The sequence below is a fragment of the Euphorbia lathyris genome, chromosome 10, assembly GCF_963576675.1.
Source record: "Euphorbia lathyris chromosome 10, ddEupLath1.1, whole genome shotgun sequence".
In the NCBI taxonomy this organism is placed as follows: domain Eukaryota; kingdom Viridiplantae; phylum Streptophyta; class Magnoliopsida; order Malpighiales; family Euphorbiaceae; genus Euphorbia; species Euphorbia lathyris.
In genome coordinates, this window is record NC_088919.1 from 74,789,067 (window position 1) to 74,861,155 (window position 72,089).

General features: G+C 33.9%; 1 long non-coding RNA gene across 1 annotated transcript; it reads left to right on the top strand.

The window, feature by feature from the left end:
* Positions 1-35,966: 35,966 nt before the first annotated feature.
* LOC136208512 (uncharacterized) lies at positions 35,967-36,551 on the top strand. Its single transcript, XR_010677188.1, has 2 exons — positions 35,967-36,004; positions 36,322-36,551. It is a non-coding gene; the product is annotated as an uncharacterized lncRNA (long non-coding RNA).
* The last annotated feature ends 35,538 nt before the right edge of the window (positions 36,552-72,089 follow it).

Consider the following 72,089-nt stretch of genomic DNA (forward strand, 5'->3'; position numbering starts at 1 on the left):
GGTCTAAAATAGATACTAGATCTAAGATGGATAAATTAGACTACCAATACTATACTAGTTGTCATATATAACTAGCAAAATTAAAGCCTAAAATATAGAAAGTGAAATTAAGGCATGTGCTTTATCAAATAAAACATTAAGTGGTTTTACATTTTTTACAGGTCAGTACCTGTATTTGGTAAAATTTTCATTTTTCTAAATTTGGTCGATAATGACCTCAAATTGAAATTTTTGAAGAATTAAAGTAATTACTATGGATCCACATTTTTTATTTTTCAAAATCTTCATTTTTGGAGTTTTCTCTCTTTAAACATTAACTTTCTCTCTCATAAAAAAAACACCTAAATGACCTCAAACCTAAAAAGTTAAAGAATTAAAGTTGGTTAAAGTATCATTTAATTCTTGAATTTTTTTTATTTTGATGTTGTTATCGGCCAAATTTGGAAAAATAAAATTTTTATCAACCACATAATCTACAAAAGATGTGAAACTACATGATTTTATTTGAACTTAATATTTTTTTTTTGGGTAAGCCACTCAAAAAGAAAAGATTAAAATTTAGAGTCCGTTTGGTTTATTTATCCATCTGTATTCAAAATTTATTTCATAATTTGTCCATTAACACCAACGGTAAAGTATATATAAAAAAATTGGTTTGCCCAATTTGCAAACATAGACCCGTAGTTAGAAACTTGCAAACAATAATTATGGTCTGTGCACTTTGCAGTTAAAGATTTGCGAGTCAATTTTTCGATCAAAAAATACTTGTGGTTTACACTTATTTTTTTTTTGGAAAAAAGGCATAATTAAACCCTTGAACTTTACCTGTTTTAAGGATCAAGCCTTGATCAATTATTTTCCACATTGAGCCCCTAATCATTGATTTTGTTATGGATTTGGTCCTTATTTAACTCTTCCATCGAGTTTTATGAGATGAAAAGATCGATTTGGTGATTCTAATGTTGAAAGTCACAAAGTGGGAGATGAGAAAATCGAGTTCGGAAGAATATACTCGAAATTAATTTCTACAATTTCGGTTTAGTTTTTAATTTTTAGCTCTTCTAGTAAAGGAATTCTTATTTTTATTTGACCATGTCAACAAGTCAAATCACCCTAACGATGTATGCAGTCCAAACTCGATGAAAAAGTTAAATAAAGGTATAATCCATGATAGAATCAATGATTAAGGGCTCAATGTGGACAGATAAATGATCAGAAGTTTAATCCTTAAAACAACAAAAATTCAAGGGCTTAATTATGTTTTTTTTTAATCGAGCCTTATTTGTGGGGTAATTTTTCAAATTCGGATCTTTTAATTATTCCAAATAACACTTTTTAGATAAAATAGACACGATGATAAATTTCGATGAAATATCTTAGTTTTTTAGATTGTATAAACCATAGACGCAATTTGTAAGCTTTTAAATCACGGAACTTGTTGAAAACGAAGCTAAATAAAACAGAAATTAATCAAGCAAAGATCAAACACAAGGACTTGTTAACGAAGTTCGGCAATTTTGAATTGCATACGTCTCAGGGAGCGATGAGCGGTTTTCTTATTGATCGTGTACCTGAAAGATACAGTTTTTACATGTATTTATAATGCGTAATACAAATTACCGAAATACCCCTGTACCATACTCATTCGGCTCTGTTCCACTCGATGCGCTCCGCTCCACTCCGGGATAAGCCCCTTTGGTATTATGAACCATATACAACAGAACTACATTTGCAGAAAAAAAAATCATATCACAATGTTTTTGACACTAACAATAATACAACTTCTAAGTTTTTCGTTCTCTACTAATTACCTCACATGCTCTACCTTTAAAGAGCTCAGTAGAGAATTCAAAAAGCTCGGAACGAGTTCCGGGGACTGGACGTAGGCGGAGACGTCGAACCAGGATAAGTCTGCTGAGTAATATCTTTCTAACCCTTAAACTCCTTTAATATATATTGCTTGCTATAAAACTGACTAAGTAAAGAACTCACGCTGAGTTAAGTCTACTAAGAAGCCGAGTTCAGGAATAGACTCTAAGTGCTAATTCCTGACTCAGGTAAAGAAGCAGACTTAGTCACAAGTTGACTAAGCTTGTGTCTTGAATCTACTTAGTTGACGCTGTGTAAACCTTTTCATTAGAAAAGAAGTCAGCCTTAACGGATAAAATTTTAAATAGTTCCTATCCCCCCCCTTGGAACTAACTTGTCACGTTATAAGGAACCAACAAGTGGTATCAGAGCTTGAAAGCTCACTGTGCAAGGTTTAACTACCTTGAGCTGATCCCCACTATGGCTGAGAACAGCACTCGGTTTCTCCCAGGAAATCTGACAACTCAGATTTTACCTGAGGGTCTGTCCATAACTCGGCCTCCTCTATTCTTCGGGTCTAACTATACCTTTTGGAAGAATAGAATGAAGAATTTCATTCAGGCAACAAATATGAGTGCATGGCTATCTATAGTCCAAGGCCCATTTGTTCCTGTTGAAACTATTGATGTCCAAATGGTTGTCAAAGCTGAGACTAAATGGACAGAGGATGATCTCAAGAAGCTACAAAATCATGCTTCGGCTATAAACATGCTTCACTGTGCTTTAGATGTTGCAGAATACAACAAGATTTCAGGTTGTGAGTCAGCGCATGAGATTTGGAAGAAGCTGGAGGTCACCTATGAAGGAACCAACAAGGTGAAGGAATCCAAAGTCAACCAGCACATGAGGTTGTACGAGTTGCTTGAAATGAATGATGATGAAGGAATCTCTGACATGAACGCAAGGTTCACAAACATAATCAACGAGCTCAAGAGACTTGGAAAGACCTTCACCGAGGAAGAGCAAGTCAAGAAGATTCTTAGGAGTCTTCCTAAAAGCTGGCAAGCAAAGAAAACTGCTATTGAGGAAGCTCAAGACTTAACCACCTACAAGTATGATGAACTCATTGGCTCGCTGCTGACCCACGAGATATCAATGAAGAATTTTGAGGTGAAGGAAAAGTCTGAAGACAAGAAGCAAAAGTCTCTTGTCATGAAAGCTGACTCCACTGATGGGAGCTCAATAGACGATGAAGAAATGGCTATGTTCACTAGAAAGATGAAAAGGCTGTTCAGAAAGAATGACAAATGTTCTAAGAAGCCTTACAAGAAGTTTGATAAGTACAAAGCTGAGTCCAGCGACAGGAAGTACAAGAAGGACAGCTCAAAGCCCGTTACATGCTTTGAATGTCATCAAACTGGCCATATCAAGTCAAGCTGTCCCACGCTGAGGAAAGAAAGAAAGAACAGCAAGAAAGCAATGGTGGCAACTTGGAGCGACAGTGATGAGTCTTCATCATCAGAAGCTGATGCCACTAAGTCAGCAAAGATTTGTTTCATGGCTGATGAACTTGCTGAGCCATGTGTTTCTGAGCATGTTGTCCCCTCCATTGCATCTGACGATGAGGAACACTCAACTGAGGTATTATCACTACCCTTGCTCAGAAATGAAATGGTTAATGCCCTGAGTGACCTCTACACACTTGTCAAAAAGTGTAATAAAAAGGTTAGAGCACTCAGCAGGCAATGTGATGAGGTTGAGGAGGTCAAACTGAGTGACCTTCGATATATTCTCCAGGACACCTCAATTTTGCATAGTAATGTAGAAATTATGCAAAAGTTTGTCTCTGAGGTCCAATCAGATTCTAAGAAACTGAGAAAGGATGTCACATCAATTCAGAACCAACTTAAGTCAGCTCGGCGAGCTAGAGGTCACTCCTCGTCCGGAGCCCGTTTCGGTCCACTCAACTTCTCCAAATGCACCCGAACACAATCACGAGCTAACCTACGAAGCTTAGCCCATCCCCACAACTAGGCCCAAGCCTTAAAAGTCTCTCTAACCACAAGGTAGTGGGGTGATGTGCCATGGAAGTTTGAGGAAGTTAGTGGTGGTTTGTGGAGGTTGAGGAAATTAGTGAGGTGGCAAGTTAGCGGTCAAAATTAGAGAGAAAAATAAGGGTTAGTTGGTGATTAATTACTCAAAATGCCCTCTCAAAATGCTATAAATAGACCCCTCATTCTTCATAATTAGGAACACACACTCAACACAACAAAAACCTCTTCCTAAGGTCCATTCTAATGCTACCTATGTAAGTTCTTGAGTTCTTCCTCTTTGTTCTTCATTCTTCTTAGCTTTAATTCAAGTTCTAATAGCTTCTTTCCAAGTTTTTCAATTTAATTTAGCAGTTCTAAGCCTTTAGTTTGCTTAATCCTTAGCTAGAATTCTATTTCCAAATTAATTTTCCAGATTCGTCCAATTATTTTCAAAGCACGATTTCGTCTATTTAAATTCATTTTTTGCTTGCAATCCCTTCAACAAATTTGTTCCTGATTTCCTGATGTTCAATTTAGCATTTTAATTTTTTCAATGACGTGTTCAGAAACTCCATTTACAAGCCATTCTTTGCAACCCAAATCGTTTTAGATATTCTGTTTTCAAATTTTTATAGATTCGACCAGTTATTTTCAACGCCCAATTTCGTCCATTTACAATTCGTTTTAGCCTTTTTAATCATCCATTTCCGTGTTCTTAAGCATTTACACAATTCCTCCGAACTTGCAGGTTAAATCTGCGCCATTTTGCCTACCATAAGTCAGAGATTTCCAAAATCAATTCCGCACGGGCCAACCGACCACGGTGCTTCGACTTCAAGACAACATCGAAATTCAACGTCCAGCGGAGATAGCTATTGTGGCTCCGAGTTTGTCGTTGAATTTCAATTTTTATTTTTATTGCATTTCGATTCCTTGTATTGATTTGCTTTTTTCTCAATCAATTGATTATTTATATGTTTAGTATAGAAATTTTTCAATTGTAATTAATTTCATTTCTATGGTTACTTTGAACATATGTATTCAAAACTTGATTCCTATCAACAAAATATCAAATTTTCACCAAATCTTGTGTCAATTTCGCACATTTAATTTCTTTATTTTACCCGTCTTTAATTTATTCGCCATTGCTTAAATAAAAATAATTATCTAGCAAAGTTTCTATAACGGCACTAGAGATCTAAGAGGGACTTTTTCAATCCTTGCATCGTCAATCGCTTTGTTTACATTTCAAGTTTTGGCGCGCAAATCCATAAACATAACTATCTTTAACTGGGAAATAATTTTCATGGCACGCCCGCACTCTAACCACACGTGACAAGGTTGAAATTAGTATATTCGCAAAATATGGCTAACAAGATTAATGAATTTGAGATTATAACTTAACGAAATATTTAAATTAATTAGAGATGTATGAAAAGATTAATGAAATGGAAGAACAAGTTTGACCAAGATTAAGATTGAGACCTTGGAAGTTAATTATTAACAGAAAAGAGTAGAAGCGGGAAATTAAATTCATGTGTAGAAAAATTGCATCAAAATAAACATATATATATATAGTGGAAAACATAGACCAAAAAAATAAAATCATTAATTTCCTTACTATAAATTCTCTCAATTAATTTGATAAGAATTGTTTTGTTTCATATATATAGGTATAATGAATAATAACAAAATTCAAAAGCAAAATACGAACCATAGAAATATGGAATCCAAATCCAATAAATCATAAGGAGATCTTCTCCAATTCACATAATTTGGAAATTCCGTTTATCTAATTATATGTCATAATTAGTGTGGGCAATTCTTCCATTTCCTTTATACTACTAATTGTTTCTTGATATTTATTTGTTTCCTAATAAATATGATTCTAAATTTATTTAAAATTATTTACTAAATTGAAGAAGAAAATTAATAATTTAGTTTTTTCTAACTCTTTATGGACAAGTCATTACTGAGGTTTCATATTCGTCCTTAATTATATTCAATTTGGATTCATAACCTTTCAAGAATTTCCAATAAATCATGATTTATTAAGATTGATAATTTATTATTATTATTATTATTATTATTATTATTATTATTATTAAGATTGGAGAATGCTATATGACATCATGTCATAAAAGAAATGATGAAAACATTACACATGGACCAATATGAGACATTACACATGGACCAATATGAGACATTTCCTGTAAAGGTATAACAGTCGAGTACACATTTTCCAATCACATTATAAAACCCAAAGGCATCCACTTTTCCCATGTTTGATGATAGGACTTACAGAAAGGGAGGGAGGTCTAAAAGGTACACTAAATGCATACATCATTTAGGATAAGCGAGGTGGGAACCTACTAAAATGTAGGAGTAAATTTCATCAATAATGTACAACTTTTGTCTAATTTTATATTTTAGTATACAATCTTCAATTGTCTTACTAGAAAGGGAGGGAGGTCTAAAAAGTACACTAAACGCATACACCATTTAGGATAAGCCATGTGGAAACCTACTAAAATGTAGGAGTAAATTTCATCAATAGTGTACAACTTTTGTCCAATATAACACTTTAGTCTACAACCTTCAATTTGTCTCGCTAAAATCTATTACCTTATGGGTGACATCACATTATTATGTACAACAGGTAAAAATGACTGGTAATGTGTCTCCTCCATTTGTCCTTATTTCTTTCATATTGTTCTTCATGTCTATATTAAGCTTTTTTCTATGAAAGGATTGAATCTCAAGCACGATAGGGAAGATGATGGAGATGGCCACTAGTCTTAAATATTGCAGAATTTATTCATATTTTAGAGGTGTTGGATGTTTAGGGTTTGAAGAAAAAGTTATGGATTTCCTTACAATTCTTTAAACACTCATAGAATTCAGACCTAGAATTACGGGAAGAAAACTTCAGACCTTAAATTCACCCATTTCGTTCACCTTTCCCCTTTCTGCAACTAATAAATATTTCTATAGTTCCCAAATCAAAACCCTGTGATTATTAGTAAAAAAACCAAATTGCATAGCCTAATTAGGACACGAATTGTATTTGGATCTTACCAGATCTATCTCATTCTCTTTCTCTTTTCAATTTAGACCTTTAGAATTGAAAATAAATGAACTATAATTTTTTCTCCATTTTTCTATACTGCATTCTTCAGTCTACTACTCTGCCAGGAAGAGCAATGTCTACCCATCCTATCCTTGAGAATAGAGACACCATATTTATCCCTCTTCGGAATAAGTCTTTTAATACGGATAAATGTTATGCAACTGTATCAATCTGAAATAAGTTTTCAATTTTAAAACCATATGTTAGATTGGAGAACAAGAGGAATATTAGGGGTAAATGACACATATAGACTGTATTTGTAAATTTTTAAACTGTAAGAACGTCTTTGCAAATGCATAGATCTTACAGGGAATAAGTTACCAAACAATTTATATGTATTCATACGACTAATCCCACCTACCCTTATGCCGTTCCTAGGAAAACTAATAAGCATTCCGCATCTGGCTCAAGTAGTGCAACTTTGTTCCTCCCAACATATACCAGATTTTATTTCCTGCACTGATCAAGAACAAACTTCTAGACACTCAAAGGAGGTTCTCCTTCATAAGCCCAAACAACTTGATGAACCTTCTCCATCACTTTCGCGCTCGTGTAACTATTTTCAGGCACTTGTGTCCAATGAATGCCACCATTTATAATCAATGGAGGCATCAGAACAAGGGGAAACCTCTTATGAATTTGATGATTTTGAATGTATCCCTTTTTCTTTGTTGCAGTACTAATATGTTTTGAATCATCAAATTATGGCTTCACTTCACATAAGAAACATGACATTGTTTGTCAAACTCCTTTAAGAGCAAGTGCCAGATTCTCATATTAAAAATAGGGCAAATTATGTACTAGCTTCAGTTTCTTCTTCTACTTAGTTTGCCCTACTTTTATTATGAGAATGTGGCACTTGCTCTAACAAGAGTTTGACAAACAAAGTCAGGTTTCTTATATGAAGTGAAGCTATAATTTGTTGAGTCAAAACATATTAGTGATGCATCCAGGAAAAGGGGATACATTCACAATCGTCCAATTTATAACATGTTTCCTTTGTTCAAATGCCTCCACTGACCATAAATGGTGGCCTACGAGTGCCTGAAATCGGTTACCGAAGCCTGAAATTGACGGAGAAGATTGGTCAAGCTGTTGGGGCTTATGAAGACCCTTCTTTGAATGTTAGGACGTCTGTTCTTAATCAGTGCAACAAATACAATTTGATATGGATTGGGAGGAACAAAGATGCACTACTTGACCCAAATGAGATAGAAATGCTTCTTGGTGTTCCTAAGAACAATGGGAGGTGGGATTAGTCGAACTGATAAATATAAACTACTTGGTAACTCATTCTCGGTAAGATTTATGCATTTGCAAACATATTTAATAGTTTAAAAGTTTGCAAATACGGTTTATGGGTGTTATTTAACATAATATTCCTTTAGTTTCCAATCTAAGTTCAGATGATATTCCAAATTCATCAAAATTGAAGTTTCATTCATTGAATAGTTGATATCTTTACATTTCCAGATTGAATCTCTTTTATAAAATATTGATATCAGTTTATTGAAGTTCACATTATTAATCTCATCAATTTAAAAGTTCAAGGATCAAAGTCAAAATTTGACCAAATATAAGGATAAAAATATTATTAGTAAATAAAATGAAATGAAAGAGAAAATTGTTTTATTTCTTTGGATTTTCCCGACTTTCCCAACCTCGTTTTTCAAATGGTGAGACAAGTCTTATGGTGTGACAATGACCAATATTGTTGGACTCGTCTTAATTAGACGGGCATTTTAAGATCCAAAAAACTCGGGTAAAAAAATTTCCGGTGAACTAAATCCGACCATCTATTTTTCTGTGAGAAAAAAATATATCCATAAAATTTTTAAAAAATTCCAAAAAATATAAAAATTATTCTGAGAAACTTTAATTATTGACTCAAAGTAAGATTCCTTACGGTTTAGTCCCAAAGCAACGGAATCCGGCGATTAGGTGGGCGTTTTCCGACGAGAAAATAAAAAGTGCCCAGAAAATTCTAAAACAATTCCTAAAAATGTAAAACATTTATCTGAGAAACGTTAATTGTTGGGTCGAAGTGAGATGTCTTACGGTTTAGTCCCAATAAATTGTTGAAATATGTAAAATGGATAAAATTAAGGAAAATGATTTATTGATTTTTAAGAGTAATTTTTTATTTTCAATAAATTTTAAGGATTAAAATTATTTTCTAAATAATATAACTAATATAAATTTGAAGGTACTATATTAAATACTAAAATTTAAAAATGAAATTGAAGACGATAGATAATAAAACAATTGGTAAACTGATTTATTATGTTGGAATAATATAAGTATTATGATTGAACAATATAACTATTTTGTTGGAACAATTGATACATTCATTTATTCTGTTGGAACAATATAAGTATTATGTTGGAACAAATGGTATACTGATTTGGAACAATTTGATACACTATCGGAACAATAAGTATTCTGTTGGAATAATTTAAGAATTCTGTTGGAACAATATAATTATTTTGTTGGAACAATTGATACACTGATTTGAAACAATTGGTACTAATTAGAACAATTTGTATACTGATATAGAACAACGTGCTGGCGTCTAGCAGTTTATGCTGGTTTTTCCAATACATAGTGCTGAAAGGTAGGACCAAAAACATACCTAGACAATTATCAAAAAATTCCAAAACATGTAAAAATCATTTTAAGAAACTTTAATTTTTGGCTCAAAGTGATGGTTTTGACCCAATAAATTGTTGAAGCATGTGAAATGGATAAAATTCAGGAAAAAGTTTTATTGGGACTAAACCGTAAATACTTTGACCCAAGAATTAAAGTTTCTCAGAATAATGTTTTACATTTTTTGGAATGTTTTGAGAATTTTCTGGGCACATTTTTTTTCTCGCCAAAAAATGCCCACTTAATCGCCGGATTCCGTTCATCGAAATTTTTTTTTACCTGAGCTTCAGGGATACAAAATGACCGTCTAACTTAGACGAATCTAACAGTATAAAAATTTTTGAAAAATGAGGTTAGAAAGGTCGGGAAAATGTATTTTTGTGTTGAGACTCCTTATCAAAACTATGTAGTTTTATTATGTCACACTATAAGTTCCTTATCACACCACAACCCCTTGTCTCACTAGATCTCACCCTATAAATAATCTAAAAATTGCAACTAGAAACTAAAACAATTGTAAGAATGTCTCCCTATTGAGGAGTTTTTCTATGTAAGATAGTTTCTTATATTCTTCTTTTTTTTGTTCGATAATGGATTCCATGAGTGATCTCTATTCGAAAATAACCTTGGAATAAGAAAGTGCTGATAGGGTGATTGTTGGTAATGATGATGTCGAGGTGCAATCAAAACCGTCTAGCCGGGAACTTTTCGGTCGATTCCTTATGGACCGAGGAATAAAAATAACTACGATGAAGAATGCTATGGCAGATTTATGATGCTTATCAAGAGGTATATGCATCACTGAACTAGGTCTAACATATTTGTTTTTTAGTTCTTCCATCATCTAGAACGTGAATGGGTTGTAAAAGGTGAGTTGTGGACATTCGAGTAAAATCTCCCGATTTCTCCTAAAATACAAGATGGTCAAAGCCATAATGATAGAGAACTCTCAACGATATGATTTTGGGATTAAACACGTGTACCTTTTCTGAAGAACTATCTACCGTTGTAAATGAAGTGCCCACTAACTTCTTAACTGTGTTTCACGAACAATGAAAATAACAGAAAAGAAAATGGTTAATAATCAACCAATAAATATCAATCTGAATTGATTGCCTCTAAATGAATCAATACGAGATCAAAGAGAGTAAACGAGAAAGGTAATTATTTGAGTGGAAGTCGGAAGAATATTTTCTCCCTGTCTCTTCAGCCCTTTAGAATTTTGTTTCACTACATTACATGTAGTATAGAGTGTATTTATATTCCTTTTTGCAAGTTGTTAACTCCTAACAATTAATTTGTCATTTAACTTTGCATAAATCATGCATTTAATTTGTCATCAATTCTTCTCTTAGAAAGAATAACTTTTTGTCATAATTTCTATCAATTACCATTATTCCTTCAAGAAGGAACAACAGTTGATGACATCAATATAAATCAGGACGTTATCAAGAAGTTCTTGATACAGAATAATCAAGGTCAATGAGCTAAAGTTCAGGGAGCCAGTCTACTATTATTAACAAATTCAGGAAACTGTTGATGTATTAGGGTAAAGGCTATGCTTACTTTGTTTTTAACAAAGTAAGCCTTATTTTGTGTGTTTTCACCATTGGATTAATTTTATACTACATCATCCAATGGTGAAAACACACCAAGTAATGGTACTTTGTCAAAAACAAAGTAACTATAGAAGGCACCACCAATTTAATTTAAGGAATTCTCTCATGTAATCAAGAGCCTTCCTTATTAATATAGATATAAAAAAAATTATGTACAGTTGAAACTGTCATATAAAGATAGAAAAGAAGTTAAGCATCCAAATTTGTAATAAGCTGATCTATTAATAGACAAAAGGAGTTCTTTACTAGATTTATCAATTAGTTGAAAATCCATTACATGATTAGTTGCTTCATATTGCAGTTTTTATTGTAACTAATTACATGTCTCAATATTATGGTACTTTTTTCTGCAAACAAATCCCTCTCTTAATTTTAATTATATAGTTTCAGGAATTTTTTGGAGGCGGGGCAGAGATTCGCACAGTTTGGGATAGTAACTCTTATCTCACCCTCACTCAAATTTAACCTTCCAATAATTGTTAACTAATTAATATATCGCTTAATACATCAGCTGTCCCTGAATTTGTCCAAAACAAATTGATTGACCCCTATAATTACATGATATCTCCTTAGTCCTTAAACTTGCTTAAAGTATCATGAGTAAGTCCCTAAATCTATAAAAACGCCATAAAATATACAAAACAGAAAGTTAATTTGTTTCAAGGACATAAATAGTCATTTATTTTTGAAGTTTTCAATTTTTTTTACAGATTTAGACAAATTACAATGTATGTCACTTTAAACAAGTTCAGGGAGCCAATATGTCATTTTCAACAAAATCAGGTGGCTAATAGGTTATTTTAAGCAAGTTGATGGGCTAACGAGACATCATGTAAGTTTAGAGGCTAATCAAACTCAAACTTTTTCTTATCAACCATTGGTTTGCTGACTAGAGAACTAAGAGGGACTTTTTCAATCCTTGCATCGTCAATCGCTTCGTTTACATTTCAAGTTTTGGCGCGCAAATCCATAAACATAACTATCTTTAACTGGGAAATAATTTTCATGGCACGCCCGCACTCTAACCACACGTGACAAGGTTGAAATTAGTATATTCGCAAAATATGGCTAACAAGATTAATGAATTTGAGATTATAACTTAATGAAATATTTAAATTAATTAGAGATGTATGAAAAGATTAATGAAAGGGAAGAACAAGTTTGACCAAGATTAAGATTGAGACCTTGGAAGTTAATTATTAACAGAAAAGAGTAGAAGCGGGAAATTAAATTCATGTGTAGAAAAATTGCATCAAAATAAACATATATATATATATATATATATATATATATATATATAGTGGAAAACATGGCCCAAAAAAATAAAATCATTAATTTCCTTACTATAAATTCTCTCAATTAATTTGATAAGAATTGTTTTGTTTCATATATATAGGTATAATTAATAATAACAAAATTCAAAAGCAAAATACGAACCATAGAAATATGGAATCCAAATCCAATAAATCATAAGGAGATCTTCTCCAATTCACATAATTTGGAAATTCCGTTTATCTAATTATATGTCATAATTAGTGTGGGCAATTCTTCCATTTCCTTGATACTAGTAATTGTTTCTTGATATTTATTTGTTTCCTAATAAATATGATTCTAAATTTATTTAAAATTATTTACTAAATTGAAGAAGAAAATTAATAATTTAGTTTTTTCTAACTCTTTATGGACAAGTCATTACTGAGGTTTCATATTCGTCCTTAATTATATTCAACTAGTCGAAAACCCGTGCGATGCACGGGATATGAAACTTTTATACAAGTTAGATAAATAAATAAATTAACATATTTATTTTTAAGTAATTTTATATCATGCTATGCTATAAAAAATTTTTATATTATGTATATTTGAAATTAATATATATATTTTATTGATAATACAAATTTTCAAAAAAAAAAGATAATACAAATTAAATTAAATTAATTTTGAAAATATTTTTATATACTTTTAATTAAAGGTGAATGATTTCTTTATTTTTACAAAATTCAATGATTTGTACATTTTAGTAATTTTAATACATTTTCATATTTTTTTTATAACTGGAATTCTATGAAATAATAATAAAATAGGAGATTAATTAGGAAATATATTAGAATATAATGAAAAACAAAAAATTAAATTAAACTATAATTAAAATTAAATATTATATTTACGATACAAAAGAACTACAATCTATGTTAAACAAAAATTAAATTAAACTATAATTAAAATTAAATATTACATCTAAGATACAAAACCATTACATCCTATATGAAAATGGAAGCAACATTAATATATTATGCTATAAACTATTACAGTCAATACTTTTCTAATATTGCATATGAAGAAACTTTATCAATTCAATATGTTACATATAAAAAAATAAATTCATAAGAATTAGTCACAAATTCATCTTGATGATAATCTTTTTGCTTGATGGAATTTCATGATCACCAAGGATTCGAATTCAATTATTCATTCTGCTACAATAACCCAACATATCCAATTGAGTCAGTTTAAGGTGATGATTTATTATATTTTCATCTTGTAAAATCTCATCAAGACATTCAATTAATTTGTTCTTCATTCTTTCATTGTATAGAATATCAGTCACGCTCGCAGATATCACTTATCTGACTTTATTAATATTTTCTAATAATTATATATTCTTGAATTTTGTAAGCAAGAAAAACAAATAAAAGAATAGAAAACAAAAATGAAGGGACAAAAAAGATAATTAGGAGAGAACTATTTTTCTCTCGTTTTTTTTTTCGAAAATAAGAGAGAATGTCAGGATATAAGCATATAAAAAGGAGAGTAGAAATACTTTTTACCCATTAATTAAAATTTTATTTTTTTTAATGAAGTATTAAGTCCATAAATTAATTTTAGTTAAATAGAATTAAATTGCAGTTGTAACTACCCAGTACAAAAAATGTTTTATAATTAATATGTGAAAGTAATTCTATTAATTAGAATCATTATGCTCAACATTTGAGAATTGGAAGAGATTCAAATAATAGTATTCTTTTAATTAATATTTTCCAACAACTTGTCCTATGATCATGTTTCATTTTCATGTGTTAAAAACTCTTGAAATACTAATAATTTTGTACAAACCATAATATAATAGTTAAAAACTATATAACTCAATGTTGCAAAAACAATTATCTCAATATTCTATAAGTAATGTACATTTTTAGGATTTTGAGCATCATCCAAATTCTTCAAGAATAAACATCTTATCAAGTGTATTAGACGCTTACAATCTCTTTGTCTAGAGAACTGAGAAAAAATAACTTCTTGATAATAATAATAATATAACATAATTTATAATTAAAATAAATTCATTGTAAGCATAATATTTCAGTACCTCTTTAATATTTAATCAATATGTCTCCAACTTCAATAAATAATATGGTTTGAAACTTTATATCTATTTATACCAAAATACATAAAAATAAAAATACAATTCATATCAATTAGATAAACTCAAACTAAAAAAAAAGTGGATTTCACCAGGTTCCGAATTAGAAAAATTAATCTAACTTCAATTAAAGCCAAAAATCTAAGTTTTAGTTAGAATTAATAATCGAAACGATAACACTTAGCAACATATACTAAAAAAGAATGCAAATATATAAAATCTTTATTTTAGTTATTTTGAAAGAAAAAAAAGACAAATAAAACGGAAAACATGGACAAGGTAGCGAGAGGTATGGATAACAACAACACAATTGATAACAAAAATAACTATAATATATGAAAAAAAAAAAGAATAATTACCTTGAGAAACATAAGAATTTCTTGTGATTTTTGACACTTTTGTGTTTTCCGATTTTAGTTGTCCATGCATCTTCTATTTCAATCGGATTTCTTCAATTGGAGATATCAGTTTGAAAAAAAAGACAAAAATGGCGAGAGGTATGAAACCGGGGTAACGACAGAAATGGATCTGAAAGATAAAACTATAACAACTATTGTTTAATAAAAATAAAACAACAACACAATTGAGAACAAAATAACTACAATATATGGAAAAAATCGAATAATTACCTTCAGAAATATGATACTACCTATCATGGCAAATGAATATGACAGTATAGAACCTGGGTAACGGCAGAAATGGATTTTGTTTAATAAAAATAAAACAACAACACAATTGAGAACAAAATAACTATAATATATGGAAAAAAATCGAATAATTATCTGATACTATCTATCATGGCAAATGAATATGACAGTATAGAACCTGGGTAACGGCAGAAATGGATCTTAAAGGTGAAATTATAACAACTATTGTTTAATAAAAAATAAAATAACTATAACATATGGAAAAAAATCGAATAATTACCTTCAGAAATATGATACTATCTATCATGGCCAATGAATATGATGGTGGAATACTACCTATCATGCTTTATATAGAAGTTTATTTGTGACTTTTGAATTTCTTTTGCTTTGTGTTTTTTCATCTTCTTGTAACTCTTACTTCTTTTATTATTTTAATTAATGGGCTAGTTTAATATATTATAAATATAAATTTGTTATTTTTAATTAATTAAATATTTTTAATTTTGATTTTTTACTACGATGACAACTCATCAAAAAAGCCTCTAAAACACTTCTCTTCATTTCTCTCTGCTTCCGCTATTATATATAGTATAGATTTGGATTCATAACCTTTCAAGAATTTCCAATAAATAATGATGTATTAAGATTGATAATTTTTTATTATTATTATTATTATTATTATTATCATTTATTAAGATCGGAGAATGCTATATGACATCATGTCATAAAAGAAATGATGAAAACATTACACATGGACCAATATGAGACATTACACATGGACCAATATGAGACATTTCCTGTAAAGGTATAACAGTCGAGTACACATTTTCCAATCACATTATAAAACCCAAAGGCATCCACTTTTCCCATGTTTGATGATAGGACTTACAGAAAGGGAGGGAGGTCTAAAAGGTACACTAAATGCATACACCATTTAGGATAAGCCAGGTGGGAACCTACTAAAAATGTAGGAGTAAATTTCATCAATAATGTACAACTTTTGTCTAATTTTATATTTTAGTATACAATCTTCAATTAAACTATGAAATAAATTAAAAAATATAATAATATTTAATATTAGTTAAGAGATATTGTATTAAAAAAATAGAGAGGACAAATAATAATAAAAATATATAAAAATTTAAGAGGATAAATATTGAAAAAAAAGTATTGCTATTTACTGCCTCAAATTACTTACCATTGCCCCCATTAAGAAAATTTTACCATTCTCATAAAAAAATTCAAAGTTGAATTTTTTTTAAAGAATCGGCCAGGCCTATGCGGATGCAGTATCCATCCTATCGTGGGTCGGACAGATACGACATCCGTCTGGGCAAAATTTTAATTAGGAATCCAGTTTAGGTTTAAACTAAAGCTCACTAAGAAAGAATATGAATTTTTTTAAAAAGAAAGATGAGAGGACATTAGAAAATAAATAAGATTTTTTTAAAAGTAATGTTTTAATTAGGAAATAATTAATTTAATTAAAAAGATATGTAATTTCGTTTTATCGCTACTACTATTTGCCCTATATTTAATATCTCGATCTACGATTCCAACTCGTCGATTAACCCGTTAAAAGCTTAATTTAATTTCCTAAAAGCTTAACTTAATTCCGAAATAGACCAAAACGCTTATTCAGACCATCGTAATTTATTTATTATATATACGCGAATACTTTATCGATTCGACAATATAAAACTTAAACTTAAAAACCTTAAAATCACGTTACCAATCAAATCAAATCACAGATAAATATCGATATCGTTATATCGGCATTTTATCCAAACAACTCGTAACTAATCAAATATTTTATCAAACCAATTCGTAATCAATCAAATGTTTTATCAAACCAAATCCGTAATCAATCAAACATTTTATCAAACCAAATCCGTAATCAATCAAACGTAAATCCTTATGTCATAATCAATTCATAACCGAAAACATAAAACCTTATATCCTTATATCCATCTTAGAGTTTCTCCCCTTATGTATCAACCCATAACCACACATATCACATAGTCGATACGTCTCTTTAACCTTGCCTAATCCCGTATTGGTCTTACCCCACACTTCGCTGCCAATACCCGACTAGGTCTTTACACTGTGTACACAGGCCATGTTCCTCACTGAACATGGTCTTCAAATATCAAAACCACCAATCCGGATTACTCTAGATGGATATAAAACTCATGAAATCACAGTATGCTCAAATATATATCTTTTCACAATCAAATTTCCAAACTGTTTCATAACCATAAACCATTTGGCTTCAATTAGCCCTTTTGTAAAATAACCACAATTGTTCAAATATTCTCTTGAAGTTACTCAAGATAGTTTACAGTCAAAATACAGAATCATTTAAAATCAAATACTCTTTTAATATAAATAAAATTGTCAAAATTCGTATAAAATTACCGATTCATAATTTAATCCAACACTAAGAATTAAATAACTCAAAAGATTGTATCGATAAAATTTACTATCGTTTAAGAGTAAATATTCTTAAAGGAATATTTTCGGTCACCGAAACAAAACTCTAAACTGAATAATTAATTTGAACTATTAGACTCGTTAGACCACGTTAAACGTCTAAGAGTATATTCATTCTAATTTTATATTCAAATTATTCTACTATTTTCTTTGTAAGTCGTTGTTTTCTATCACTTGCTGATGATGCTGAGTCAACAAGTCAGCATTGTAAGTCGTTGTTGTTTTCTATTACAAGAATGATGTTGGGTAATCAAGTCAGCATAATTGTAAGTCAACCCGTCAGCAAGAGTAAAATCAAGAAGTCGGAATGCTGAGTTATCAAGTCAGCATGGCTGTGATCAGCATGGTACTGAGGTGATAATACAGGTCAACATGGTCTTGCTGTGTTACCACTGGTCAGTAGGTCTTGCTGAGTTTGTACATTTTTGAGTAAGGATATTTTGGGTATTTTCACAACTTTGTAAAGGCTATAAAAGGTCTGGGTTGGGAAGTAGTTTTATACGAGAGATTCTTAGACTAAGTCATAAGTGTACACTGTGATAATCTGAATTGGGGATTGGGAAAATACGAGAGTTTCTGGAAAAGGAGAAACTGTTTCAATCTTGTTGTAATCTCCATTGATTAGTGAAGTTGCTGGATGTAGGCAGTTAAGCCGAACCAGGGTAAATTCAGTGTGTATTCTTTTGATTGTTGTTTCAAGATCCAATCTGTGATCTTTGTGTACTTTGTTTCTCTGTGTGGTTGATTGATCGTTCGAAGCGTAGTTCAACAATTGGTATCAGAGCTAATCAAGAACAGAGCAATGGGTTTTACAAAGATCGAGATCGAGCGTTTCAATGGTAAGGGAGATTTTGCTCTATGGAGACAGAGGATGAAGGCAATATTGGTTCAAATGAAGGTTGCGAAGGCTCTGAAGGGCGAGAAGGAATTTCCGGCGACAATGACGAAGGAGGAGAAAGAAGATCTTCTTGAATTGGCTTACAGTACGATCGTCATGTATCTTGGCGATAAAGTGCTAAGAGAAGTTTCGAAGGAAACCTCAGCTGCTGGGGTTTGGCTCAAGCTTGAACAGTTGTACATGACGAAGACACTCACCAATCGGGTTTATCTTAAGGGAAAGCTTTTCGGCTTCAAGATGAACGAGGACAAGCCAGTTGAAGACTATCTTGATGATTTCTCAAAGATCATAATTGACCTAGAGAACATAGAGGTAAAGATTGAAGATGAAGATCAGGCCATAATGATCTTGAATTCTTTACCCCAGTCTTTCAGTCATTTTGTTGAAACCATGAAGTACGCTAGAGAAACACTAAGTCTGGAAGAAGTTCTGATGGCGCTAAAGTCAAAACAGATTGAGGCCAACACCAACACTGAAGCTGCAGAAGGATTATTTGTTCGTGGAAGGTCTGAGAAAAAGGACTCTCACAAGCCAAAGAATAAGAACGGGAAAAAGTCCAAGACTCCATCCTCAAGTAACAAAGAAGGCAAGGTCTACAAGTGTTTCCAATGCCATAAGGAAGGACACTTCAGGAAAAACTGTCCTGAGAGGAAGAAGAGTCAAGGTCAGCCTAAAGATCAAGGCGAAGCCGCTGTGGTAGAAGAAGGTTATGAGAGCGCTGAAGTCCTTGCTGTCACTGATAAAGATCCAAACACTAACTGGATCTTGGACAGCGGATGTACGTTCCATATGACTCCCAACAGGACGTGGTTCGAAGACTTTCAAGAGGAAGGTGGGAGGGTTCTTCTGGGCAACAACAAGTTGTGCAAGGTACTGGGTCAAGGCTCCATTAGGCTGAAGATGTTCGATGGTCAAGAAAGGATTATGACCGGTGTGAGGTATGTGCCAGAACTGAAAAGAAATTTAATTTCTTTGGGTACGCTTGATAAACAAGGATACAATTATAAAGCCGAACGGGGTATCATAAGGATATCTAGAGGACCTTTAGTTGTTATGAAAGGTACCATGAGTAATGGCCTATACACACTCCTAGGTAGTACTGTGTTAGTCTCTACCGCAAATCTCACCGAGTCTAAAACTGATAGAACCAATCTTTGGCACCTTAGACTAGGTCACGTGAGTGAAGTTGGTTTACATGAACTTAGGAAGCAAGGTTGTCTTGGTAAAGATCACATAGGAAAGATAGATTTCTGTGAGAACTGTGTCTTAGGGAAGTCTAGTAAAGTCAAGTTTCCTAAGTCAGCAATACATAGAACCCAGGACATTCTTGAGTACATTCACTCTGACCTATGGGGGCCAACAAGAACTAAGTCTCATGGTGGGAGGACCTATTTTATGACTCTTATTGATGATTACTCTAGAAGAGTATGGGTTTATATTCTAGCTCATAAGAATGAGGCTTTGCAAACGTTCAAGGATTGGAAAGTGTTAGTGGAAAACCAAACAGGAAAGAAAAGTAAAAGGTTGAGAACCGACAATGGTTTGGAGTTTCTTGACAAAGATTTCATCACTTTGTGCAAGAAGTCAGGTATAACTAAACATCATACCGTTCCTGGAACTCCACAGCAGAATGGCCTAGCAGAGAGGTATAATAGGACTATCCTAGAAAGAGTTAGGTGCATGTTAATCCAATCCAGTCTCCCTAAGTCTTTCTGGGCTGAAGCAGTGCAAACTGCGTGTTACCTAATCAATAGGTGCCCATCATCTGCTATAGGTTTTAAAACACCTATGAAAATGTGGTCTGATCACCTAGAGGATTATGAAAAACTTAGAGTGTTTGGTTGTTCAGCTTTTGCACACGTTAGACAGGGAAAATTAGAACCTCGGGCTCTAAGATGTGTTTTTATAGGCTACCCTATAGGAGTCAAGGGCTATAAGTTGTGGTGCCTAGAATCTGGTTATAAGAAATCCATAGTCAGCAGAAATGTTGTGTTCAATGAGATGGATTTTCCTTATCGGAAAAACCAAGAAAAAACTCAGTTAGAACCGAGTAGTCCTAAGTCCATTCAAAACCTTGAGAGTGTTAAGAATGAGGTGGAGCTTGAAGAAAATAGTGAAAACACCCGTAAAACCGAGCAAGAAGTCAGTGATGGTAATGATACTGAGTCCAGTCAAAGCTATAGACTTGTTAGAGACCGTGAAAGAAGAGTCCCTAGGGCCCCGGTTAGATATGGTTTTGAGGACCTTGTAGCTTATGCATTTAGTGTTGCTAAGGAAGTACAAGAGTCTGAACCTGTAACCTTTAGGGAAGCTGTGAATTCGGTTGACAAGGAACAGTGGCTTAACGCTATGAAGGATGAGATAAAATCCCTTGATAAAAATAAAACTTGGATTTTGGTAGATAAACCTTTTGATAAGAAGTTGGTCGGTTCAAGGTGGGTGTTTAAAAGAAAGGAAGGGATACCTGGTGTAGAGGAACCTAGGTTTAAAGCTAGGTTGGTGGCCAAAGGGTTTACTCAGCAGGAAGGTATAGACTTTAATGAAATCTATTCACCGGTTGTTAAACATAGGTCTATCAGGATTATTCTCTCTCTTGTAGCTCGTTTTGATCTAGAATTAGAACAGTTAGATGTCAAAACAGCTTTTCTTCATGGAAACCTGGATGAGGTCATATATATGCAACAACCAGAGGGTTTTGAAATAGGAGATAAAGACCAGCGGGTATGTTTGCTTAAGAAGTCTCTATATGGTCTGAAACAGTCCCCCAGACAGTGGTACATGAAGTTCGATGAGTTTATGATAAGTCAGGACTTTCATAGGTCTAGTTATGACTGGTGTGTGTATAGTAGAGACCTTAGTGATGGCTCTAAGATTTATCTCTTGTTATATGTTGATGACATGCTTATAGCTTGTCAAAACAAAGCAGCCATAAATCAGTTAAAGGCACAACTAAACACACGGTTTGAGATGAAGGATCTCGGGTCAGCACGGAAAATTTTAGGGATGCAAATTTCTCGAGACAGAGGAAGAAAGAAGCTATTCCTAAGTCAGTCAGTTTATCTGAGCAAGGTGTTAGAACGTTGTGGTATGACGAATTCAAAGGTCGTTCTCACTCCACTTGCAAGTCACTTCAAGCTGAGCAGTAAGCAAAGTCCTCAAACTGATGAGGAAAAGGAAGACATGGAGAGGGTGCCATATTCGAGTGTTGTAGGCTGTCTAATGTATGCGATGGTCTGTACACGTCCAGATTTGGCTCATGCTGTGAGTCTCATCAGCAGGTTCATGGCAAATCCAGGAAGAGCTCATTGGTCAGCGGTGAAGTGGGTGCTGAGGTATGTCAAAGGCTCACTGAGTAAAGGTTTGAGTTATGGTGGAGCTGAAGCCCTAGTGGATGATGTAGCAGGTTTTGTTGATTCTGATTATGCTGGTAGCATTGACACTAGAAAATCCCAAACCGGGTACGTATTCACTGTGTTTGGAACTGCAATAAGTTGGAGGGCAAGTCTACAGTCAGTTGTGACTTTGTCAACAACCGAAGCTGAGTTTATTGCTGTTATAAAGGCAGTAAAAGAAGCTATGTGGCTGAGAGGAGTCTTAACGGAACTTGGAGTGACACAGATTGATGGTTTGAAGATTTACTGTGATAGCCAAGGAGCTATACATCTGTCAAAACATCAAGTTTTTCACGAGCAATCCAAACACATAGATGTGAGAATGCATTTCGTCAGGGATGTGATTAGCACTGGTACTGTTCAGGTGGTGAAAGTGGGAACTGAGGATAACCCAGCCGACATGCTGACCAAATCTGTTTCAAGTAATAAATTTGAACATTGCTTGAAACTGGTTAGGATGGTCAGTGGTCCTTGAGTGTATTTTCTTCACTAGTTGATGGAGTGATTAGAAAGACAAGGTGGAGATTGTAAGTCGTTGTTTTCTATCACTTGCTGATGATGCTGAGTCAACAAGTCAGCATTGTAAGTCGCTGTTGTTTTCTATGACAAGAATGATGCTGGGTAATCAAGTCAGCATAATTGTAAGTCAACCCATCAGCAAGAGTAAAATCAAGAAGTCGGAATGCTGAGTTATCAAGTCAGCATGGCTGTGATCAGCATGGTACTGAGGTGATAATACAGGTCAACATGGTCTTGCTGTGTTACCACTGGTCAGTAGGTCTTGCTGAGTTTGTACATTTTTTAGTAAGGATATTTTGGGTATTTTCACAACTTTGTAAAGGCTATAAAAGGTCTGGGTTGGGAAGTAGTTTTATACGAGAGATTCTTAGACTAAGTCATAAGTGTACACTGTGATAATCTGAATTGGGGATTGGGAAAACACGAGAGTTTCTGGAAAAGGAGAAACTGTTTCAATCTTGTTGTAATCTCCATTGATTAGTGAAGTTGCTGGATGTAGGAAGTTAAGCCGAACCAGGGTAAATTCTGTGTGTATTCTTTTGATTGTTGTTTCAAGATCCAATCTGTGATCTTTGTGTACTTTGTTTCTCTGTGTGGTTGATTGATCGTTCGAAGCGTAGTTCAACATTCTTTATTCAAATTATTGAACCAACTTTTATAATCAAATTCATATAAACTCTATTTAACAAATATCGGTATTAGTCCTTCTAATTTGTAACTTATTTAACTCGACAATTTAAAGTCTCTAAAATATTAATCCAACACTTTTACCAGACTATTTTTGTAACTTTTATCGGACTACCCGAATTGTAACGTGTAAACTAAACTGCTATCGTTAACTACGACCGAATGTTCAGTTAGACTCGTGACACTGCTACGAGTCTATCCGTACTAATTTTATATTCCAAACTCTTGTGCTAATTTTATATTCCGATTATACATTTAAACTTGTTATGCGACTAAAAGGTCTTAATACCGAATTTCACATCGATAAATCTAAAGGACAATTGTCTAAATTTTATAATTAGTAAAATATAGACTTTCACAAAATCCTTATTCCAGCTACTGAAATCGACCAACACAAAAGTAAATCGGATGAGGAAAAGATAGAGTAAGGAACAATGATATTCTAATACATATATGAACGAAGAAAATATGGCTTACCAGTACCGTGTTTCGAGCTCACCTAGTGATTGCATGTTCAAATCAACCATGGAGATAGAGAGGGATGAAAGGGATGAAGCTTGTGTAACCTAAACTGGGGTTTGGGATTAGATAGAGGGTTTATATATCAGCTGAAATTCCAGTCAAACGATAGAGCGCCTAAAATTTAGTATATGGCCGCGTAAGTGAAATTTCATTTGCCGCTTTTTTGTTTTCGGCATACAATGACATTCATTTATTAGAGGTGTCATCTGTTGAGTGCATCAAATTTAACGAAAACGTGCGTTTTCTTTGGATGACAGGTTTCTATAATCGTAATGTCATTTGAGAATCGAGCGTATTTTTTTCGCCTTCAGATGACATATAGTTAAAATACTGTCACGAAAAATATTCAGACGACACGAAAACAAATGTCTGTCATGTATCTTGTGTCATGTGAAAGGAAAAATGGCATAGTGATATCATGTCTTTGATCCTAATTTTTTTTACTCCACATGCACTTTCTCAAATACGGAGACAGTTTCTTGTAAAAAATTCTGACTAAGATATTCAAACTCTTCAAGCTGCTCAAGTTGATATAATCTTGGAGTATACAGGAAAACATAGAAGGTAAGTAGCAAACAATAACACCAAATTTTATACAGAGTACATCAGAAAAAATAGTTCTGAGTATTAATGCAATATAGAGCAAAAAAATAATAGGCATAATATGTGTTAGAAAATGTCACATAGATAGTAAACATCAACATGATTATCAAGTCTCATTTGGAAACTATAATGAATTATAAGAATGTGACCAAGTTTGGAAAATATATTTTGTCAACTCCAAAGCCTTTTCCTTATTTTAACCAAATATGTTCCTTCTATAACTTTTGTTTTCCACTTCAGAGCCTTTTCCCCTTGTTTTCTTTCAATTATCCTTCCATCATTTTTCCTTAACAACAATCTCGAGCTCATCTCGCTTCACATCGGAATTGGTTTGTTCATAAGCCAAAAAAAAACCCAGCACATTATCGCACTCCATGACTTACTACTTCCATAGTAGGATTTCATCCCCAATGCATTACGAAAACGTTAACTAGTGGATGTGCAATCACTTTTTCTTATGAACACAGTCTTGTTAGCAACTCTCTCTCACACTAATCTCCTCAAGAAATCCCTCAGGCAACATTATTGAATCCCATATTAAGAACTGGTATTTTATATTTTCAATTCAAGGCCTTCTGCAAATTCTTTCAAATGTTCACTTGTCATCATAGCTACACAACCATAATTCACATACACTACATATTAGATTACCATGATTATTGATGCCATGAGGCAAAACAGGTTTGTGAAGGGCCCTGCTTTAGGTGTTTATTGGCTAGATAAGAAGTAGCCTATGCAGCAACAATAGCTTCTTTAGCAGAATCTGCAGCTGCTTCAATAGCACATGAAGTGTTTTCGAACTGTGTCGCTCTTTCATTCGGTGATCTGGAGAGGAGAACAAAATTTTTCTCAAAACAAAGAATAAGCAGCATAAATTTAGTAACTTACTTAATAGTTTGTTTACTCATCTCAATCATGCCATTTGGAATTTACATCTAATTAAGCATCTAATCAATCTTAAGATGGTGTAGAAGTAAGTTTAAAAAGTAGGACAAACTAATGACCATGTTTAATTGACAACATAGCACATAAATACACATAAAAAGAAATTATAAAACTTTTATCTAAACATAATTATTAAATACATGAAATATAAATAATGTCAAAAAACGTTTTGAGAAAAAAAGATATTTATGCTTGTTTTCCCTTCAAATAACGATTGACAATAATTACTCTGTTTACCTCCATTTTTTTCGAAATGAAATCCAATTATTTTTTCGTCTGGAAAACGGGTTTTCCAGATAGATACGCGTATCCAACTTCTAAATGTTACAAAAACAGCCCCAAAACGTATCCCAGAAGTTTTTAGGAGTTTCCGTATCCGATACGTGTCGGAAACGTGATAAGCAGGCATGTTGAAGTATTTGTACTTCATAGATTAGAACTGCATATACCCCGACATTGGTGGTTTTACTTTTTTAAGACGAGCGCAATATATCTTTCGTATTTAACTTACGTATTTAACTTACTTTTTTTTGCAACCGAGTGATTAATTTATTACATTTTAAGTAAGTTGAAAGGGCTAACTGGATATTTTATGGAAGTTGAGATGACTATCTAAACACTTAGAAAATTCAAAGGACCATCTTTTTGGACAGATTGTAGGCAATTTCAGAAATTTGCTGAGAATTGGGTAAAAACAAGAAACAAAAAACTGCCATATACACTGGCCTATTATTTGAATAAAATTTGACAAAAATAATAAGAATAAAAAAAATGGAATAAAATCTCAAGAATAGTGAACATTTTGACATTATTGGATATTTATACTAAAGATAAGTTGAACAACATATTTTGGCTAGAAATGTTTGATTAACCCTCTGAACTTTTAAAGTGTCTCAATAGCTCCCCAACTTGCATAAAAAGTTCAGATAGCTTCCTGAATTTATGCATAATATAATCAATTAACTACTAGATTGCAAAAAAAAAAAAAAAATCTGCATGCGGAATATGTGTTGCATACCCCGACCTTGGTCATTTTCTTTTTTTAAGTACATTAAAAATTAAGTTGTTACATGCTTAACTATAGAACTTATCTTCTCTAATATTAGAATTGCATACCCCCGACCTTGGTCATTTTCCTTTTTTAAAACGAATGCAATACATCTTCCGCATTTAATCAACCTTTTTGGACAGATTATAGGCGATTTCAGAAATTCGCCGAGAATTGGGTAAAAACTAGAAAGAAAAAAACTACCGTATACACTGGCCCATTATTTGAATAAAATTTGACATAAATAGTAAAAATTAAAAAATGGAATAAAATATCAAGAATAGTGAACATTTTGACATTATTTGATATTTGGGATAAGTACAAAAAAATGCGTGTGGTATACGCGTTTTGCGAACTCGAACATGTGGTATTTTTTTTTTCAAACAGAGGTACATGTTACACGCCGTTAGCAAACAGAGGCAAAATTGACTAACGGTGTTAAAATTCAAAGAGAAAAGAGTTAATTTGGTTCTTATATTTATTTATTTTATAAATTAACCCCCCTAATTATCTAATTATCACAAATAAACCCCAAAATCAAAAATAAAAATAAAAAATACCTTCTTCTTCTTCTTCCATTAGTTTCTTCTTCTTCTTCTTCTTCCATTAATAAGGAGAATAAAATATTTTTCTCTCTCTCTCTTCCTTCTGTCTCCTTCTTCCATGGTTCTTCTTCTTCTTCTTCTTCTTTTTCCAGATTTCGGAACTTAAAAAAATAGAAGAAAGAGAGGAAGGAGAAGAGAAGAGAAGAGAGAGGAAGAAGAAGAAGAAGAAGAAGAAATTAATGGAAGAAGAAGGTATTTTTTATTTTTATTTTTGATTTTGGGGTTTATTTGTGATAATTAGATAATTAGGGGGGTTAATTTATAAAATAAATAAATATAAGAACCAAATTAACTCTTTTCTCTTTGAATTTTAACACCGTTAGTCAATTTAGCCTCTGTTTGCTAATGGTTTGTAACACAGACCTCTGTTTGCAAAAAAAAATACCACAGGTTCGAGTTCGCAAAACGCGTATACCACATGCATTTTTTTTGTACTTATCCCTTGATATTTATACTAAAAATAAATTGAATGACAGATTTTGTCCGGAAATGTTTGATTGGCCCTCTGAACTTTTAAAGTGTCTTAACTCAACTTGTATAAAATGTTCAGATAGCTCCATGAACTTGCGGAAAATGTAATTAATTAATCATTCGGTTACAAAAAAATATACTGCATGCGGAAAATGCGGCGCCTCATAATGTTATTACATAGTACATTAAAAATGAAATTGTTACTTGATTAACTGTAGAATTTATCTTCTCTTATTAAGGCCCGATCTTGGTCGTTTTAATCTTTTAAAACGAGTGCAATACATTTTCCGCATTTAACTTAATTTTTTTGTAACTGAGTGATTAATTGATGGGACAATTATAAAACTGGCCCTATTTTATAACCCATTTATATTTTTAGCCTAGTTATCCAACTTTTTACAAATATAGGCAATTTGTAGAATTTGGACAACTTTACCCTTACTTTCCCCTTTCCTGTTTTTTCGCCCTAATCTATCAAACGGGGATGACTGCGACTGCGATAGACTCGATAGGAAGGAAGAGGAGGAAGACTGCGATAGGCGAACGGCCAACAGCGAACAGCAGCGACGGTGTAGGCGATCGGCAACGGCGAACGGCGAACAACCAACAACGTAGGCGAACGGCGTAGGCAAACGACGAACAGCAACGGCGAACGACGAATCTCGTTCCGGCAGTCTCGTTCCACCATGGGTAAGGGTAAGAAGGAATCTCAGAGCAAACGAAAGGTATGTTAGCTATTTCCCTAAATCAAATACCAAATCTTTTAGCGTGATTTACGGGTTGATTTTGGATAAAATAAATAAGTTTAATTACAAAAATAAAGTGTTTTTGATAAAATAAAGAAATAAAAATAAATCTCGTACTTTCAGTTTATTTTCCTCGTTTTTTATTAGTTTAGGAAATAAAAACGTCAAGCTAACTCGGCTCTCAAGATTTGTATTTCAGGTACGAGAAAGGAGCAAAAATTCACTCCATACGTGGGGCGTGAAACATGGTGTCGGTAATGATTGCCTTATCCGCAGAAGCCATGTGGAACTGATTCAGCATACGCGGGGCGTATGACACATGTCAGCAATAATTGGCCTAATCCTGAAAGTCAGACTGCATTGTCTCCCGGAGTCAACTCTCCATACGCAGGGCGTATCACCATATACGCGGGGCGTAAAAGGCAGTTCTTCAACATAAAAAGATCAGAGACTCATTTATGCGGGGCGTACTTCAGCTACGCACGGCGTAAAAGCACCAATTCAAGCATACGCGGGGCGTACAATCCTCTACGCAGGGCGTGTTTGAGACAATTAGACACGGAATTGGTCCACATGCAGGAGATTTCTGACGGGATGGGCATTTACGCGGGGCGTAGTCCAATTTACGCGGGGCGTATCATGGGATTTCTGCACCAAATTATGTTGCTCCATACTTGTGCTGTGTGAAATTACAGCATTGCCCTTGCTTGATGTCTATAAATAGATAGCTCTTGAACATTACTAGACACCAATTACATACTAGAGAGTTACACTATACTCTTTTCTTTCCTTGTAATTTAGATTCAGATTTTGTAAGTTCAACTCTCCCCCGCGAGAGCTTGTTCGTTGTTCCGGCGTTCCATTGACGTTTTGTTCCACCATTCGTCACCAAGCTCGAGAGTTCCACCTCCACGACCTAGGAGACAGCTTTGAGTCCGGTTAGCTAGTTCCAAGGGCGGATTCTCCCTTTTTACTTGCTAATTAGCTTGTACTCTTCCTATGTACTAGGCTTGGTTGTATTTCATCTAATCACTTTCCATATTTATAATTTATGATTTATAATCTCTATTTCCCTTTATGTGTTAATGTTTATTGCTTGTTTTGATATTGATAATTGATTATTGTGTAGGAGAACGCGATTACCGCCGCCATTCGGGCTATCTTTAGGGAGTTATATAGGTGTTGCCTTACCGGAAGTGACAAACCGGAAACCGTAGGAATTGACAAGCCACGGAACTTACGGGCCCTAGTTTCTAATTCCCCCGCATTAGACACGCCTTGACTAGGAATCACGTAGTCTAAGTGCTTCACGGGTCGGTTTTACTACACTTGGTCGTCTTTGCAAGAGTAAACTATTATCCGTATACATTTAGAGTCATTATTTATCATCGTTATAACTTATCATATTCATCCCACTTCATAGAGTTTTAGCTACATAAATCTGTGTCGCCAATAGTGAGGAATAGTGTGTAGTTGTGTCTTACTTAACCCCAAAGTAATTACCGCTTAAATAACATATGAAACCGAGTCGTCTAATACTTGTAATTATAAATCCCGTGGATTCGATACCCGGTCTTAACCGGATTATTACTTGATACGACGGGGTACACTTGCCCCTAAATAGTCGTAGTGTCTAGTAGAGCTAAGAACATTTAAAAGATCACATCCATATTCATAGCACACTCACCGCAATACACATTTAAGTCGTCATTAGAAAAGCTCTACACACCTAGATCCTACGCCCATCAAGTTTTTGGTGTCGTTGCCGGGGATTTATAATTTCTTGCAATATTAGACAAAAACGTTTTATTGTTAGTTTAAGCATTCCTTTTGTACAAATTGTTTATATCGACTTCTTTTTCTCTTTTTGTGAATAATTTATTTTGTTGTTATTAATGATCTTTTTCATGGTATGATGCCTTATAGTCGTCATTTGTGGGATGACCACAAGGATGACGGATGTTCGCAGTAACAATCACCCTCGCAACTCGATGTGGTAATCTCTATGCTTAAAGATATTCATGTGAGATTATGTAACACTGAGGTATTTTGTAGAAATTTGGGAAATCAAATCGCTAGATTGAAGTCTCGTATCGATTCAACCGCGGACGAATCAATTAGAGACGCTAATCCGGGTGATCAAAATGTGGTGCTCGAGTTAATTGAGCCTTCTCAAGAGAGCCCCCCAAATTCCGAAGGCCGCCTCAGTGGCGAGGAACCGGAAATCCTAATCGATGCGCCGGTTGCATGTGAACCCATGGAAAAGTATCCAAAGCTAGAAGAGTTTGAGGGTTATTCTAACTCGGAATATTTCACTCTTTTTGAACTACCAAAAGAGTCAAAAAGGGAGCAAACGAAACTCTTCAATAATTTCTGTAAATATAGTTTTTGGTTTTTGTTAAATTTTTTTGAAGCTAACAATCCGTTTTGTAGGTACGGATTGTTTATTCAAGAATTTGCATTCCTAACGCGAGTGGAAGCATACACCTAGGATAAAATGCTAAGTCGAGCTCACCGACTATAATGTAGCGCTTCTTGGGAGGCAACCCAAGCTCGAATAAAGTTTAATTTTGTCTTTAATTTACCTTTTAAGTTTTTGCATTTAAGTTATTACTGTGTGATTAATTATTTTTTCTTACATTTTATTAGGTGTTCGTGTAATTTTGTCGTTTCGGTGGGACGAGTTGGAAGAGAATTATAAGTATTGACGTTGAAAAAAATAAAACAAAAATGGAAAAAAATGAAAAAATTATTTTATTTTATTTTTATGTTATTTTATTTTTATTTTTTATATATAATATATTTATGTTGATTTTATAAAATTAAAAAAAAAATGCTGCTGGCCGCTGCGGCACGCGGGGCACGCGCCAGCGCTGCCGCAGCTCCAGGAGCTGCGGCACGCGGGGCGCGCACGGCAGCACGCTCCGCTCTGCCCAGCGCTGGCAGGCATCGATGGGCACCGCCGCCGTGTGACGCCCGCTGGCCGCAACGAGTTGAAATTGTGTTTTTATTTTTTCTTTCTTCTCTAATTTTTTTATATAATAAATATATCTATAAAAAAATAAAAAAAAAATAAAAATAATAATAAAAAAAATAAAAATAAAAATAATAAATATATATATATATATACATTAATAATCTTTCAATCCAAATTAAGTTTTAAATTTTAAATTTTAAATAAATGCCAACCGAGTTCGAGAGTTGATGCCTCGAACACTCCACAAGTCATTACTATCGGGAGCGGAACATGTCATATCCACCACCATCGGAAGATGTTTGAGGGAGTCTTCTCTACCTTACTCTTTTTCTTTACACTTTGTGCTTCAAATTTATTTCCCAATTTGGAACTTATTGCATTTTTAAGTGTGATGAGGGATAGGGTAGATACCCCTCTATCTTTCAAATTAAATTCTATCTTTCTTTTTGTTTTTGTTTTCTTTTGCGACGTCCTTGGAATAGACGTCATTTTAATAACGCGGAGGGCCATGCAACCCCGCACTCATCATTTGTTTTGCACTAACAAAAACAAAAATAAATAAAAATCAAATAAACAACAAAATAATTAAACTAATTTATTGATCCCTAAAATTCTTCCGACACACTACCCCCCTCGGAAATCAATTAAATGTTATGTTATTTGTCATTAAATAAAAAGACGTCGACACAAAGGATCGGTTTTAATAAGAAATTTTAGTCTTAATTTTGAAGTTTTAGAATTTATGCAAAGCCTAGATTCGTACCAAACAAAAGCATTGAGTCCTGACCCACATGTCATCTCCATAATGAAACTTGAAAAGGCAATAAAAACGGGATGTTTGAGAATTTAGCGAAAACTTGATAGTACACAATTTGAACCCGAATCTTTGTGAGGTATATTTGAGCCTAAAAGAGTTCGTACGAGAACTCTAATTCTTTCACAATTTTTCGAGAGCTTTGACTTCACTCGACTCATAGAATTTGCATCTAATACCGGGTTAAGTACACTTATTGTGGTAAAAAGGCAATAGATGATAAACCGAACTCACTTAGGCTAATTTTTCTTAATTTATTTTTCTCGTTTTCATTAAACATTAGGAAACCCCCTCGAGCCTATGAACCAATTTTTTTGTTAATACCCTCTTAACATTTAACCCTTTTTCCTCTTGTTCAAATTACTGACATAATCAAGTTGCACCCGAATTACCCGAAATAAGTCACGACCTTAGCAAATGAGCACCATTAGCTCTCAAAATATTGTTTTTGTGCCTCTATCAAAACAAAGGATACAATAAATAATAAGGCATTCTCAAAGCTCCACCCGAGCAATTTTGAAGTACGTCTTGTAAAATTTGCCAAGACCAAAATAACAAATGATACGGTGCAATCACAAAACGGTATTTTTGAATTCGAGTTTCTTTAAACTGACCACTAAAGTAGCCATCCACATTACAACCCCCCTCCGGGTTCATTTTTAATATTGTCTAACCATATTTTAGGAGGAAAAACCCGGATAAAAATGCAAATTCAACGTGATCTTGAGTAAGTGCAAAGAAGAGTGCTAAAACACCGACCCACCTAAAATTGAGCGTAAGAGCGAAATCCCTTGGTGAGGTACTATCGGGTTCTCAAAAGGTAATCAACCCTCGTTAATATTGCCTATTAAATCTTGATCATGGAGGTTTCAAACAAGTTTTTGTACTCAATTGTTTGCGTAGGTACTTACCGAACCCTTTGCACAAAACCATAACTTTGAAATCACGCACTTGGCAAAACCAACCTTCGGTTTGTTTCTTAATTTTCTCAATCCCTTGTCTTTCGTTTTCTTTTACTTGAGGACAAGAAAACTTTAAAGTCCGAGGAGGTTTGATAGGGGTATTTTACCCCTATCTTTTAGCGTGATTTACGGGTTGATTTTGGATAAAATAAATAAGTTTAATTACAAAAATAAAGTGTTTTTGATAAAATAAAAAAATAAAAATAAATCTCGTACTTTCAGTTTATTTTCCTCATTTTTGATTAGTTTAGGAAATAAAAACGTCAAGCTAACTCGGCTCTCAAGATTTGTATTTCAGGTACGAGAAAGGAGCAAAAATCCACTCCATACGCGGGGCATATAATCCCCTACGCGGGGCGTGAAACATGGTGTCGGTAATGATTGCCTTATCCGCAGAAGCCATGTGGAACTGACTCAGCATAAACGGGGCGTATGCCACTCTACGCGGGGCGTATGACACATGTCGGCAATAATTGGCCTAATCTTGAAAGTCAGACTGCATTGTCTCCCGGAGTCAACTCTCCATACGCAGGGCGTATCACCATATACGCGGGGCGTAAAAGGCAGTTCTTCAACATAAAAAGATCAGAGACTCATTTACGCGGGGCGTACTTCAGCTACGCACGGCGTAAAAGCACCAATTCAAGCAATAAAACTTCAGAGACTCAAACACGCGGGGCGTACAATCCTCTACGCAGGGCGTGTTTGAGACAATTAGACACGGAATTGGTCCACATGCAGGAGATTTCTGACGGGATGGGCATTTACACGGGGCGTATCATGGGATTTTTGCACCAAATTATGTTGCTCCATACTTGTGCTGTGTGAAATTACAACATTGCCCTTGCTTGATGTCTATAAATAGATAGCTCTTGAACATTACTAGACACCAATTACATACTAGAGAGCTACACTATACTCTTTTCTTTCCTTGTAATTTAGATTCAGATTTTGTAAGTTCAACTCTCCCCCTCGAGAGCTTGTTCGTTGTTCCGGCGTTCCATTGACGTTCTGTTCCACCATTCGTCACCAAGCTCGAGAGTTCCACCTCCACGACCTAGGAGACGGCTTTGAGTCCGGTTAGCTAGTTCTAAGGGCGGATTCTCCCTTTTTACTTGCTAATTAGCTTGTACTCTTCCTATGTACTAGGCTTGGTTGTATTTCATCTAATCACTTTCCATATTTATAATTTATGATTTATAATCTCTATTTCCCTTTATGTGTTAATGTTTATTGCTTGTTTTGATATTGATAATTGATTATTGTGTAGGAGAACGCGATTACCGCCGCCATTCGGGCTATCTTTAGGGAGTTATATAGGTGTTGCCTTACCGGAAGTGACAAACCGGAAACCGTAGGAATTGACAAGCCACGGAACTTACGGGCCCTAGTTTCTAATTCCCCCGCATTAGACACGCCTTGACTAGGAATCACGTAGTCTAAGTGCTTCACAGGTCGGTTTTACTACACTTGGTCGTCTTTGCAAGACTAAACTATTATCCGTATACATTTAGAGTCATTATTTATCATGGTTATAACTTATCATATTCATCCCACTTCATAGAGTTTTAGCTACATAAATCTGTGTCGCCAATAGTGAGGAATAGTGTGTAATTGTGTCTTACTTAACCCCAAAGTAATTACCGCTTAAATAACATACGAAACCGAGTCGTCTAATACTTGTAATTATAAATCCCGTGGATTCGATACCCGGTCTTAACCGGATTATTACTTGATACGACGGGGTACACTTGCCCCTAAATAGTCGTAGTGTCTAGTAGAGCTAAGAACATTTAAAAGATCACATCCATATTCATAGCACACTCACCGCAATACACATTTAAGTCGTCATTAGAAAAGCTCTACACACCTAGATCCTACGCCCATCAGACACTGCTTCCTAAGAGAGTCTGTCGCACCCTGAAAAAATGCAACAAAGGCGACAAACTTATACTAAGAGAGAGTGTCGCACCCTAAAAAATGCGACAGGTACGACATGCTCATATTTCAGGATTCTGTCGCACCGTTAAAAAATACGACAAATGCGACAACATTAAACCACCAGGCCATTGTCGCACTATTTCGTGGTGCGACAGATACGACAAAGTCTGAAATCCCACAAAAACGTTCACGATAAATCTGAAAAAATACAGAGTTTCAATAAGTTGAATGGATCCGAAATGCATAACCCTAGACTATTTTCGTTTGTATTTGACATATACATCTTATATACATCATATTAAACACATATGATATTGTATTGAGATTAAAATTGAAATCTAGGTCAAACCCAACACCATACTTACATGAATAAACAAAGCTTTAGCTCTTGGATTGTTCACTTGATTGTTGTTCACTTGATTGTTGTATAAAGTGTTGTAAAAAATAGAAAAAAAAAAGAAGAGAAGAAGAAAAGTGTGGAGCAAGTGTGATGAATGAGTAATGGTGAATGTGTTTGATGGGGAAGAAGGGGAATAAGGAAGACAAGGGTATTTTTGTCCAAATACAATGAAACTGCCTAGATTTATAAAAAGTTGTAGAACTAGGCTAAAAACGTAAATGGGTTTTAAAATAGAGCTAGTTTTGTAATTGTCCCATTAATTGATTACATTTTATGCAAGTTGAAAGGGCAATCTAGACACTTTTAAATTTCAAAGCGCCAAACAAACAAGCTTTTTAGAGATTATAGGCAATTTCAGAAATTTGCAAAGATTGGCTAAAAACTGGAAAGAAAAAGACTGCCATATACACTGGCCCATTATTTGAATAAAATTTGACAAAAAATAGTAAAAATGGAATAAAATCTCAAGAATAGTGAAATGTTTTACATTATTTGATATTTATACCAAAAATAAATTGAATGACAGATTTTGTTGGATTTTCGTAAGATTTATTCTTAAAATTGAAGTGATTATCCACAACTCTATATATATATCTTCTATCCCACCATTTCATCAGAGTATTAGAAATGGCTTCCTTCGCTAAAGTTTTTATCCTGCTCCTCATTCTCTCAGGTATTTTCTTCTCATTTTCTCCGGTATATTTAGTCCGTAATTTATCGATGACATCTTGCGACTGTGTAGTATTTCTCGCAAAGTTTACGACTAAATGGTAAAAATAGTTATTGACCAGTTACCAACCAGCAAGAAATTCCGTCCTTAACTCATGAAATTCAGTCAGTACTACGTTTAAGGATGGAATTACGACTGGATTTTTGGTCCCTAACTAATGTTTTTCTTGTAGGTGTATTGTTTTTCCTTTTTTTAATAATATAATATTAATTAATTATATTTAAAATAAAAATATAATATATGAGCGTTGATTGATGCAGCATCCGGGTTAACAGTGGTGCAAGGAGAAGATTGCGTAGAAAAGGGAGGTGAATATACGAGCGAGGAAGAATGCGTGAAAGTTTGTGACCACCAGTGTTTTTACCGTAAAAGTACAGCCCATGGCACATGCCTCAGTATACATCGCATCGTCTTTACTTGCTTGTGTTTTTCGCCATGTGATTGATAATATCTTAACACCAAATTAATAAAACAGTAATTGCATTTTGAATTATTTCATTGTTTGTTTTTCATTTTCATTGTTTATTGCAGTAAAATGTGCAGAAACATACGGTGTTTATTGCATTTCTTACACAACATCCACAAGCCACAACATTATATATATGGACATGAATCGGATCTGATTGCTTGATGATCATATCATTATTGACACAAAAACAAGCCTGAAGCTCTGACTAAAATTCAAATCGAGTGTTGCTCTGACTTTGTTGTTGCATAATTAAGATAAATGGATTGCTAAATACCGTCTCCATTTTATTTATTACGGCTTCCATTTGGAATTTTTTGGGCTTTTCATAATTTTAATAAAAAACTGAAAATTCTCTCTCCAAAATCATAAACTCCAACAACAATAATTGAAATTATGAAAATAATTGATGCGTGACAACCCGAAAACCCCGAAAATGGATGATTACAAGTCGGAAACATTAAAATTTGCGTTCTTTCATCAAAATAATGCATATTTTTTGTGACGATTTTGCATTTTTCGTCACAAAAAATTTGACGATTTTTCATAATTTTCGGGAGATTCATCTGCCTAGGCATAAAACAGACGGATTCTCTAAAAAATGGCGGTCTGGTTTACTACATGTCCCCGCTAATTAAGCGAGGGTCCGGGGAGGGATCCCACCACAAGGGTGTACTGGGGCAAGGCTTCCCTTGCCAATTTTTTGGCAAGTGGCCGCTCCTAAGACTCGAACCTGTGACCTCTGGTCACACGACAACAACGTTTACAGCAGAATTAAGGGAAAGTGATCGAAATTAAGAGAAACTCAAATAATTGATTGATTAGGCTAAACGATCATGAGATGAAAGTTTTCATGAATTATTTCGTTTATTCCAAATCATTGTTACGGAAAAAATAAACCAACTAAATCAATAATATTAATTTGTAATGTTATAAAATCACATTCAAATGTAAATATACAAAAAAAAAGAACTAGTTTAAATTTGGACAAAGGACTATACTGAATGAATTGAAAAGTTTATTTGGACAAGAAATTAAAAGAAAGAGAAAAACATTGTATTTAGGACTAAAGTGAATAAAATATAGAGTCTGAAAATAGAGACTAAAATGAATAAAATAAAAGTTCCAAATTAAGGACTAAAATGAATAAAAAAAAAGTATTAAATTAAAATATAAAATGAATAAAAATGAAAGTTTTTTTATAACTATGGCAGTTAAAAGATTATATTAGAGATTAAAATGAATAAGAAAAGTAAATTATTAAATTTGGATTAAAAATGAAGAAGAATATGCCACAACGAATAAAAATAAAGTTTATTACATTAGAGATTAAAACGAACAGAAAATAAAGTTTTTTTTATAACTATTTGTACTCAAACGACCATGAGATGAAAGTTATCTTGAATTGTTTCATTTAGAGATTAAATTGATTTTTTAAATTAGTACTATTTAGAGGTTTAACCTAGGCCCCGTTTGTTTGAGGGAAAATATTGTGTTTTGGAAAATTTATTGCTATTTGGAGGGTAAACGACGTCGTTTTGGTCATATCTATTTTAAAAAAAAGAAACATATAGAAATGGCTAAAATGCCCTTCCATATGTTTCATGTTGATGGAGAAGAAGACCTACAGGTCTTCTTCTCCAGCCGCCATGGCTAGAGGGGCTTCAGCCATGGCGGCCCCTGGCAAAGCCAAGGTGGAAAACCCCACTCTTAGTATATAGAGTAAAAACACAGAAATCACTTCCTTTTTGGAGTAAATAGCTACAATAAATGATATATATATATATATATATGAGGTTCAAAGTTTATTTGTTTGTAAATCGGTCAAAGATTGGTTATCACATTTAATGTCATATGAGTTAAGAATGACTATCCACTCTTAGTATATAGGGTAATTTACAAAGTCAGAATTCACTTCCTTTTTAGAGTAAATAGCTACAATAAATGAAGGGAAAATTACAACAAAATTCAAATTTTAAAACTTATTTATAATTTTGTCAATCATTTTTTTCAGTTATATCAAGTATAAAAATATGGCAGTTAAAAGAAGTTCTTTCAATATTTTCTCACGACTATTTCACCAGTTAAAAAGTTATTTTGATATTTACAGTATAAATACTTATATTTTTTGACATATTAAAAATTAAATCACCATCATTAATAAAACAATAATATTATTGATATATATGATTTTCATGTAAAGAACCCTTAAATGAATATTTATATGTTTTTTTTGAAAAAGAGTAATTATTTCACTAGGTAAATAATTCAAATTACAAAGTTAGTGGTAATGAGATTTTAGAAATATAATGAGCTAATTTTAAAACTTAGCAATTAGAAAATCACTTTATTATGATAGTTTTTTTTTCTTAATATATGATTTACACTCTAAACTAGTTTAAAAAGCTTAATTGACATTTTAAACTTTCAAAGTATTTCGATAAACTTGCTTAAAATTTCCAGATAGCCTCATCAACTTGCTTAAAATATGATTAATTAAATACTGGTTGGAAAGACGCAAGATGCATGTGTAAGGTTTCTTGAACGCGCCTTGAATTGTTGTTACATAATTTACAAAATATATTGAAAGATATTAAAAACGAATTTCTTTCTTACTCAACTATATAGAACTTTTCCTCTCCTATATTAGAACATCATACATTGACCTTGGTCGTTTTACTTTTCCAAAACGCATCAACATACTTGCTACGTGCAACTAATTACTTATTTGCAACTTACTTCTGTTTAGCTTTTTTTTAGGAAACCATTTTTTCATACTATTGTTTGTGTCTATCGTAACCGAAGTTTCTCACTCCTTCGATACATTACAGTCAACCAACTTTCTCAAACACCATTTCTTTATCCACTTCCATTACCTCTTTAGTGGTATTTTTCGGTGACCAAGGAATTCTCAAACCCGTCGATTCCTTCTTTGATTTGACTACTTATAATTTAAACAAAAACTTTGCATATAATTAAATCCTTGAACTTTTAGAGTTTTAAAGATTGAGCCTCCGCTATTTTTTTTTCCCAGATTAAGTCTTTGAACTTTCACGATTTTAAGAATTAAGCTATTGTCTTTCAAATTTCACACACATTTGGCTCCATAATAACAACTTCATAGTAAGCATTAATGAAGGGTTCAATGTGCATGAAAATTAAATATTAGTAATCAAACCTTAAAAGCTTAAAATTTTGGGGGTATAATCCGGTGTTTTGATATTTATTTACGTAATCATCTTATTAATATCCAACCATTCAAGAAATTGAAATGAAAAATGAAAATTAAAAGATTCATAGAGATGGCCTTTTAATTGTACCTTTAAACAATATTATTTGAATTAATTTAGAATTATAATTCTAAACTCATATATAAAAAGAGATAATAAAAAATACATCATTATTGACGTTATATATAAATATCTTATATTAGCTAACTAATAAAAAAATTGAGTCTTTCGAATTCATGCTCGTTTTTATTAGGCCTAATACACAAATAACCCCCTAAACTTGTCCAAATATTGCAACTGTCCCCTCCAACTTTCAATTGTAACAACTTACCCCTCAAACTTGTCCAATTGTAACAACTTACCCCTTAAACTTATCCAATTGTAAAACACAACCCCAAATTGCTGACATGGACTGCAATTGAAGAAACACGTGAAATACAAAATCTGCAACGCTCGTGGAGTACGATAATCAGATCTTTGGCATGATACGAATCCGAGGAAACTTTTTTATGGTTGCTTCAAATACGGGGTAAAAAAGTTCTCAATTTGGGGTTATGTTTTACAATTGGACAAGTTTAAGGGGTAAGTTGTTACAATTGAAAGTTGAGGGGGGCAGTTGCAATATTTGGACAAGTTCAGGGGTTATTTGTGTATTAGGCCTTTTTATTATTATAAGAAAAAAAAATCACATTTCAGCTCTTGATGTCAAAATGCCGAGTCCAAGTCCAGTTCAAACCATTGTTAATATAGATGGTCTTGGATCCGAGTGATGGAATTAAAAATCAAACGCCAAGCCCAAACTGAATAAACCCACATACATAAAGAATAAATATTTTTTAGTAATAAAAATACAAATTTATACTTAAATATAAATATATAAACTTAACAAATAATATTAAGGAAAAAAGCATAATCAATTATTTTTCCACATTGAGCCCTTGATCATTGATTTTGTTATGGATTTGACCCTTATTTAACTTTTTCGCCGAGTTTGAAAGACGAGAACCGTTTTGACGATTCTAAACACAATATAAAAAAATAATTGATCAGGTGCTTAATCTTTAAAACATGTAAAATTCAGGAGCTTATTTATGTTTTTTTGCCTAATATTAATAAGGTGGGTGAAGTTGAGCCATCAATTTTTATAAATCTCAAACATGACATAAAATTAGGCAGGTCTTGGCAAGTCTGAACCGACCCTAATATTAATTTTTCTTATCAAAACATGGTCCATTAGACACGGACTTGAACAAACCGAATAAATACTCGAACCCATAAACAGGTCTAGGTCTAAAATAGATACTAGATCTAAGATGGATAAATTAGACTACCAATACTATACTAGTTGTCATATATAACTAGCAAAATTAAAGCCTAAAATATAGAAAGTGAAATTAAGGCATGTGCTTTATCAAATAAAACATTAAGTGGTTTTACATTTTTTACAGATCAGTACCTGTATTTGGTAAAATTTTCATTTTTCTAAATTTGGTCGATAATGACCTCAAATTGAAATTTTTGAAGAATTAAAGTAATTACTATGGATCCACATTTTTTATTTTTCAAAATCTTCATTTTTGGAGTTTTCTCTCTTTAAACATTAACTTTCTCTCTCATAAAAAAAACACCTAAATGACCTCAAACCTAAAAAGTTAAAGAATTAAAGTTGGTTAAAGTATCATTTAATTCTTGAATTTTTTTTATTTTGATGTTGTTATCGGCCAAATTTGGAAAAATAAAATTTTTATCAACCACATAATCTACAAAAGATGTGAAACTACATGATTTTATTTGAACTTAATATTTTTTTTTTGGGTAAGCCACTCAAAAAGAAAAGATTAAAATTTAGAGTCCGTTTGGTTTATTTATCCATCTGTATTCAAAATTTATTTCATAATTTGTCCATTAACACCAACGGTAAAGTATATATAAAAAAATTGGTTTGCCCAATTTGCAAACATAGACCCGTAGTTAGAAACTTGCAAACAATAATTATGGTCTGTGCACTTTGCAGTTAAAGATTTGCGAGTCAATTTTTCGATCAAAAAATACTTGTGGTTTACACTTATTTTTTTTTTGGAAAAAAGGCATAATTAAACCCTTGAACTTTACCTGTTTTAAGGATCAAGCCTTGATCAATTATTTTCCACATTGAGCCCCTAATCATTGATTTTGTTATGGATTTGGTCCTTATTTAACTCTTCCATCGAGTTTTATGAGATGAAAAGATCGATTTGGTGATTCTAATGTTGAAAGTCACAAAGTGGGAGATGAGAAAATCGAGTTCGGAAGAATATACTCGAAATTAATTTCTACAATTTCGTTTTAGTTTTTAATTTTTATCTCTTCTAGTAAAGGAATTCTTATTTTTATTTGTCCATGTCAACAAGTCAAATCACCCTAACGATGTATGCAGTCCAAACTCGATGAAAAAGTTAAATAAAGGTATAATCCATAATAGAATCAATGATTAAGGGCTCAATGTGGACAGATAAATGATCAGAAGTTTAATCCTTAAAACAACAAAAATTCAAGGGCTTAATTATGTTTTTTTTTAATCGAGCCTTATTTGTGGGGTAATTTTTCAAATTCGGATCTTTTAATTATTCCAAATAACACTTTTTAGATAAAATAGACACGATGATAAATTTCGATGAAATATCTTAGTTTTGTAGATTGTATAAACCATAGACGCAATTTGTAAGCTTTTAAATCACGGAACTTGTTGAAAACGAAGCTAAATAAAACAGAAATTAATCAAGCAAAGATCAAACACAAGGACTTGTTAACGAAGTTCGGCAATTTTGAATTGCATACGTCTCAGGGAGCGATGAGCGGTTTTCTTATTGATCGTGTACCTGAAAGATACAGTTTTTACATGTATTTATAATGCGTAATACAAATTACCGAAATACCCCTGTACCATACTCATTCGGCTCTGTTCCACTCGATGCGCTCCGCTCCACTCCGGGATAAGCCCCTTTGGTATTATGAACCATATACAACAGAACTACATTTGCAGAAAAAAAAATCATATCACAATGTTTTTGACACTAACAATAATACAACTTCTAAGTTTTTCGTTCTCTACTAATTACCTCACATGCTCTACCTTTAAAGAGCTCAGTAGAGAATTCAAAAAGCTCGGAACGAGTTCCGGGGACTGGACGTAGGCGGAGACGTCGAACCAGGATAAGTCTGCTGAGTAATATCTTTCTAACCCTTAAACTCCTTTAATATATATTGCTTGCTATAAAACTGACTAAGTAAAGAACTCACGCTGAGTTAAGTCTACTAAGAAGCCGAGTTCAGGAATAGACTCTAAGTGCTAATTCCTGACTCAGGTAAAGAAGCAGACTTAGTCACAAGTTGACTAAGCTTGTGTCTTGAATCTACTTAGTTGACGCTGTGTAAACCTTTTCATTAGAAAAGAAGTCAGCCTTAACGGATAAAATTTTAAATAGTTCCTATCCCCCCCCCCCTTGGAACTAACTTGTCACGTTATAAGGGACCAACAAGTGGTATCAGAGCTTGAAAGCTCACTGTGCAAGGTTTAACTACCTTGAGCTGATCCCCACTATGGCTGAGAACAGCACTCGGTTTCTCCCAGGAAATCTGACAACTCAGATTTTACCTGAGGGTCTGTCCATAACTCGGCCTCCTCTATTCTTCGGGTCTAACTATACATTTTGGAAGAATAGAATGAAGAATTTCATCCAGGCAACAAATATGAGTGCATGGCTATCTATAGTCCAAGGCCCATTTGTTCCTGTTGAAACTATTGATGTCCAAATGGTTGTCAAAGCTGAGACTAAATGGACAGAGGATGATCTCAAGAAGCTACAAAATCATGCTTCGGCTATAAACATGCTTCACTGTGCTTTAGATGTTGCAGAATACAACAAGATTTCAGGTTGTGAGTCAGCGCATGAGATTTGGAAGAAGTTGGAGGTCACCTATGAAGGAACCAACAAGGTGAAGGAATCCAAAGTCAACCAGCACATGAGGTTGTACGAGTTGCTTGAAATGAATGATGATGAAGGAATCTCTGACATGAACGCAAGGTTCACAAACATAATCAACGAGCTCAAGAGACTTGGAAAGATCTTCACTGAGGAAGAGCAAGTCAAGAAGATTCTTAGGAGTCTTCCTAAAAGCTGGCAAGCAAAGAAAACTGCTATTGAGGAAGCTCAAGACTTAACCACCTACAAGTATGATGAACTAATTGGCTCGCTGCTGACCCACGAGATATCAATGAAGAATTTTGAGGTGAAGGAAAAGTCTGAAGACAAGAAGCAAAAGTCTCTTGTCATGAAAGCTGACTCCACTGATGGGAGCTCAACAGACGATGAAGAAATGGCTATGTTCACTAGAAAGATGAAAAGGCTGTTCAGAAAGAATGACAAATATTCTAAGAAGCCTTACAAGAAGTTTGATAAGTACAAAGCTGAGTCCAGCGACAGGAAGTACAAGAAGGACAGCTCAAAGCCCGTTACATGCTTTGAATGTCATCAAACTGGCCATATCAAGTCAAGCTGTCCCACGCTGAGGAAAGAAAGAAAGAACAACAAGAAAGCAATGGTGGCAACTTGGAGCGACAGTGATGAGTCTTCATCATCAGAAGCTGATGCCACTAAGTCAGCAAAGATTTGTTTCATGGCTGATGAACTTGCTGAGCCATGTGTTTCTGAGCATGTTGTCCCCTCCATTGCATCTGACGATGAGGAACACTCAACTGAGGTATTATCACTACCCTTGCTCAGAAATGAAATGGTTAATGCCCTGAGTGACCTCTACACACTTGTCAAAAAGTGTAATAAAAAGGTTAGAGCACTCAGCAGGCAATGTGATGAGGTTGAGGAGGTCAAACTGAGTGACCTTCGATATATTCTCCAGGACACCTCAATTTTGCATAGTAATGTAGAAATTATGCAAAAGTTTGTCTCTGAGGTCCAATCAGATTCTAAGAAACTGAGAAAGGATGTCACATCAATTCAGAACCAACTTAAGGTTCCGAATAAAAGAAATATTCCTCTGAACACTGAGTACCGAAGTACTAGTCAACAAAGATGGAATCCTTAGTGAAATGTCCAGTGTGACTTCTGTGGAAAGAAAGGACACACCACAAAGGTGTGCTGGCACGCTCAACACTGGGGTGCTGATCAGTCAGTGAGACATACTAAACGGAAGGTCATCTGTGACTTATGTGGAAAGAATGGACACACTTTCCAAGTATGTCGTCATAAAATGAAATATGATGCTTTACCTGTTGAACCTAACAAGCAAGGACCCAAAAAGAATTGGGTACCTAAAAGCAACTAGCTATATTGCAGGTAAGCCTGAGGTGTGCTGAGAAGTCAAAGATGTGGTACATTGACAGCGCATGCTCGAGGCATATGACTGGTGAGGAAACTCAGTTCATCACGTTTGTGCGTAAACGAGGAGAAAGTGTAAGTTTTGGAGACAACAAGAAGGGTAAGATAGTAGGGTCAGGAACCATTCGTGGTAATCCTACTATTGAATCAGTCTCCCTAGTCAGCAAACTCAAATATAACTTACTCAGCGTAGCTCAGCTATGTGACAATGGGAGAAAAGTTATATTTGATGACACTGGATGTAAAATATTCGAGGGTAAAACAAATGAGTTAATTTTAACTGCCCCTCGTATTGATAATGTCTTTATGCTGAACCTAGAAAAGAAGTTTTCAAAAACTGTATGCTTAGTATCAAAGGAAGAAAATTCATGGCTATGGCACAGGAGACTTGGTCATGTAAGCATGGATCTCCTGGCCAAATTAGCAAGAAAGCAATTGGTTGAGGGACTGTCAGAACTTAAGTTTGAAAAAGATCAATTATGCCACGCTTGCCAAGCTGGAAAACAAACCAAACAATCTTTTCATAGTAGAAACATTGTCTCAACTAAGCGTCCATTAGAGTTGCTACACTTGGATCTCTTCGGTCCAGTCCAGCCGTTGAGCTTGGGTGGAAGAAGATTTTCCTTGGTCATTGTAGATGACTTTTCTCGGTACACATGGATCATCTTACTGAGTAGCAAGGATGAAACCTTTGAGACGTTTTCAAATTTAGTAAGAAAACTTGAAAATGATAAAGACCTTAAGTTAGCTCACATCCGAAGTGATAATGATGGAGAATTCAAGAACCAACAGTTTGTTGAATTCTGTGAAACCAACGGCATTGACCATAATTTTTCTTCTCCTAGAACACCTCAACAAAATGGGGTTGTTGAAAGGAAAAACAGAACCTTGGTTGAAATAGCCAGGACAATGCTAAGTGAGCATAGGCTTCCAAAGTACTTTTGGGGAGAAGTTGTTAACACAGCGTGCTACATTCTTAATAGGGCTCTAGTTAGACCTATACTAAAGAAGACCCCCTACGAACTTTGGAAAGGACGAAAGCCCAACATTGGATACTTTCGTGCCTTTGGTTGTAAATGCTTTATCTTGAATACTAAAGACAGCCTAGCTAAGTTTGACTCTAAAGCTGACGAAGCTATCTTTTTGGGCTACTCAACAAACAGCAAAGCATACAGAGTTTTCAATAAACGAACTCAGGTCTTAAAAGAGTCAGTACACGTTGAGTTCGATGAAACTAACCCTGCAGGAAGAGACATGCAGCTGACTGAGGATGATCCACACTCAGCTCCCGCTGACCAAGAAACAGCCGCTGAGTCATTGCCTCAAGGGCTGACCAAAGGTAAAAGTGAAACTTAAATTACTTTCACTGACCAATCTACACCTGCAGAGATTGTTGAAACACAACCAGCACAAGACATCAATCTACCAAAGGAGATTAGAATACCAAAAGGTCACTCAGAGAGTGCCATTCTTGATGCCGTTGAGAACACCCTGATGATGAGGAATCAACTCAGGAGATACCTCAGCAACGTAGCATTCGTCTCAATCCAGGAACCAAAGAATTTCGTTGAAGCTGAGTATGATGAATTCTGGATGAATGCAATGCAAGAAGAACTTGATCAGTTTAGAAAAAATGAAGTATGGGACTTAGTGCAAAACCAAGAAGCCAGAAGACCATAGGAACAAGATGGGTCTTCCGCAACAACCTGGATGAACAAGGGAACGTGGTCAGAAACAAAGCAAGACTTGTAGCTCAGGGCTACAGTCAGCAAGAAGGTATTGACTACGGTGAGACCTTTGCCCCAGTGGCAAGGCTAGAGGCTATTAGAATTTTATGTGCATATGCAAACTATATGAACTTTAAACTGTTTCAAATGGATGTTAAGAGTGCATTCCTTAATGGAGTTATAAACGAGGAAGTTTATGTTAATCAACCTCCAGGGTTTGAGGATCCTAAATTCCCAAACCACGTTTATAAGCTCAAAAAGGCTCTGTATGGTCTCAAACAAGCACCATGTGCTTGGTATGAGAGGCTAACCAGTTTCCTGCTGACTAGAAATTATGTCAGAGGTAAAGCTGATACAATTGTTGGTCCCTTATAACGTGACAAGTTAGTTCCAAGGGGGGGGGGATAGGAACTATTTAAAATTTTGTCCGTTAAGGCTGACTTCTTTTCTTATGAAAAGGTTTACACAGCGTCACTAAGTAGATTCGAGACACAAGCTTAGTCAACTTGTGACTAAGTCTGCTTCTTTACTTGAGTCAGGAAATAACACTTAGAGTCTATTCCTGAACTCAGCTTCTTAGTAGACTTAACTCAGCGTGAGTTCTTTACTTAGTCATTTTTATAGCAAGCAATATATATTAAAAGAGTTTAAGGGTTAGAAAGATATTACTCATTAGACTTATCCCGGTTCGGCCTCTCTGCCTACGTCCAGTCCCCGAAACTCATTCCGAGCTTTTTGAATTCTCTACTGAGCTCTTTAAAGGTAGAGCACGAAACCTTTTACAAATAGAAGCTGAGTATAACAAGAGTACATTCCTCTATACCTCTACTCACTCCTATATCTACGCTGAGTACTATAACCGAGTACTCAGCCTCTCCTTTCTATTCTTCTAGAAATGATAAAGTGTTTGTCCTAAACAACGATTGCTAAGACACTTTAGATGATTGGAAATCACTCTAGACTTTTACACAAAGATTAAGAATTGGTGTAAGGTATTTGCTTTGCTTTTCTCACAGAAACTTCAAGTATGAATTTGGTCAGCATTTCGACTAGTTGAAGATCTGCATCGATTGAAGCAAATGGATGGCCTTTATATAGTGACACTTGAGGCACCTGGTCATTTCGAATTTCGAAATAACCGTTGGAGGGAAACGGCTTCCTGTCGTTATCACTCTGGGCGTGCTCAGCGTCGTTGGCCAATAGGATTCACACATCTTCTATCTTCGTCAGTCTTCGGCAGAATGTTTCGACATTTAAGGAAAAGTCCACGAGACAGCTTCCTGCACCTTCTGAACTTTTCCCAAAGTAGAAATACTTTGTCTGGAAGTTGAACATTGTCTGCCGCTGTCCAGACTGCATTGTCGTCCAACTCAGCAGCTTCCACTTGAAGCTTTTGCCACGAAGGCTTCTCGATCCTTCTCTTGCTGAGTCGTCGTTTTACTTGATACGGCTTCGTTTTGAACTCTTGAGACGAATGGTCTTGATGTGTTAATTTGGGCTTGCCTTCCACTTTATGGGCTTTGGGCTTTTTAATCTCAATGTCTTATAAACAATTAAACTCAACATTGAACAAACACATTAGTGTAATAAATCAAAGCATTTAAATTTAATGTGTTAGAATATTTTTATCATCACTTAAATAATTTTGTCAAATCAAAATCATGTGGAAAGGTGTTTCAACAAACTCCCCCATTTTGATGTTGGCAAAAATATTCAGTTGAAGAACTTAGTGTTGAGCTCCCCCATGATAGTTGACCTGATTTTGTCAAATAACTCCCCCGTAAGGGTTGAGCTGCTGACTTAGTCTTACTCTAAACATTTTAAGGTTTAATCGAGTAGGTCTGAGGCCAGTTTTCAAAAATAGGTCAGCTCATGGAACATATTCTATTTAACTCAGTTTTATGCGGAAGGTTTAAATATCAGAGAGCGTTGAGTAAGGTTTGTTCAATGAGTTTTTCTTAAGTGGACATATAAGAAGTAGTCAACATATTTGATCAACACAACAGACATATCATTATTCAATATAGACAGTGTAGCACAGTTGATTTAATGAAGATGCGTTTTAACAAGTTATAACAATCACTTAAGTAGGCATTGCATAAATGTAGACAGTATAAAAGAGATGCACATACTTTGTTTTAAATTTAAAGTCAGCACAACAAAGTTCACAAACAGAATACAGATATGAAGGTTCAAAAAAGCTAGCTATTCTAGTCAGTGCAAGTGAAGCTATTTCTTCTTGTGAACAACATGTTCTGTAGTAGCTTTGCCTTTACTCTTGACTGTCTGCTGACTAACTGAAGCTTCTTCAGTTCGCTGAGTTCTTGGGGCTTTTTCTTTCTCCCCCGTTTTTCCAGCATCGATTTTGGCAATGAAGGTTTCTTCAATGGCAGCTTGAGTTAGGCGTTTAGAAAATGCCTTTAGCCTTCTTGTGCTTTCATTCATTCCGTCAAAGATTGGGACACCGTCATCCACAATAGCTCGAGGAATACCGATAGATGCAGCACTCAGCATACTCAAAACATCGGCTTGAGACTTGCCAACCCAGTGTATGGTTTCGGTGAGCATTGCAAAAGCTTGATGAAACATTTTTAGCAAAGATGAATCATAATACTCACGCTGACCGTTGATTTGGCGCATATGGTTGAAAGTCACTCGAGAATACTTCAGAATCTCGTTGGTTTTAAACTCGTCAGTTGCCATCTCTTGCCTGTTTAAGTTCAGCAGACGCACAACCTCGCTAATTTGCTCAATGGAGCATTGGGAGGAGGTGGAAAGCTGGTGATTTGTTTTCTCTTTCTCAATATAAAGCTGGCTGAATGGACTTCGGCAGAAGTGGCATATGCTGAGTTCGCAGCTGACAATTGATGAATCTGCCCGTGCAGTGAGTTCATGTGGTTTACCATGGTCAGCTGGAGTTCGGCCAGCTTTGTTATAGAGTCCTGCCTGGGCTGTTGAGATTACAATGAAGTCATGACACTCAGAAGATCCTTTAGACCTTTGATCTCAGTTAGAAGCTGAGTGACAAACGAAAGTGGAGTTGTCTCAACATTAGTAGACCCAGCGGCATTGGTACTGGTTTGATGAAGGTCCTGGATAAGGGCTTGAGCTGAGTCAACGATTCTTCGACCAGACTCAGAGGCATTCAAATAGATTAAGGATCCATCATTGGTTGACCCAGATGCCGGAGGAGGAGTAGAACCGAATAAAGGCGGTGTTTGGTTCTGCTCATCATTAGAAGGCCCAACATTGTCAGCGGCTGGCCTGGAATTTGGATTGTCAGTAGAAACTGACTGGATTTGATTCTGCACATTGAGTTGTGGAAGTGGAGGATCGGTAGAAAGTGTTGCTTGCTCAGGGTCAGGCTGAAGCTGACTGGGTGTTGGAAGTGGAGGAAGTTCAGTGTTCACCTGAGCAGGTAATTCCTTAGCTTGCTCAACATGTTGAGGAGTGGAATCTTCGACCTTGCTTGGCATTACTTTGGTTGGCGGAAGCATTTAAGTCGGCATGTTCCTTCGGCTGAGAAACAGTGGCTTGATTTTCTTGTTGCTCTGGTTGAGACTCAAGAGGGATTGAGAAGTACCGAAGATGTACATCTATAAGGTCAGAGATCTCATCCCTTAGCGGTGAGTCACCCATGAGGTCAATGACGGGTGCTCGAAAAGCCTTCTTCTTCCTCAGTGTCTTTAGCTTTGGAGGAGTAGGGTCAGAAGGAATGGACTCAATGGAGTCAGTGGGTGAAGCTTCCCTTTGAACAGCGGGAGCATTTGCTGCGTGCTCAGTTTCTTCTTCGTCAACCAACTCAGTGTTGATTGGTTCAAGGTGCTCATCATCAGCTGTTTCTTCAGTGTCATCCTGACCACTTTCTTCTTCTTCAGACTCATCATCCAGTTCTTCTTCCTCAAACTGTTCCTCTAGTGCTTCCTCGACAAACTGACCACCCAGTTGGTCTTGTTCTTCCTGATCATCTAACTGTTGCTTAGCGTCAACATCTTGACTTTGTACATAGTGTGAGTTAGGAGGAACGATGACATTAGTTGGTAGTGCATCGATAGGTCTTAACTCAAAATTGAGCTGCTTCTTTCTCTTCCTTAATGGTTGGTCATCAACCTCTCTTTCTTCTGTCTCAGGCTCAACTTGCCTAGGTCTTTTCTCAGCTGACCTAGATCCACCCTGTCCTTGTTATATCTTAGGCTTAGTTCCTCCGCATACAAATTTAAGCTTCTTTGGGGTAGAAGCAGCATCTTTAGAGGTGCTCTGGACACCTTCCTCTTTCTTTGAGTTCTTCCCTTTCATGTCACCGCCCCCTCAGCATTCTGGACAGCTTCCCCTTTTCCTTTCTTCGGCACAATAGGTAGATCATGTGCCAAACTGAATAGGGCACCAGCTGTAATCTCTGTTCCTCGAGTGCTAATTTCCGCAACCATGTCCACATTGTGATCGTTGAGGATTCGGGTGATAAAAGAGCCTAACCTAAGGGTTCCTATACTTCGTAGAAACCCACCAATTATGAATACGAGCATGTTTATCGGTGTGTAGGTCAGCATGTGCCATATAAAACACTGCTCAAAGTTGGTTGCTGAGTTGGTGTAGTTGATTTTAGGGAAAAGGAAATTGGTCAGTATGTAATGGGCCATCTTTTGATGCTGACCTATGGAAGTGCTCGAGATTTCACCTACATGACCCTCAGGTTTACAGAAGGTCTGAACGTAGTCGTTTTTCTCATGGTCACCAGATTTACGAAGTATAGCTCCTTCGTTTTTCATCTTGAACAGTGAGGCAAGATATGCAGGGTTGATGAAGATGTCCTTTCCTCGAACATGAGAAGCTAGGTAGTTCCGGTCATCATCGGCGACCTTTAGGTTGGCATAGAATTCTCTTACCAGCTCAGGGTAAGTAGCATCGCCAACTGAGAACAGCTCGGTCCAACCATTATTCTTGATCCACTCACAAAAATGTTGCTCGGCATCCACGAATCCATGTGAGAACCATCGTGAGTAATCAATCTTAAACCCCCTCACACTCTCGAAGACCTGAGTGTAGGTGCGTTCTGCTACTTTCTTTCCCTTGTCCTTTTTTATTGTTGTTTCCCTTTGGAAGAGGTGGCTTGGGCAGCTGATGCGCCTCCCATAAAGGAGACTCACTAAGGGATAAGTGTACCCCGTCGTTATTAGGTAATAAATCTGGAAAGTCCAGGTATCGAATCCACATGACTTATTTACCACAAGTATCGAGCTACTTGGTCTCAGGTGTTATCCAGGCTTTGTGGATTTTGAGTTTGTTTGTTTAAGTTAATCTACTCCTAGGTTGAATTATGCTACTTCTAGCTAAATTATGCTAATTCTAACTAAGTTATTCTACGCCTAATTAAGTTAAACTACTCCTAATTAAGTTACACTACTCCTAGGTGATCTTTCACTAATGCAATTACCCAAAGGAACATGGTATGAACGATAATAATGAAGTTAGGTTATTAGGTCTATTGATTAAAAACCCAATCTAAGTCACTTGTATTCAAGGCGATTAACCCTACTTACCCTCCTGAAGTTCCTAGTGCGTGATTCCCTTGTAAGGCCGAAACTAGGTCTAAGGCTCAGCAATTTGGGCTTAATCAACTAAGAGGTCGTCAATCTCCTAGGCTCTGACTAGGTCAGATTCAGCTCACAATATGTGCCTACTCGATTTTGGGGCTTTTGAATGAGTTAAACCAATTGAATAAAGCGTAAGACAAAGATTAAACAAATAATCATAGAACAAAACAAGAGCTAAAATATTATTAAAGCCGAAGAACAATGTCACAGGATACAATTAGCCTAGGATTCATAGAGTGTATCAAAGAGTACAAACAAGGAAAGATAAAAGAAGATACGAAAATCCCTTTCAGGGAACCTGTCTACTCTGCAGTCGGCTTCCTAGGTCTTAAGGACGGACCTTGAATATTCCTCGGAGAACAGCTTTGAAGGAGCTTCAATGGAGGTTGAAGAAGATGGAGGAGATGGGGAGGAATTTCAAGGGGAAAGCTAAAGTAAATTACAATAATGAAAGATGTCTAATTTACATTGGAAAAATCCTATTTATAGATGCGGTTCGGGCCCTCTTCTTGACCTATTTCGTGTCCTTATACAGGTGGGAAGTCGTGGGACCGGTCGTGGAGTCGTGGGGGCGGAATTGGTCTTTTTGACCAATTCCCGTAGGTCTGCTCGCCGAGCAGGCACTGCTCGTCGCGAGCAGGCATGTCGAATTTTAAAATATTATAGGTATGGTTTTAAGTAAATTATTTTTAAAATATTATAGGTATGGTTTTAAGTAAATTATTTTTAAAATATTATAGGTATGGTTTTAAGTAAGTTTGGTTTCGATAGTTTTATCGAATTTTAATAAATTTACAATTAATGATTTAGCGTCTATCAATTACTAATAAAAATATAAATTTTAGATTAATTGTCGTTTAGATTTAATAACGTGAAATTTATAGATAGAAATGGTATTGGTCCATAATTAATTAGCATCAAATACATAATTAAAATGGTATTGGTCCATAATTAATTAGGATCAAATACATTAATATTCTAATTAAGTACAAAATTCCAACTAAGTCATATCACCAAACTTAATTCTCAATATGTCACTATTCTATATTTATTGTAATTTTACACCATAATTTAAAAAAATTAGAAATTCATAAATTATAAACGCTAGAAAATATATTCTAGACTGCTAATTATATATTTGAATCATTAAAATATATTAAAAATACTGATTTTACTAGTTTGACATAATTCAAAATCATTACTTGATATAATTATAGGTAGTTTTTTAAAAGTGAATTTATATGTAAATTTCCCAATTAATTATGATTTTTCTTGGGTTAATGGGCTTGATATTAATTAGACCCAATTGCATTAGAGATTACAGATTCGTTTGTCGATTTCGTGTAGAAAAAAAATTTTGATTAATCACCCTACCTCGTTTAAATATAAAAAGATGTGATTATAGATATAAAAATTGAAAGTCAAAATATCCAAAACATAACATGGATATAACGTTTTTTTATTATTATTAATTTCATATTCATAACATGAATGTAAAACATTTATTTTTTTTATTTACCCCATTTGTCACGTCCGTGTCCAAAAGTTTCAATATTCCGATATAGATTATAATGTATATGTTTTAGGGTATTAACTAATTTGGCATTATAAATATATTATTGTGTTTTAGTTTAATATTTTTAGGTAATTTAAAGTTTTGGATAAATTTTATAAAAGTTATATATTAAGGGATCAAAATGAACATTTTTTCTAATTACAAAATATGACTTTTATTTTATAATTTAATATCATATTTTAATTAAAAATAAATTAAATAATAAGAAGGGAATAATGTGGCATGTCATGGAGAATTTCAAAACACTTGTTAGAATATTAGGATATAGTTATCTATAATTATGTTTTTGTTTTGGGCTATAAATTGATTAGAAATGACACTTGTAATTTAGAAGTACATGAGTCCTTTTTTTTGGTATTATGGTGGATGATTCATCATCCATTGTTAATCTTATAAAAATTAAAATGTACATAAACATGATTTTGGGGGGATATCTTGAAAGAGGAAATTCTAATAAGAAAGATTTTGGTTTTCAAATAAGAAGAGGAAAACGTTTTTGGCTGTCGAGGGATCACACCGATTAGTTTTCGGTGATCGACGATGATGTTTCAAATTAGCTGTCAACCGATCATAATAATTAATTTTCAGTGACCGACGAGGGATCATATCGGTGACCGACGATGACATTTCGGTAACGAAATTTTATATTCAAATTATTTTTAAAATATTATAGGTATGGTTTTAAGTAAGTTTGGTTTCGATAGTTTTGTCGAATTTTAATAAATTTACAATTAATGATTTAGCGTCTATCAATTACTAATAAAAATATAAATTTTAGATTAATTGTCGTTTAGATTTAATAACGTGAAATTCGGTATTAATACTCTTAGCAGTGTTATGAGTTTAAAGGTATAATAAGTCCAGAAACAACTAAGTCGGTTTAAAATTAATATCTCAACGACCGAAAATAATCCAATAAGAATGTTTTGATTATTTTAAATGTTAATAATAAAATTGTTTGAGCAACCTTAATTTGTCGAGAATGATTAATACTGATATTTACCAATTAGAGTCGGTATAAAGTCGTATATAAAATTTGTACCAAAATTTGAATATAAAGTTAGTTCAAACAGATTTAAGACAATATAACGAGTCTAACAGTATATTCGGCCTAAAATAGCTATTCCGGTGACAAATAAAAATAAGTTTCAATTTTAAATGATTTACGTGGTTTTGAATACGTTTTATTAAATCGTTTAAAATATATTATTTAAAATATTTATATACTTTTGATTTTGATTATTTGAAGAATAATGATTTATTATTGTGGTATTTTGAAAATTGGATTGGAAAATGCATTCGACTATTTTATGCGAATTGTTTCTGGATTGAGAAAGCTGTTGCGGTTGTTATTATTATTATTTCTGTGATTTGGATTCAAGTCCAAATATGATTTTTATGTTGTGATATTTTGAAAGAAAGATAAAATGGTTTTGTCCATCTAGGATTGCCCAGGGTAGGAGTTGTAAGACTTGTAAGACCATACCTAAGGGCGGTATGGCCAGAGTGCACGGCTGGTAGTCCTAACGTTAGGCAAGGCGAGATATGAATGAGATATCTCGATTATTGATATGATTGATTTTATGATAAGCTACACGGGTAGAATTCGAGGATGGACACACATATAAATTTTGTATTATGTTTTGAAAATGCTTGATGATTTGAAATATAATGTTTTACGTTTGTTTGATTACGAGTTGGTTTGTTAAAGCAATTTATTTGAATACGAGTTGGTTTGATTATGAGTTGATTTGATAAAGTGTTTATTCGTTTTGATAAAACGGTTATTTAATTTGATTCGTTTTGATAAAAAAGATTATAACAAAGTGAAATGTCCAATTAAAGTATTAGCGTGTCATTCAACGTGTCAATAAGTTAAAACGAGTTAATAAGTTAAGAGAACTACCTAAAATAGCTAGAACTACGTGGCTTTGATTCCAGGTTTAAAGATTAAAAGATGTTCGGGATACGTAGGAAGCGTGATAGAATTATCAAGTCCAAGCCAAATAAATAAAACTTTAGGTAGTCCAATTAAATTTTTATTCGTAGAAAATCGGTTTGCCTTCTAGACTTATATGTTCGTTATTCTATTTCTCATTCATACCCGATGCCGTTTAGGGTCGGGTGTGACACCATATTACCCAAAACATGATATAAGTTTAATTTTTACTAATTTAATTTATACTACAAATTTTACATTCATAACATGAATGTCAAAACTTTTATTCAATTTTATGCAATATATATATATATAAGAAATCTAGTGTGACAGATTTTTTATGGCGAGACAAGTCTTACGGTGTGACAATGACCAATTTTGTAATTAAGTAGAGGAATGTGGCAAATTTGTAAATAAAATGAAAGAGAAAATTGTTTTATTTCTTTTCTTTAAAATGGATTTTCCCGACTTTCCCAACCTCGTTTTTCAAATGGTGAGACAAGTCTTATGGTGTGACAATGACCAATATTGTTGGACTCGTCTTAATTAGACGGGCATTTTAAGATCCCAAAAACTCGGGTAAAAAAAATTCCGGTGAACTAAATCCGATCATCTATTTTTCTGTCAGAAAAAAATATATCCATAAAATTTTTAAAAAATTCCAAAAAATATAAAAATTATTCTGAGAAACCTTAATTATTGACTCAAAGTAAGATTCCTTACGGTTTAGTCCCAAAGCAACAGAATCTGGCGATTAGGTTGGCGTTTTTCGGCGAGAAAACAAAAAGTGCCCAGAAAATTCTAAAACAATTCCTAAAAATGTAAAACATTTTTCTGAGAAACGTTAATTGTTGGGTCGAAGTGAGATTCCTTACGGTTTAGTCCCAATAAATTATTGAAATATGTAAAATGGATAAAATTAAGGAAAATGATTTATTGATTTTTAAGAGTAATTTTTTATTTTCAATAAATTTTAAGTATTAAAATTATTTTCTAAATAATATAACTAATATAAATTTGAAGGTACTATATTAAATACTAAAAAATAAAAATGAAATTAAAGACGATAGATAATAAAACAATTGGTAAACTGATTTATTATGTTGGAATAATATAAGTATTATGATTGAACAATATAACTATTTTGTTGGAACAATTGATACATTGATTTATTCTGTTGGAACAATATAAGTATTATGTTGGAATAATTTAAGAATTCTGTTGGAACATTATAATTATTTTTTTGGAACAATTGATACACTGATTTGAAACAATTGGTATTAATTAGAACAATTTGTATACTGATATAGAACAACGTGCTGGCGTCTAGCAGTTTATGCTGGTTTTTCCAACACATAGTGCTGAAAGGTAGGACCAAAAACATACCTAGACAATTATCAAAAAAATTCCAAAACATGTAAAAATCATTTTAAGAAACTTTAATTTTTGGCTCAAAGTGATATTCCTTATGGTTTTGATCCAATAAATTGTTGAAGCATGTAAAATGGATAAAATTCAGGAAAAAGTTTTATTGGGACTAAACCGTAAATCCCACTTTGACCCAAGAATTAAAAGTTTCTCAGAATAATGTTTTACATTTTTTGGAATGTTTTGAGAATTTTCTGGGCACATTTTTTTTCTCGTCAAAAAATGCCCACTTAATCGCCGGATTCCGTTCATCGAAATTTTTTTTTACCTGAGCTTGAGGGATACAAAATGACCGTCTAACTTAGACGAATCTAACAGTATAAAATTTTTTGAAAAATGAGGTTAGAAAGGTCGGAAAAATGTATTTTTGTGAGATTCCTTACCAAAACTATGTAGTTTTATTATGTCACACCATAAGTTCCTTATCACACCACAACCCCTTATCTCACTAGATCTCACCCTATAAATAATCTAAAAATTGCAACTAGAAACTAAAACAATTGTAAGAATGTCTTCCTATTGAGGAGTTTTTCTATGTAAGACAGTTTCTTATATTCTTCTTTTTTTTGTTCGATAATGGATTCCATGAGTCATCTCTATTCGAAAATAACCTTGGAATAAGAAAGTGATGATAGGGTGATTGTTGGTAATGATGATGTCGAGGTGCAACCAAAACCGTCTAGCTGGGAACTTGTCGGTCGATTCCTTATGGACCGAGGAATAAAAATAACTACGATGAAGAATGCTATGGCAGATTTATGATGCTTATCAAGAGGTATATGCATCACTGAACTAGGGTTTAACATATTTGTTTTTTAGTTCTTCCATCATCTAGAATGTGAATGGGTTGTAAAAGGTGAGTTGTGGACGTTCGAGTAAAATCTCCCGATTTCTCCTAAAATACAAGATGGTCAAAGCCATAATGATAGAGAACTCTCAACGACATGATTTTGGGATTAAACACGTGTACCTTTTCTAAAGAACTATCTACCGTTGTAAATGAAGTGCCCACTAACTTCTTAACTGTGTTTCACGAACAATGAAAATAACAGAAAAGAAAATGGTTAATAATCAACCAATAAATATCAATCTGAATTGATTGCCTCTAAATGAATCAATACGAGATCAAAGAGAGTAAACGATAAAGGTAATTATTTGAGCGGAAGTCGGAAGAATATTTTCTCCCTGTCTCTTCAGCCCTTTAGAATTTTGTTTCACTACATTACATGTAGTATAGAGTGTATTTATATTCCTTTTTGCAAGTTGTTAACTCCTAACAATTAATTTGTCATTTAACTTTGCATAAATCATGCATTTAATTTCTCATCAATTCTTCTCTAAGAAAGAATAACTTTTTGTCATAATTTCTATCAATTACCATTATTCCTTCAAGAAGGAACAACAGTTGATGACATCAATGTAAATCAGGACGTTATCATATTTTAATTAGTGTTATAATCACATTACATTTACTAATTAATTTAGGAACATTATCATTCATTATATATATATATATATATATATATATATATATATATAAGGGAAAAGTATAAAAATAAACCTTGTGGTTACACTTGTTTTCGATCGGCACCTTTGTGGTTTAAAAATTTACAAATTGGTACCTTGGAGGTTCATTCTGGTAGCAAACATAGGTCAAATTGACTAATGGTGTTAATAGTCAAAAGAAAAAGAGTTAATTTTGTCATTATATTTATTTATTTTATAAATTAACCTCCTTATTATCTAATTATCACAAACAAACTTCCAAAATAAAAAATAAAAATCAAATACACCATGTTCTTCACCTCTCTTTATTTTCTTATTTTTCTTCTTCTTTCTCTCTCTCTCTTATTTCTCTCCTCTTTGTTAATTTCTCTTTCTAAAATCAATTGAATTTTCATCTCTTTCCAAATCTAATCTTTAATTAGCTTACTACTCTAAATCTATGACCAAAGTAACCCAATTTCTAAGAAACTAGAACAGCAATGTGGCAAGTCATGTATACAACAAATCATCACTTGCGCCACAGTTAGAATCGTGGTCCAAGTATAATATTTCCGTGACTATACTATTTAGCCACGGAAATTCAAAGTATATACTCTCGTGGCGCAAGTAAGCGTGGCTAGGTAGTTGCCACGAGAAAATAATGGTCGTGGCATAAATTGACTTTTATGCCACGAAAAAATCTGTAGCTAATCATATTCCTTTGCCACAGATAAAATCGTAGCAAATGTAAAATACCCGTGGCAAGACAGCAGCCCGTGGCAATCAATTTCATTTTGCCACCAATATAACCGTAGTCAAAATAGAACACTTCTAACTGAAAATAGTATAAAAGTGAAAAAAATAAAATACTTGCTTCGCCATAAAAATAATCGTAAATTTTTTTATCAAATTTCTTCACATATACTAATATATTTAAATTTTATTATTTATTTAATTTAACTTTTAAACAAAAAAATAAATAAATATATAATAGAAAATATTTTATTAATTAATTTTAAATGAATACAATTATTGAACTTAAAATATCAATTCAAAGAGCCAATTATCTTTTACAAAGGATATTTTGACTCAATTTTACAAACTTCAAAATTCCCTATCATATCCTTGAGTTCTAGATTTTTTGACTTGACTTCACACTTGTACCACGATCCTCACTATTATCAACCTCTTCAACTTGCTCAAGTTGACATAATCCTGAAAAATATAGAAAAACTTGGAAATTAGTAGCAAACAATAACACCATATCTTCATATAGAGAACAGAACAAAATAGTTTAGATTGTCGATACATCTTAAATATGATTTCTGACATCAGATAGATGAGAAACACTTGAAAGAAATGAACTAGGTACTCTAACCAATATACATTCTTCTATTGAGTTTCAAATTCGAACATAAGTAAGTGATTTATGAAAATTAAAACAGAACGGGGAAGAAAGATTACCTTCATAAGAAGACAAAACAATTTAAAATGAAATCATGCTTAATTCTAATCAAAAGCTTTTTAACCTGAAACCCACAATAACAAGCATTAGAAAGAACTATAACATCAATTTCATATGTATTCATAATAATGCACACCCCTAATGATTCTGCTTTAATCAGAATAATGCACACCTCTAAAAAAAACTGAATCAGTACAGTTTTGTTGAGTGATTCTGTTTTAACCAAATAATGCACACCCTAATTTAATTCATAATCAGACATCCACCTTATGATTGCATTAGGAAGATCATTTGGTGGACTCGTGTTTCTTTAATTGCTAATTTCAGTGATCAGCCTAATCAAATATAAACAAAAGGAAAATATAGCATTAATTCTCATGTAAAAAGAGATTAACAACATATGATCCAAATAAAACAAAACAAGGTAACAAACCTTTCATCAAAAACTAAGACAAATATCAAAACTAATTAATAACTATAAAGAAAAGAAAGGGAAAAGAGTTGTCCTTTTTTTTCAATCTTTAATTTCAATCTGACTCACTAAACATCTTAGTTGATTTTGATTGCTATTAACAGTACAATATTTCTTACATGAAAAACTACCACATCAATTTGTTTAGTTAGTTCATTTATTTGCATGCTGCATGTTTCAATATATACTACTTATTTCTTATCTCAAAACTCCATATATCAAGTGTTATTAGCACAAGACACCTAATATTTTTTTGGGATAAGGTACCAAAATGGGCCTATGGTTTTTTTGGGAAGTATCAATTTAGGCATCGAGAACGGATTGGACACGTCATAAGAATATATTCAATAGAAAAAACATAGTTACCTTGCAGTGAAAACACAACATAACAAGCATGATAAGCCAACAATTAACTTAATTATAAATATAACTTTTAATTATTTCATTTGTAAACAACCAAACAATAGAATGAGTGACCTAGTGATTCTCAAGGAAAAAAATCAATATTTAAATTTAATAGACATTAAAATCCAATCCCTTCAAGTCCATATCAATGAAAGACCAAAACATGCATTGAGAAAATTCTGTTCACAATTCAGAGATGCCATCTTTAAGATCATTTTAGTTAATATGAAAGTCTTCACATTATTTGGAAAAAACACACACTCAAGATAATTATCTCAAATCTAAGGCATACCACCCAATCTTCTTTGTTTCCATTAGTTGCTAGGGTACATTTTGACAAAAAAAAAAAAAAAAAATTCTCAAGGGCCAAATATCACGAAATCAAAGTCCAAGTATGATTTCTCTAAGCTTTAAACAACCATATACAAGAGGTCATTTATATGTCATTTCAAAGCTAAAGATCCCCTAACATGTCTTCTCAAGAACTAGCAACTCATGGACACAAAGAATATTATCTAATCCTTTAAGATCTTAACGAGTAATTTATATGCAAATAGTTGCACTGAAGAAAAATGCATACCTGGAAAGTCCATGATTTTCAAAGATTCCTCTAGAAAAGCCACTACTTTTCCTGTACAGAACGTATAAATTTCAAAACAAGCCTAATAATAGTTTAAATTTTAGCTTTTCATGGAAATATAATGCGGCTGAAGAGATGCCAGATACTCCTCTCTTGATATTTGCATTTCTTCAAGATCTCTGGTATACTAAGTAACTTGGACCACATATTATCATTCTTTATACGATGCTAAAATATTATTGGAATAAAAAGAAGTATTTTCAGTCTTAATGTCCATTAATTTACTAAGTTTGAATATAGAAAAATATTTGTATTTCCATATGTTAGTAAGAAAGAAAAAATTGCATTTTGATCCTTCGTTAAGGGAAAAAGAGAACCTAATATGGGGAAAGGAGCTCATCATAAATAGTGAATGAAATCAGTCCCACACACACATAGAAAAATAGTTTCTTCTGGTAAAAAGTAAATATATAAAACTAGGACGCAAATGAGCTTTTATGAGAAAAATGAATATATAGAACTCAATATCTCTACCAAATTAGCAAGAATTCAAAGCCCCAATACTTTAATGCATCGAGATCATATGCTCTAGCCACAGCGTCCTCATGATCATATGGCCCTATAAGTAGATAATTCTCATTAAATGAAACATATATGAACTCAGGCAATAAGCATGTCTAAAACAATAGACTTGGTCAGACTAGCAACTTACCCAAGTAAACTGGTATAATGATTAGCAGCAATTTAAAATGATATCACCGCCCCTCCACATAATATTGCAAGATTCAGAAAGAGAGAAACAGAGAACTCGAGAGACAGAGACTTTGCTTTCCCTTGTTATTCTCATGCTGGTTCCATGTACTTTTATCCCAAAGGTGAGCTTCATATCTATCAGTCCATTTATGTCTTAATGGACCACAACATCAAAAGTTAGTGTATGCATTGTTATAATTCAATTACATCCTTTTTATTCTTAGCATCAAATCTAAACCAATTAAATTAAGATTTAGGATCAGAACCTCACTAGAATTTGGCAACAGTCAGTTACAGCTAACTATAATAATGCACACTAACATTCTATAAAAAGTTATTGATACAATCAAATGCCAAAAACAAGCAATTTGCTTGAAATTTTTTGTCGCCCAACAACATATAACTCCAGGGTAAATGGAGCTACAATTACCAGCAGTACAAGGAGGCATCTTGCTGATGTGCTCATTGGTAGTGCAGCCTCTTAAGCCAGAACAAATACATATGCATTTAATGAATCAATGATGGAGCTCGACTCAGCCAGAACGATCAATACGCTATCAGCATTGCAATTAATCTCAATTCGACAGTCCTCATTCTTTCGCAACTGTCCAGCCATTGGATGCAGTGATTACCTATTATATCAAGTAGGGTCCCCAATTTACGAGTTCAATTTACGAGTTCGAGAATGTCTAACGCTTGAAATGTGTTTCATGTGTCACATGAAAGTATGAAATCCAAACAACAATTAAGACCCAACCTAAAAATAGAACAATTGCAATTGGAATATATTTAAATCAAACAGGTGGTCATGGCATGATTTAACAATGAAACTAGTTCTAAATTAATGTTTTTAGACTAGGAATTATAAAATTGACTATTATAAAACCTAGTTGAGACAAATTTGTTCAAATTGAAAGATTCAATTAGAGAGAGGAAAGCACAAGCACCGATTTTAAAAGAGCCGAAAATTACACAAGGGAGGAACACGATAAACATGAACAAAAAGATTAATTACCAAACAATATGCAAATAAACAATTCAAATGACCACCTTATGCTTTTCCCTCATAGAGTCTCACGTTGACCTTGATTGCCCAGGTGTTCAGTAACGATCCCAATTTCCAGTTATCATCTAAATCTCAAATCTTCATATCTAGCAAACTCGATCAACCTCTTTTGGTGTGTTTGTTTGATAAATGATGAAGCTGAAAAGGAAAGAGCTTGAAAAAAAAGGGAAAAGGAAGGATGTGGCAGAGAAAAGCACGTTAAATAGGTTGAAAGAGTAGAAAATAGCAAAGAAAATAACAAAAAAAAAGATTACCTTGACACCGACTAAACTGAGGGGATTAATCTGGCCGGGCACAATACAGTCAGGATCCATGGCTTCGGCCATGGCTGCAATAGGAAATTGGATGCAAAAGGAAGAGAGAGCGATTTGAATGTTTTTAGGTCTGTTATTTGGGGAAGTTTTGAATTTTTTTTACGGATTTAGACAAATTGCAATGTATGTCACTTTAAACAAGTTCAGGGAGCCAATATGTCATTTTCAACAAAATCAGGTGGCTAACCAGACATCATGTAAGTTTAGAGGCTAATCAAACTCAAACTTTTTCTTATCAACCATTGGTTTGCTGAGAAGGCTACTTTGCCGACCAAAACATTTTCTGCCAGTAAAATTAAACCTTTGGTTTGCTGATATTAAAATGGTGATCCAGTGTTTGCAATAATAGGAATAAGCATTTTTTTTTCTAAAATTGAGCTGATACACCCTCAAATTGTAATAAAACGACATATTCTTTAAAATTGTGAAAAATTTAAACACTTAATTAATCTAGAAAATATAAATTATCATAGGATCAATCCTTAAAATAAAAAAGTTTTAAGGGCATAATTATGTGATATATCTTGGGGCAAAATAAGAAACTTTATATTTGATATTTTGGAGGCAAATGAGGTTTGGTTTGTTTATATAGAATACTGAAATACCTAATTTCAATCACTTGCTCTTGAGGGTTAGTTGTTGCTATTTCTGTTATGAAATTTGATTTGAGTTTTGGTATCAATCTCGAGGGTAAATTACACTTATGGCCACTGAACTTTATCCATTTTAACATTGTGGCCAGTGAACTTCAATTCTTAACAGTATTGTCACCGAACTTTACACTTTTTTTAATACCTGTGGCCATTCAACTTTACTAACTCCTCAAAATGGGTATTAATGACCTCAAAATGAAAATATTCAAGAATTAAGTTGTTCATAACCATATTTACCATTAAACCACATTTTTTTGAAGTTTTCTCCATCTAAAAATTCACTAGCTCTCCTAACAAAACTACAACTAAATGATCTCAAAACGAAAATTTTCAAGAATTAAAGTTACTTCGAATATCATTAACTCTTTGAATTTATTTTTTTGAGACTGTCAATGTTCGTTTTGAGGCGTTGAGTAGCCACCGGTATTAAAAAGGGTAAAGTTAAGTGCTCATACCGTTAAGAATTGAAATTCGGTGGCCACAATGTTAAAATAGGTAAAATTCAGTGGCTATTAGTGTAATTTACCCTCAATCTCGAAGAGTTTAAGGCTTATTCAACAGTAAGAGCAATATTTGATTCAAATTTTGGTATCAATCTCAAAGAGCTTCAGGCTTATTTTTCTGTCAAATAATGATATGAATATAGAAATGTAAATATAATTGAATAAATATATCAAGAAACAACACATGCTACATTAATATGTCAACCATACTCTGAAAATTAAAATATTTATTAATTTATTAATCTTATATAATCACTTATCATTGATTTAGAATTAGTTGGAAACAATTTGACACTTACAAAATCTAGAATATAAATAATAGTTTCTAATATCTCTTTTGGAGACTGTTTGGCAAACGCAATCCTTTGGCTTACTGTTTGCTCGGTATTTTTTAGTAAAGTCCTTTACACATGCCTGAGGTTCATCTTCACATTTTCCAGGAAATGATTCTTGCTTCATGCACCATTTCTCGTTCATTTCTACACAAATCAACAAGGATGTGTTAATTGTACATATATATGGTTGTGTGGATTTAGCGAAAAATAAATAAATGAGAAACAAAAACACAGATTTAATTGGTTCACCAATGTTATGTTCGCTAGTCCACGGGCAGAATGAGAATAACTTTTATTAAGGAGGCGACATCGTGGGGACATCGTCGGGTCCAAGTCGGTTTAGGATAGATTGAGTATTATAAATACTCTTTTATGTAAATCCTAATCTGTAATCTGAAATCGGCCTCCTTAATAAAAGCTATTTTCCTTATGCCTGTGGACTAGCCAACATAACGTTCGTGAACCATTTAAATTTGTGTTTTTGTTTCTCGTTTATTTATCTTTCGCTACAGCATATATGTATTGAATTTCTAAAAATAAAATAAATTAAAAAATACCTTGAGCAAGGGAAGTGAACATAATATAGCTATGCATAAAATGAAAAAGAGAGATTTCAGTGCTGGTTAATGATATTCAAGTTGTATAATTTCTTGTACATAGACAATGGAATTGGCACAAATTTATAGCAGGCTAAATGACTAATTTTAGAATAATTTCTTTTGGATTTTCAATATCCAGAAACAAGATTTTATTTGTTATTATTATATTTGTTAATGTAGATAAGTTGAGATTACATGAGATTTTTTATCCTTTTTTTGGAGCTATGAGTGCCAGAAAGTTAATTAAAAGAACAAAAGCAAATTTCTGAAAAAAAAAATAATTAAAGCACATGTTAGGAATAATTGAAATTACGATAAATGAAAAATAAGCAAACACACAAGAATTGTTTACCCAGTTCGCCACTCAATATGAATGACTACGTCTGGGGGCACTACCAAGCCAGGATATTTACACAGAAAGAGGTTACATTTATACTCCTGAAACCCTAACCGTCTGAAAGTCTAAACAAAAGTACGTAGTATATGCATGCTTGTATTAATATCAATTTCAGATACCTAATGTAAAATCCTCTTGTGAATTGGCACTTAAAGAATTGAAAAATTGAACAATAATTATCTAACTTAGTGTAATATTTTTTAAGAACACCTTAAACAAAACATAGTTGTCAAATACAGATTCAAGAATTATGACTCATTCATTGAATCTTAAGATTGGGTTAAAATTCATAATATTATATATATATAAAAAATTTACCATGATCTACTTAATACTATCAAATATTAGTCTAGAGTGAGTTTAGTATTTTCTGTTGTTGAAGTTCTTAATGAACAATGTGGAAGATAATAAAGATAATTTGGTTCTTATCGACTGTTGTTGCACGACGACAAAGTGCACACGTTCTCTAAATGGGCTGGGATAGGATGGAACTTGTGTATTCAAATTGAAAAATCATGTGCACATGTTTTGATTTGTTAATTAATTATATTAATCTTGTTTTTTATTCCTTAAATTTGTTATTGGTTCTTTTTCCACCAATTTATCTCATTCCTTGATTAGAGTTACAATTTTCCTAAATAACAGTATAAAATTTGGGATAAGGTAGATTGGCCGACCTATAGATCCTACTCAAAATAAGCTGAATCAACCTGAATCATACCATTCCAATTGTGAATTGTAAGATTATGTGATAATTTAGATTGACCTTATAGATTTGGCTCGAATTATAGCTCAATGGGTTGGAATCCTGAATCATAAAACTCTAATAATAGTGAAACAAAGTCGCGATTTACTTGAATTGCACTTTTAGGGAAAGCCCTGAACATTAAGCTTTTGTTTTGTCATGAGGGGCTTAATGCTACCAAATATGAACGATTAGGTGCCTTGGGATGTCTGGAAACCAAATTACACTTGTAGCTATTACTTATTATTATTACTTTTTTAATATTCTTAAAGAAAGTATACTGATAGTAGCTACTGATACAGTTTCTTGGTTTTTAAGGAAGTAGTAGCCAAGACATATATTAAGTTATACTAGAGAAGAACAAAGCATAAAAAAGGAAAAAGAACAACTAGATGCTCAAAATGATTGGGTTCCAAAGATACTGATGAAGCATGTCTTGGCCAAACCATATACTGCGTATTATGAAAGGAGACTAGCAGGAAACGTTCTACCACAGAAGAAGTAAGAAGATGAAGAAGGAAAATGAACAACTTGATGCTCTAAAGAATTAGGTTCCAGATACACCGGTGAAGCCTGTCCTGGCCAAACAACATATTATGTATTATGAAAGGACACCGCTAGGACATACTTCACCTGTGTCTGTGAAACCCAATTTTTCTGAGAACCAAGTTTTTCCTTCTCCTTTTTCATCTGATTACTTCTTCTCTAGTAGCACTTAAAACTTGGTCTGGGTGCTGAGTTTCATGTCACTCCCCTTTTATAATACACAATATGCAGTTACCAAGGACAGACTTCATCAGTTTCGCTCGAACCCAATTCTTTTAAGAAACAAGTTGTTTCTTTTCCTTCTTCATCTGCTTACTTCTTCTCTAGTAGAACTGAATATCTGTATGGATAGTACTTCCCTGGAAACCATATCAGAAATGGACAGCTATCAATAGTTGCGGAAGCAGGATTTCCGAATAGGGAGGTCTAATTTTAGCCCAACATGTGGCCGGCTGGAAATTGAAGGAGGAGAGGAGAGAGAGAAGTAAAATTGAAAGAAATGAAGGGGAGGTATACAGCTCTCAAAATAAAAGAGAGCTGGGATGGAAAAGGGATTGGGATCGATCTCTGATCTCAATCCCTCATAATTTTTTAAATTTGCCTAGGCTCACACTTGGTCTAGGCAAATTAAAAAAAATAAAAGAGATCAAAACAACATGAGAGTGACAAATCAAAGAAGGAATCATGGGTTTGAGAATTCCTTGGGCACCAAAAAATACCAGTGAAGAGGTAATGGAAGTGAATGTAGAAATGGTGTTTGAGAAAGTTGGTTGACTGTAATGTATCAAAGTAGTGAGAAAGTTCGGTCGCGATAGACACAAACAATAGCATAAAAAAATGGTTTCCTAAAAAAAAAGCTAAATAGAAGTAAGTTGCAAATAAGTAATTAGTTGCACGTTGAAAGTATGTTGCACGCGTTTTGGAAAAGTAAAATGACCAAGGTCAAAAAATAATAACTTCGTTTTTAATATCTTTCAATATATTTTGTAAATTATGTAATAACAATTCAAGGAACGTGCAACACACATTATACATGCATCTTGCGTCTTTGCAACCAGTATTTAATTGATCATATTTTAAGCCAGTTGAGGAGGCTATCCGGAAGTTTTAAACAAGTTTATCGGAACACTAAAAGGTCAATTAAGTTTTTTAAACTAGTTTAGAGTGTAAATCATATATGAAGAAAAATAAACAATCCTAATAAAGTGATTTTCTAATTGCTAAGTTTTTAAATTAGCTAATTATATTTCTAAAATCTAGTTACCACTAACTTTGTAATTTGAATTATTTACCTAGTGAATTAAGATATAATTTCTCTTTTTAAAAAAACATATAATTATTCATTTATTGTACCTATTTACTCCAAAAAGAAAGTGATTTCTGACCTTAAATGTGAATAGTCATCTGTAACTCATATGACATTAAATGCGATAACCAACATATGACATTAAATGTGATAACCAATCTTTGACCAATTTACAAACAAATAAACTTTGAACCTCATATATATATATCATTACACTGTATTGTCTCTTTTATAAATCTACTAGGTTATTTTATTCTTGCAAATTCACACAAAATTAATAAACAAACCAGATTCATAGGTTTGATTGAGAGAAAGCTTTTAGGAAGGAAAGAGTATTTAATACATTAGGATTGGACTTCTTCTATTTGTTTTGTTTCTGATTTACTGATGATGTCTCAATTTGAATAGTTTTTTTTTTTAATTCTTAGGTTCTTAAATCGACGATCAGTATATTTTTTTCCCAGTGTTATTTGCCACCCAATTCAATATTTTATGTATGTTCGATTTCCCAGTGTTATTTGCCACCCAGTGTTATTTTAGGACTAAATAACCCTTATTGCAGATTTTGTGAAGAAAAATGGAAACTGCTGTCAAACAGCCCGTTGCAGGACAAATTAAAGGGAAATCTATGGACCAAAGGGTAATAGCATGTAAAGAGATGGAAGACAGCTAAGGAAAGACGTGGGACCAGTGGAGATCTAGTTTGTTGAAGAAGATTAGGGCCTTGAAGTGTTCAAGTGGCCATAATCTGTCAGAACGGCTGTTTAGTGTACTTTTTAGTATATTTTATGTTTCTTTCCTCCTAATTAAATAGATTACTGTGTGAGGACAGAGACATAACTTTTTGGGGAGCTGAAACTTCATCTTCACGAGAGTTCTCTTTAATTTTGGAGACCTAACTCCATTAATGGAGATTTATTGTAGTTTCTGTGGTTGTTCACTCATCATTATGAGTGAGTAGTCAACTGAACAGGCTTGGCCAGCAAGGGCTGGTTATGTAAGTCTTCTATTTTTCTTATTTATGAATGAATGTTGATATATGTTGATGTGCTTGACAAATCCTTAACTCCATTGCTAAATGCATGTATGTTAGTGTTAGATGCATGATAGGACACTACTTTCATCTTCACGGAACTATTTGTCAAGCATTCAACCCCGAAACAGAGATGTCAGGAGGTTGAATCAAGGGTTTTCTTCATTGAAATGTTGTTTAGATGGTAATGCAAGAAAGAACCAACATTAAGGGCCCTTAATGTTGTAGTACATCTTAGAATCTTAAGAACACACAAAAGTTGACTAAAGTGAGCTTTAAAACAGAGACCTTCACTTCACTTTATGTCATTCATGAATAAATAGGATGTTTAGAGGCTGAAAGTAACCTGTTCCGCTGTGGCCTAGGTTGTTCTCTCTTTTTATCATAACCAAAACACATTTTCTGAGACTGAATCTTTATCATTAGTATTTCTATTCACCATATCAAATCTTTTCTCAACTAAAGAAAATCACACACCACGAACACCCTGTTCTGCAAGGTTTTTCTAGTAAAATTTGGTCACCAATCCATGTGGATACGATACTTAACTTATCACTTTATTACTTGTATCTAGTGCACTTGCTAGAGTCTGTTTTTAGGACAACAAGTTTTTGGCGCCGTTGCCGGAGATTGAAAGGAACAATTTTATTTGAAAATTTCTGTAAAACAAGGTGTTTTTAATTTGTTTGTTTAATAGTACAGCCTTTCCTATCGATCTTGAGTTAGAAAGAGCGTGTAGAAGGAACCAGGCAGCAGTTAGACGAGCAAGACAAAGAAGAATGGGTGGAAGAGTACCAGAACAACCTGTTCAAGAAGAAGAAGGTGAAAACAATAATCCACCAGTCATGAGAATCAGAGATTACTCCAGACCTACCACTGAAGGGAACTCATCATGTATTGTGCTACCTAATGAGGGGAACAACGTGTTCGAAATCAAGCCATCCATGATACAAATGCTTCAAACTGTTATTCAGTTCGGTGGATACCACAATGAAGACCCTAATGCTCATATTCAGGATTTTGTTGCAATGTGTAACATTTTGAAAACAAATAGGGGGGTCGCCGATGATGTTATAAGGTTAAAGCTGTTTCCTTTCTCTCTAAAGGATAAAGCAAGAGTTTGGTTGAAGAACCTTCAATCCGGATCAATAACTACTTGGCAAGAGATGGCTAGTGCGTTCTTGATGAAGTATTTCCCACCACGGCAAGCTATCAAGTTGAGAAACAAGGTTTCTCATTTTATGCAAGAAGAAAATGAGTCGTTAGCCGAGGCTTGGGAACGTTACAAGGAGCTCTTGAGAAGGGTACCAAACCATGGCATTCCCATGTGGATGCAAGTTCAGAATTTCTACAATGGAGTCACCAATACCTGTAAAATTCAAATTGAGTCCATTGCAAATGGTAGCCCCGAAGATCTTGAACCGCAAGCTCTATATGATCTCTTTGAAAGGGTGGTCAATACATGTTACAATTGGCACTCGGTGAGGAGTGATGGGAAGAAGATTTCAGATTCTGATGTTGTTTCAAAGCTGACAACTCAGGTGGAACAGCTTGTTAAGCAAATCAGCAAGATGAATGTGTCTTCCATTCATAGTGAACCTTCATTTTCTGATGAATGTGACTTTTGTGGTGGTCCACACCTCGATATCAATTGCCCAAGAGTTAAACCGAGCAAAGCCAACCAAGAACAATGTCATTATGTTGGGTACAATCAAAGAAATCCACCAAATCCGTACTCAAACACATATAATTCTGGTTCCATGAATCATCTCAACTTTGAGTGGACCCATCAGCAAAATCAGCAAGAACAACCTAGGTACCAGCAGGAACAAAGAGGGCAATACCAACAACAACCTCAGCAACAGTACAAACAGCCTGTTCAAGCTAAAGAAGAGGTTGATCCAGATTTGAAAACCATGGTGATGCAGTTCATGAAGCAAACTGAGGCTTCCATCAAGAATCTGGAGACTCAAATGCATCAATTGGCATATTCATGTTCATCCAAGGGAAAGGGTGTCATTCCAAGCAATACCGAGCCT